The sequence below is a fragment of the Plecotus auritus genome (assembly GCF_963455305.1).
Source record: "Plecotus auritus genome assembly, chromosome: 6".
NCBI classification, from domain to species: Eukaryota; Metazoa; Chordata; class Mammalia; order Chiroptera; family Vespertilionidae; genus Plecotus; species Plecotus auritus.
In genome coordinates, this window is record NC_137773.1 from 101,602,091 (window position 1) to 101,673,411 (window position 71,321).

The 71,321-nt window shown below is 48.5% G+C and overlaps 1 protein-coding gene across 1 annotated transcript; it reads left to right on the plus strand.

The window, feature by feature from the left end:
* Positions 1-3,501: 3,501 nt before the first annotated feature.
* On the plus strand, positions 3,502-40,868 carry SLC25A37 (solute carrier family 25 member 37). Its single transcript, XM_080674350.1, has 4 exons — positions 3,502-3,744; positions 35,705-35,933; positions 38,305-38,361; positions 40,276-40,868. The coding sequence occupies exons 1-4, from the start codon at positions 3,529-3,531 to the stop codon at positions 40,794-40,796; spliced, it is 1,023 nt and encodes a 340-aa protein (XP_080530476.1). The 5' UTR covers positions 3,502-3,528; the 3' UTR covers positions 40,797-40,868.
* Positions 40,869-71,321: the final 30,453 nt, after the last annotated feature.

The window sequence follows — 71,321 nt, forward strand, 5'->3', positions numbered from 1 at the left end:
GGCCAGAGAAGCAGGGCTTGAAGGGCCCAGGACTCCAAGTCAAGTGCTCTTCACCAGACACCCCCCAGGCCCTGCCCCATAGCTTCCTCTTTCTATGTGGAGCTTGGTTCCTGGTAAGCTAGGGCAATATCATGACATCTTCAGAATTTCAACGTTCGGGAACTTTACGTAATACTTTGGTGGAACCAACAAGTCATTCTGAGTCTATGGCCCATCCCACAGGAGAGGATCACTGCTGTGCTCCGGGGTCCCCACACTGCTCCTTCCTTGTTGGCAGTGTGGCCAAAGCACTTGGTCATACTGTTTGGGATGTCACCTATTTCTAAGCAGGCTTTGTCTACTATACACAACATTGTTAGAATGGGCAAGGAGCCGACCCTTTGCCGGGCCTTCAGGGATAACTCCCAGATCCAAACTGGTCTGTTAGAGGGAACCTCTGCCACCTAGGTGAGAAAGGCCACCTACTGAAGCTATGGTGCAGGGATCAGGAGGAGGCTACCATCACTCCTGCCATCCCCCTGCTATACTGCCTTGTAACACCTATGCACCTGGAGACCAGACACTGCAAAGCTATTGCAATAGGGAAGCTATTGCCTACCCCAACTGCTCCTAATCCAAATGTCTATGATCATGCTAGGCAATAGAATATCAAAGCAGCAGGAAGGTGGCCTCTATCTCCCTTCCACCTCCCAGAGCTCTCTAGTTCATCTAATTGGCAGAATATATGTAATTCACTCTAGACTCCTAGCTGCAAAGGAGTCAGAGAATTGTAGTTTCAAATTTTCTAGCAACTGCAGTACAAGGAGGAGTTTAAATGGATGCTGAGTGCCAGACCTCTATAACTACTTTATATGGTGAGATAAAAATACTGCTTTTAATAAATATTTCAAATATTTTTAAATGGTTCTGGGTTAACATTTATTTAATAAAAAAATTAAAAAATCTATATCTCTGAAGATTAATGAGCATGTTCATATATGCTGAGAGTCCTCTTAACCACCCCAAGGATGACTTCTCTCCACCAATATCACCATGGCAAAGTTCAGAAGGTTTCTCATGCATTGGAAGATTATATACCAAAAATAATGATTCACTTTCATTTTTTTTTAAATTAGGAAAATAATACAAGTATTATTTAAGTATGAAAAATGTAATAAATACCTGTAATCCTACATCACTATCACTATAACCACTTCATTCTTTTGATATGCATATTTACATTTTTGTGAATGTAACATTTATAAAATTTTGTTTTATTTTTTTTTCACCTAACATGTATCATCACCATTTCCCATGCTGCATAATGTAACCACAAATTTAATGGGCCCATAATATTTCATTACTACATGTGCCATAATTTACTTAGCCATTCCTCTCTAGTTGAACCTTTAGGTCATTTCCAATTATTTATGGCTACAAATCATGCTTTGAAGAAGAGCTTCATGCATCTTCAGACTTTTGTGCCACATTTCCAGAAGTTGGATAATGGATTAATATGTACTGGTTAAGGGGTACCCATTTGTAAATGAATATCCACAGCTTTTGATCAATGTTTCTTAAAAATCACTTTTGGCAAAAGCAGAGAAATTCTTCTCTCTAAACACTGAACACAGAGCTTGCTTCCATCACATCCTTAGCACTCACTTTGGGAGCCACTATTGGCAGCTACCAAAAATGGGGCAATGGGGGCCCTTGGCCTTGAAGCCTCTACTGACAATGCTCACATCACTGTATCTCAATTCCCCGAGAGCTGCCAGGGTTGCTGTAACTTGAACCTTGGGGCCAGGGTGAGGGCAAAGTGTGGGCACAGCATCTTCAGGGTCTCCTCCCTTTCCTATCTCAGAGCCCAGCTTTCCTGACCAGAAGCTGCCTCTGGATAAGGTGTCTGATGAGGTAGAAGCTGATCAGCTAGAGCCAGATCTTTAGCCCAGAACACATACATTTAGACTTGCAAATGTCATGCTTTCATGGAGACTTCCATAAACAGGCCATTCCTCTACTTTCTGATTCCTTTCCCTTCCCACAGATGGAGCAAGACAGTACTTTTTAGGTTAAAATAAGGAGTGAACTTAAGAACTAGGAAACCAGAGTCGTAGAAGACAGGCAGATCGATGCACGGCTGCAAGATGTTGCTCTCAGGCACTTTGCAGCCCTACCATGGGATCAAGCCTCCAAGGACCTTCTAGGTATATCAACTCCAAGGAAAATGGTCTGGAGGTGCCTGCCCAGAAGGGATCCATCTTGGTTACTACTTATTGTCTTGGTTAGTCCAGGGCAGGGTGGATTTAGCTTCTGTGTGAGAATAAGGGGAGGAATAAATTTAGCTCTATTATGATGTGTTTGCAGGGCGAGAAAAAAATCTATACTAATAAAATGGTAATATGCTAATTAGACTGGGTCGACCAGCCATCTTCTGGTTGACCAGCCATCTTCTGGATGTCCAACTTCCTTCTGGACAAAGCCATGGCGGTGGGGGCCGAGGCAGAGGCAGTTAGGGGCAATAAGGCCAGCAGGGGAGAGTAGTTGGGGTGATCAGGCAGGCAGGCAGAGGCATTTAGGGGCAATCAGGCAGGCAGGCAGAGAGGTTAGGGGTGATCAGGCAGGCAGGCAAAGGGGTTAGGGTCAATCAGGCAGGCAGGCAGGTGAGCAGTTAGGAGCCAGCGGTCCCAGATTGTGAGAGGGATGTCTGATTGCTGGTTTAGGCCTGATTCTATAGGGATCAGGCCAAAACTGGCAGTTGGACATCCCCCAAGGGGTCCCCGATTGGAGAGGGTGCAGGCTGGGCTGAGGGAACCCTCCCATGCACGAATTTCGTGCACTGGGCCTCTAGTTTCGAATAAATGGGTATTCTCCCCTACCAAGCAGCCTATCACAAGGCCTTGAGTTTCAACTCTGTCCCATGTGGTATATGCCCTTGTGTTGCACAAAAGTAGGTGCATCACTGCTATGGCGCAGTGTGTCCTCAGTTCTCCAACTCCACTCCCTTCCCCATCCAGCCACCATAATTGCTCCATAAGTGACATTTGCAGTCACCTCAAGGCCTGAGGAATGCCAAAGCTGTACTGTTTGCAAAACCCTGGGCTCTGGGGGCCAATTTCCCCTGAGCCTCTGTTCCTGCTCCCCCTGCAACCCTATGCATAGCGCCTCTGTGGCCAGGCTGACCCTCTCCAGGGACCGCCCCCACTGTCTGCCCCAAGGGAGGCAGCACCACCCTTGAGGTGGTACAACTTCCAGGGACGCCCCAACATCTCTTCTCGCCCCCCTCCGGTTGCTTGGAAATTTGCACTGGACAGTGACGTCACACAGGGAGGCGGGTCCTCACTGGCCCGCACACCAATGGCGCGGCGGCCTCCAGCCTCTTCTTTTCCAGTGATTGGTGTCTCGGGCCCCTCCGCTCCACCCCAGCCCGCCATGGCGTCAGGCGCCGTAGCACCGGGGAGGTGGTTCCCACTTTAAGAAGTGAAGTTTTTCCCCCCCTCCCCCTCCCTGCCCACCTCCTGCAGCCTCCCGTGGCCGTGGAGCTGGCTGATGGAGCTGCGCTGCGGCGGCATGGGGAGCCAGACTGTGGGGCGCAGGATGGATGGGGACTGCCGAGATGGCGGCGGCGGCAGCAGCAGCAAGGACGCCGGGTCGGAGGACTATGAGAACCTGCCGACCAGCGCCTCCTTATCCACCCACATGACAGCCGGAGCGATGGCTGGGATCATGGAGCACATGGTCATGTACCCGGTAGACTCAGTGAAGGTGAGGCGCGAGGGGACTTTAGGGACTAGCGAGCAGAGGAGAGAGCGCGCGTGCGTGCGGGGTCCCCGAGGGTGGCGATCGGTTCAGCTTTGCACAGTCTCCACGCCTGCCCACGCGATCCGAGGGTGTGAGAGTCCTGGCTCATCGCGGCTCCCGCTGGCGCGCCGGGTGTCCGAGGCGCAGCGAGAGGAGTGCGCCACCCGCGCGAGGTGCCCCGGGCTGCCCACACGTGCGCCGTTTCCGAGGGAGCTGGCCGCCGGGGAGCGCTAACCACGCTCGCGCCTAGAAACGTGTCTCCCGACGGGCCGCGTGCCTTCCCGTCCCGGCGAGCGGACACCCGCCGTCCCTGGCGTGTGGTTTCTGCTCCCCGGGTGTTTTGGGGATCTTGGGAGTGGCAGGGAGAAGTTCTCTTGGGTCTTGGGGGTGCCGGTTCGGCGGTGCCCTGTTGATCCCCTTTCCTTAGTGTTTCTGCTCCTCTTCCCCCTGGAGTTTGGGCAGCGGAGCAGCGGGGAGGCAATGAGACCTGCAGTGACATTTGCCTTCTCTTTTTGTATCAGGGAGGCAGGCAGGTGGGGAGAGAGTGTGCTACGCAGCCCTTAACTGTGGGTTGTGTAATAGGCATCCCAGGTAGTTTTTAATGCGTTTCTGTAAGGAGGCAGCTTTAGCCAGGCAGATATCGTCTGTCTGACCGAGAGCTGCTGTCAGTTTGTTCAGGACACTGCATGCCTAGGGGATAGATTAGCTCAGGGAAGTAATGCTACTACTGACACATTGCATTTGTGCAGGCATAACTCATCCAATTCATACAGCAACCCTGGCGATGAGCAGATGAAGAAACTGAGGCACAGAGGGGTGAACCATTAACTTGCCCACTTTTATCCTCTGAATCCAGCCCCACTGTGCTTTGGAAGATTGGGGGCCTCTCTCGGTGGCAGTTACCTTGAATGGCAGGCCCACAGAGGTTCCCCGCCCCCCCCCCTTCCCTGTAGCTGTATCTTATTGCTGATGCTGGCCCCACGTGAGCCGTGTGAAGGCCAGAATGTCTAACTCAGAGGGTTTCCCTGCCCTGGGCAGCTCTCAGAGCTGGCAGTCAGTGGCTGGAGAGGCACAGGTCCAGTGAGAGATGGCATGGGTATTCATGGTAAGGTGAGAGTCTGTGCCATTGGGTCTGAGCCATCACCCGTTCTGTCCCTTCAGTGTCCCTGCGGGGAATTAGAGGAATGGTCCTTGCCTGCCAAGGTAACGGAGCGGGGTGGGTGGTGGGTCTTATCTCTTAGTTTACAGAGCTCCTCCAGGAAACACCCTGGACAGATACCAGGTGGCATTTGTATAGGAAAGAATCCCTCCCATGTAATAAAATTCCCCATATTTGAAGCTCAAGTGCCTTGGACAGAGTGTAGGGAAAGTTAGGAGCAGGGAGATGTCATCTGAGCAGGCACCAGACCCGCTGGGTCGGGGAGATGAATGTGGCAGCGAGGAGCCATGCCGCTTCGCAGGCCTTGGCCTCTGTGCTCAGAGTTTGGTTCAGAGCATCATTTTAGCTTGCCTTTAGGATTAGTGAAAATCAGTCATGCCTTGTGAGCTTGCTTGGACACTGGAAAGAAGCATTCGTCTCGTGTAGTGTATTAAAATTGTGTGATCTGTGTTTAGTTTCCTCCCTCCTCCTCCTCCTGCCCCTTAGAGGCCGGTGTTTTGTGTAACTTTCTGTGGCGGTTTTCGCCAGTGAACGGGTTACTATAGTATGTGAAGAAGGAGCTGGTTTGGCTGTCACCTTATGGGGCTTGACTGTAAAATGAAGGCCTGGGTCAGCTAATGAGTAAGGTCTTCTGGGTTCTGAGATTCTAACTCTGACCCTGAATAAATGACCCATAGGGGTGCTTCTGTTTCTGAGCACACAGGTTTGGTTTTAAAGCACCTCTCATTTTTTGCTACATTTTTGGAAGGGGTAGCAAGGCTTATTCTTTTCTGAGAAGAGGCACAGAGAGAGTTAAGTGTGTGAGCCCCTTTGCAGGACCCCAGCGAGGCTGCGCAGAGCGCCAAGGTCGACCAAGATCAGCCCTGTTGTCTGTGCCGTCCATGAGTGATCAGGGCCTCTCCACGCTTCAGTCATGGCAAAGCTTCACTTGGAGAGACCTTGACCGTGTTTTTAAATATTTTGGATAATGGAGACTGTGAGTAATTGAGTCAGGAGTCCTGGGTTGGATTTCAAGCCCTGCCCCTAACTTGCTTCATGCCTTAGGCGCTGTTCTGTCTCTTAGTTTTGTCACTCGTAAATAAAATGGGGGCTGTGGACCAGTTCAGTATTTCTCCCCATTTTTAACCTTATCCCCCTCTCTATAAACACAGAACACCCACTGTCCTCGATTTGATGTTACTTGAAATTTCAGATAACTATGTCAACTAAAGCCACATCAACATAAATTGCATCTTGGAAGAAAAATTTTCTTTGTTTATTTCTAAGGCATTTTCTTTGGTTTTTCACTTTGATGATGTGAAGTTAAATGAGTGGTGGGTGGGCTTGCTTTTTTTCCAATGTTTCTATCCTAGATAGTGTGGACTGTAGAGCTCAAGCACACTGCTTGGGTGCAGAAAGCTAGCCTCGCTGATGCTTAAAATTATAATATTCAATACTATTTCTCATCCCACCCCTGTTTTTTTTTAAACTTTGGGCGACGACCCATTAGCAGGATCAACATTTTAAAAATGACAGATGGGTGAGAGTACAGGGTATAAGCGTGCATGGCATGCAGTAAGGAAGTGTTGCTCCATGAAACTGTGTGTGTGTGTGTGTGTGTGTGTGTGTGTGCGCGAGCGCGTGCACCTGAGTGGCTGTGTAAAGTGCTCTTTTGGCTGGGGGTTATGGCCAAAATTGAGAGACCCTGAATCCAATGATCACTAATCCCTTGAGCTCCCGCTGCCATCAGCCTGTGATGACTAAATGGGTGTCGGACGACCTTCGGCAACTTTTCTGCCCCTTCCGTGTCCTCTCCTAGTTTCGGGGCATTGGGATGTGAGCGTTCACCAATCTGCGAAGGGCCAGGCTCCTGGGACTCGCGGCTGCCTGTTTTCTCCTGTCAGCCCTGAGTCCCCACAGTGGCACGAGGGAGAGAGCGTGGCCACTCCACTCCCTAGGGCTTTGGGCTTCTCCAAATGGTTATTAGCAAGTACTTGCTCCTCTCCACCTGGGGTTTGCAGTAGGTTTTCCACGACCCTCTTCCTGGTGCTCCAAAGGGGCAAGTGCCAAAGTGGCAAGTAGCGAGGGCGCCTAGCCCAGCACTTGGGGTGGGATGTGAGAACCCCTGGTCAGGAGTGCTCATGACTGTGGGGAGAATGCCAGGTGGGTGGAGGAGGAAATTCCAACCAGATTAGGCACACCACTTGTAAACCACGCTGCGTCCCGTGGTGGGGAAAGCAGGGGTGAGAGGAAACAGGAAAGATTTGAAGCGAGGGAACTTCCGCTGACCCCTTCACAGCCCTTCTCTTGCTTTGCTTGTCAGGGAACCTCTGCCCTGAACTCTGCTAGTAAGAGCCTTCCTTCCCAGCCAGGGCACAGATGGGTGGGGGACAGTGTTCTTTCCAGGGGCTGTGGGTGCTGAACCATTTGGAAGCCTTGGATTGGCCTGGTGGGGAGGAGAGGGCTGTAGCCGGCCCTGCTCAGCTCTGAGCAGCACTGAGCCAGGCAGGTGCCAGGACGGCCCAGCATCCCTCAGCTTCTGAGTCTGCTCCTCGTGGTCCGAGCAGTGAGGTTGGCTGGTAGGAAGGGTGCTCAGGATGGTGAAGGCAGCTGCCAGAGTCCCCTCCCACCCATTTCATTGCTTTCCAAACAAACAGTGTGGTGGATGCCCTTGAACTTCAAAGGGTGTGAGATCCCAAACTGTTGTAGTTCTTGCAATAAAATTATAGTGATTTTTCTGTCTCTTTTCCCCAGCCTTGTCTTCTTCAGATTCCTCCCCTCCTTTTCTGTCCTTCAGTGGGAGGTGCTTTTCTAAAAGGTGGTTGTAGGAGGGGCATGGAGTCAGAAAAGGAGTGTTCTTGAACTTTTGTCTTAGTCTTTGTGTCATGAACTCGCAGGCTGCAGGCTGGTACCCAATGTGGCACCTAAGCCCTACAGGCCTGCTGCTGAAGTAGTGGAGGTGGGGATCTTACCCGGTCCCAGCGTCAGCACTTGGCCCCACGGGGCCACTTTCCTGCCTGCTGCTGGCTCCCTCTGCCTGGAAATTGGGGAGGGGGAGGCTGGGGCAGAGGGCTTGGAGGGAAGCCCCGAGCATTTCAGTGGTCTCAGGTGATTTCAGCTCATCCATGGGGAGAGGCACTTGGGCTTAAAGGGGGGATTTAAGTGACTGTGACCACGCCGGGGTGTGCACGTGGATGTTGGGGGTTGTCGTGAGGAAGGGAGAGTGGTGCTCTGTGCGTATGCTTCCCATCCCTTTCCTGGTTTCCACTTGGGCACATTTTAGCCACCTGTGGCCCTCTCATTTACTCATTGCTCTTTGGAGCAGAGACCGGTATCAGGGCTTCAGTCCCACTTCCCCTTTAGGACAGGCTTGGGCTCTTGGCCCCCTTCCAACTTTAGGCAGGCTGCCTTTCCCTGACCCACTGGGTGAACAGCCTGGCTTGTGTTGAATGAAGCCTGTGAACGTCTTTTGAACTCTAGCATGTCCTGGGTCTTTTCCTAGTACCCAACCTTTCCCTCTCAGAGAATTTTCTGTGTGTTTGTTCTGCATCTTCCACCAGTTGTCTGGTCCCGTGGGTGCTGACCACAGACATGTTTGCTGGAGCACTCCAGGCGGCTGGGGAACCCTGCTTCTCCCACAGCCTGCCTGCCCGCCCCTCCCCACCTGCACCTTGAATGCTCACAGGGGACATTTTTCATAGGAGGGGTGTGGCTAATCACGTTCTCCTTGTTTAACTGTAATCCTTCCCTCTAGCACCTTCTGAGCTGAGATTTCTCACCCTCAGAGAACTATCTTGGGACCCAGTCTTTGACTTCCTGGTTGGGCAGGACATTGAGCTTTCCTGAGATCTGATTCCCTTACCTGTAAAATGCAGGTACTCATTTTCTTCCTGCTTTCTCTCCCTGGGTCCAAGGCTCCCTTGCTTCCTTCTTCCTTTGTTTTCCACTGTACCTGTGGGAGTTCCTGTGACCAGCTCCCTTACCTCTACGCTGAGTGGTCCTTCCGTCTCCCTGTCCTGATAGAAATCCAAATAAAGGTGGTTTCCATCAACTCAAACCCAGGTACCTTCGGGTCTCGGACGGGGGTGGGGGTAGGGTCACTTCCTTCTCTCCTATGCACCTCTCCTTCCCCTTGGAGGCTCCTGCCATCCACTTTCACCAGCATCAGCCACTCTTCTCTCTCTTGTCATCTACTCCCCTGAGACTCCAGCCGGATTTCTCATGCTGAGTGGCAGGATAATAGAATGATTAGCGCATGGCCCCTTAGTCAGACTGCTTGGACTGGGACCCTGTTCCCACTTAGGTTTCTTCACCTCTCTGTGCCCAGTTTTCCCATCTGTGAAAAGGGGAAAAGATGGTACTGCTGTCCCAGGGTGGCTGTGAGGGTCATGTCCTTACAGCACTTAGAACAGTGCCTGCCGAGTAGTGATTGCTCTCCAGATGTCATCGTCAATTCATCATCTGCATTGTCACCTTTGTCATCATCAATGTGCAGTCACTCTTCCTCATTCTCTGCGGACCTTGGTGTTGGCTCACAGACTGCTTCTCCACAAATCCCGTCCTCGCCCTGAGAACATGTCCTCTTGTTCACCACCTGACTACCATTCAAATCCCTCTGTTCTTGACACCCCTCAGGTTGATGGTCTTTACCTCCTGGGGCCTGGCCCTAATTCAGAACCTTTCGCCTCTGGAATCCTAAATTGGGACATCTCATAGGCTGGCCATAACGCTCTCACGGTCATGCTAGGTCTTCCCCTCTCATCCTGTGCTGTCCTCCTCATCTGGCCTGGACCCTGGCCCATCACTGCTGCCACTGGACCTTCAGTTTTCTTGTCTTTGCTTCTTCTAACACTGGCCTGCCCCGACTGGCCAGTCCTGGACAGACTGGCCGGTTACTGGGCGGTGAGCCCCTCAGGAGAAAGCCATGGCCACAGTGACTCTTCGTGTGCCCATGCCGCTGGGCCCGCAGCCTGTCCTTCCAGGTGTGTGGTCAGGCTGCTTCCGTCCTCCCCGGCAGCTGCTTCAGACCAGGCTCTGCTCGGTAAGCGGCCGCCACCCCTCCACTTTTTCAGCCTCTGCGTGGCATCTTGTTTCCTAGTTCATAGAGGAACCAGGACCTCAATCAAAAGTCACCTTTCTGTCACTGCCTTCCAACTCGCCCTCTGTCCCCTGCTCCCCCTCCGTAAGGTAAAGAGGGTCCTTTCTTCCTCTTGGGTGACTCAGAGGGGCAGGGAAGGGCACTGTGTGGGAACCACCCTCACACCTGGAATTGAATCCTGGCTACACACCTGGGGCACACTGCTTGACCTCTCTAAGCTCAGCTTTCTTGTGTGCAGAGTGGGACATGAACACCAACACCTGCCTTCCAGGGCTGGTGGAAGAGTTACATGCGGCAGCATGCAGAGCTCTCGCTGCAGTGTCTGGAGCCTGCATTCTCGGTGAAGGGCCACAGCGTAGTTATTTTGGTCATCTCTCTCTTGAGTAACCCAGTTCCAGTACCTTCATCTTTCCCCGCAATGGTTCCTTCTTGAAATCATTTATCCAGGTCCAAGCTTGTCCCATGTAAAATTCACAAACCATCTTACCTTAACCCCATGGGCCCCAAATACTACCCTCTTTCTTCCGGGAAACAGACAAACTCTTATTGCTCTTTTTTTTCTTTCTCCTTAAAATAATAGATGTTAAAAAGGATCATTGATACTTGGTCTCTGCTACCTTACTTTGTCACCCCCTCCCAGGTCACTGGCTTTTGTGCCCCCAACTCCACTGAGACCTCAGGAGGCCGCTAGCGATCCCCAGGATTGCTGCAGCCATCTCTCTGTGAGGGGTGCCTCGTGACCCTGGGACCCTGAGCTCTTGGTATCCCCTTTGGGTCTGGCTGTCACCGGTCCCTGTGCCGCCGCTGGTCTTCTGCAGAATGCAGCCCTCCACTCTCTTTTCTTCCCCCACGACACGTCTCAGTTTTCGCCTGGGTCCTGATAACTCGCAGATCTATGTCTGTGGTCCAGTGTCTCCGGGAGCTGGGTATCCAGTTGCCTCTCAGACAAGTCCACTTGGCTGCCTCATGGGCCCCTCGGCCTCGGTGTGTCCAGTGTGGACACCCTGACCTCCTCTCGGCCCAGGCCCGTCTCAGAAACTTGGTGTTCCTCTTCATTTTCTCTCTGCCCCTGCCCCCTTTTCTTCTCCCTACCACAGGCTTTCTAGACCTGGCCATTCCTGCATCCTGTAACACCTCTTCAGTTTGTTGTCACCTCCCTGTCCCCACTGCTATGACCTTGGTTCAGGGGACACTGTGGTCTCCTTTTCATTGACAACTTCCCATTGAGTCCACCTGCCCCTCCCCCACACTTCCCTAGGGTCTGGCCCTGCTTTTATCTTCTCCACAGCATTTATTACCTTCTAAAATATGGTACCATTTACATATATATATATATATATATATATTTTTTTTTAAATATATTTTATTGATTTTTTTACAGAGAGGAAGGGAGAGGGATAGAGAGTTAGAAACATTGATGAGAGAGAAACATCGATCAGCTGCCTCCTGCACACCCCCTACTGGGTATGTGCCCACAACTAAGGTACATGCCCTTGACTGGAATCGAACCTGGGACCCTTGAGTCCGCAGGCCGACGCTCTATCCACTGAGCCAAACCGGTTAGGGCACCATTTACTTATATTTATTATTGATATTGCTTATGTATTTGATTGATGTTTATGTTATTTACATGTTTTATTTTTATCTGTCATATTATTTATATTGTTTATGGTCTGTCTCCCCTCATTCACATGTAAGCTCTCTGTGGGCAGGAATTTTGTGCTCTCTTGTTCTCATTGCCAGAAACAGGAGCGGACACATAGTAAGTTGTGCAGTGAAGTGTTGGTATACTGAGTTACCACAGATCCTCCGTAGCCAGTCCTGCTCACGCCCACCTCACAGCCCTCCAGCTTTCCAGAGGCCTGCAGTTTTCTCTTCTTAAATAGGGTAGAACAGTGATTTTCAACTGGTGTGCGCAGGAATTTTTAAAACATGCACTACCTGACTGTTTAGTCAGGGGCACTGACCTCTTTTCCCTTAGATTGTCAGATTAAAAAAATGACAACAGCCAATACAACAATAGCTGTCAGGTATGAATGAATCAAAAGTATACCTATTTTTTTTTTTGTCAGATTGGCAAAAACTATATTTTTTGATGTGCTGCAGAACTTTAGTAATTAATTTATATGTGCCAGAGATGAGAAAGGTAGAACATTTTTGGGGTAGATTAACAATGCCCATCCTGCCCACTTACTGCATCGAGGGAAAAATGAACAAACCTTTCTTCTGTTTAAAAAGTATAAGGACCAGGCCCATGTGGCTCAGTGGTTGAGCATCGACCTATGAACCAGGAGGTTACAGTTTGATTCCTCATCAGGGCACATGCCCGGGTTGCAGGCTCCATCCCCAGTAGAGGGCGTGCAGGAGGTGGCCCATCACTGATTGTTCCGCATCATTGATGTTTCCATCTCTCTCTCCCTCTCCCTTCCTTGCTGAAGTCAATAAAAATATATGTTGAAATAAAGTATGAGGCTCTGTGTAGGTGCCAGTTCATGGTGTTTATTACTAAACTGGGATCCTGCTCAAGGAAAATCCAGGCCCTTTCTCAGGGTGTAGCAGAGCCTGGGACGGGGGGGCCATGGAGCAACTCCATGTCTGCAGTTCACAGCGGGTGGGGTTCCCCCTAATATTCCCCTAGCTGTCCCTGTTGCCTTCGTAATAAATCCTGAACTACCTCACGTGGCGCTCACAGAGACCCAGACACACCCCTACACACACATACACAGCTTGTCCACCAGAGCGAGACACAGGTATCTGTGGGTGGTGGGTGAATGAGTGAAGATGCTGTTGTTTTCAAGGGATGTGACGAAGAGTGCTGTTAAAAACTGCTATTAAACAGATGCTCCCTTTTATTTTGTTTGTGTTGTTTTTGTTGATTTCATAATGTGTCTTGGCCACGAAAAGACTTTCTCTGCTCTTTCGTTTGTCCTGCAAGTCACAGTTACATCCGAATGTGACTGTGGGTTCACCTGGCCACCCACTTCATTCATCCACACATGCCGGCTCCCCTCCCTGCAGGCTCTGTGCTAGACACCAGGCAACAAAGGTAAGTCCCTGTTCCCAGAGCGTGCTGCTCCCTATAATTAGGTCCTTTAAAGCAGTGGTTCTCAACCTTCCTAATGCCGCGACCCTTTAACACAGTTCCTCATGTTGTGGTGACCCCCAACCATAAAATTATTTTCGTTGCCACTTCATAACTGTAATTTTGCTACTGTTATGAATCGTAATGTAAATATCTGTGTTTTCTGATGGTCTTAGGCGACCCTGCCAGCGGTTCTCAATCTGTGGGTCGCGACCCACAGGTTGAGAACCGCTGCTGTAGAGCCTAAGACCATTGGCAAACACAGATATTTACATTACGATTCATAACAGTAGCAAAATTACAGTTATGAAGTAGCAACGAAAATAATTTTATGCTTGGGGGTCACCACAACATGAGGAACTGTATTAAAGGGTCGCGGCATTAGGAAGGTTGAGAACCACTGCTTTAAAGGGAAGATTGGCCCAACTTGATCTTTACTTTCAAATGGGCACAAGGTCTGGGGTGCCTGGACTCGGGGTGCTCAGGCTGCCTTCTTGAAGGTTTGGAGCCTGTCGGGAGCATCCCTCCGGGCTTCTCTGCCGGCCACTCTGGAGCTGGCTCCTTGCCCTGTAACGAACAGTGGCCCTCAGTTGTACACCCTCCCTGCCCCCACCGTTCCTCACTCCTGAGGTTGTTAGTCATTCTGGAAGCCACAATTGGCTCATAGAAGACAGCTTTGAAAACATTCCCTATCCTACCAGTAATCCCAGACAAGTGGGAAGGGCCGTTGTCTGGTTACTGCAAGGTGTTATGGTCTCACATTCATGCTTTCTCTCCAAAGAGAAAACAGAATATGTTGAAATTGAGAGAAATCCCAGCAGATGTTGCATAATAGGTTTAGGGAACGTCTGGCCATCATGGGTCCAGTTGGGGGCTGTAGCTTCTTGTCACTGAGAGGACTCCTCTGGGGCTGCCAGCCTCTGGATCCATTGGACACATCCAGTGGGTGACTCAGAAGCTGTGGTACCTGGCGGTCTGGCTGGCTAAAGCCCCTGACCTAATCGCTCATTGTAGTCACAGCTTTTGTTCCCTGGCATGGCCGCAAGGCTACATTGGAGATGCTCCTGTGGGCAGGGGCAGGGGAAGGGTATGTGAGTATCGGGCTGGTGCTGGTGTGGAGGCCTGTAGAAAGGGCTCCAAAGTGGGGGGATGGGGGGAAAGCCCATGAATTTAAGTCCAAGTTCCACCATTAACCAGTTTTGAATCCTTGGATGAGGTAGTTCTCTGGGCTGCTGTCTCCTAGAATAACATCATTTGTTTACCTACTTGTTGAGAAGCTCAGGTGGGATCACATATGTGGGTGGCTTTTGTAAACCTTAACATGCCCAGCTAATGACTGATCGTATCAGAGGCATTATGCTATCTATATATATAAAAGCCTAAGCGACCGTTCGACCAGTAGCTATGACACGCACTGACCACCCGGCATTGAAACATGGAACAGCGTGATGAATCTCAGAGGGAAGCGGGGGGGGGGGGGGGGGTGGGCAGGGCGGAAAGAGATTAACCAAAGATCTTATATGCATACTAGAGGCCTGGCGCCCTGCGGGGATCGGGCCGAAACTGGCAGTCCGACATCCCCTGAGGGGTCCCGATTGCAAGAGGGCACAGGCCAGGTGGAGGGACCCCACCAGTGCACAAATCTGTGCATCGGGCCTCTAATCAATTGAGAAAAGGACAGTTCAGGTTAGCAGCCTCAGGTGCTGGGGCCAGACTGCATGGAGTGGCACCTGGTCCAGTTACTGAAACCTCTCTGTGCCTTATTTTTCTCATCTGTGAAATAGGGATAATAATAGTACCCACCTGTTGCTATGGGAATTAATTATGACATGCCTAGGATGTTAAGAATAGTGGCAGATACATGGTAAGCACTCAAATAATATTAGCTTCTATCATTTCTAAAAGTCATATTACTTGAATGCCTGGGTTTGCTTCTATGTTGCTGTTGCAATTGCATATTGCAATATTTTTGTATTGTTTCAACCTATACTGTCATGCGATCCTCTTAGTTCTCCTTTGCAGGTGGGAAAAGGCATGTATTGTGCCTCATTTCATAGATGAGAAAACTGAGCTTCAGCATAATAACATGCGTTGGAATTCAGGCCTCTTTCTGCTATACCAGTGCTGAAGGGGGAGAATCGAGGAAGGGAATTAGGTGGGAGCACGCAAGTGAGGTGCTGGTGTGCCAAGTTAGATATTAATGATGGCAGAGCCCTTGATCTGGGTTCTGAGAGAGAAGATAATGGGGCCTCCAGCTGCATTCTTGAGAGAGAGGATCTGGAGTGGAGGGAGTGCCGGCAGGAAATCAGAGTAGGGCATGGAACTTAGGGCTCTAACATATAGGTAGGAGTTTCTTGGTCAGATACTCCACTATTGAGGGCAAAGGGATGATGACAAACAGTTATTGCCACAGGCTGTTTTTGGCCTTGTCTGACTTCTTTGCTATTGCACCTGCTCAATTTGTCAGGGGTCAAAATTGGACTCAATATAGTGATTTGAGTTTGGACTGGCCTGAGGATTCCTTTCTAGATCACAGCATAAAAATGACCTTTTGGGAAGAGCACTACTAAATCAAGTTCCTGTTAGGGCTGCAATTTTCTCTTCTTAAATAGGGAAGAGTAACAGTGCCTGTCTTGCCCACCTTTCAGGGCCACTTACTGAATCCAGGAAGAAATTGCAACCAGGTTTGCGGTGAACACAGTTTAAAAATTATAAAGCTCCCTGTAGGTGCCAGGTCATGGTATTTATTATCCAAGTGGATCCTGTTAAAGGGGTGAGGTTAGCTCCTTGGAATGGAAAATACAGGCTCCTGTCCCAGGGAGACTGTAGGATTCACTGCAGCTGCGTGGCCTCGGGCGCTTCGCCTCTCTCCTTACACAGCGTCTCCCATCTGTTGGGTAAAGACCAGGGTGGCCGTCTGCTGCTGCCTCTTCAGCTGGGTGAGGAGCAAGAGCCAATTATACTGTGAGCGTGCTCAGAAATGCATTTGAAATTGATCATGTTGGCCCGGCGGTGGGAGGAGCTGCATACAGCCACCGTGATGAAGGCTAGTGAAGGACCATGCTACCCTCACGGAGGACAGCAGTGTGCCCAGGGCAGTTAGGGCCCAGTCATCTCTGTAGGGTTATTATTTCAAATGTGCACTTTTACCTTATAAATGAGTCTGCCCTTTTGAGTGCCAGGCAGATGAGGCTGGGGACATTCCCACCATGGTCCCTCCCGTCTGGTCTCTGTTTTCCTTGTTTGCTCATGATGCTGACACAGTGAAGTAAGACGGGAAGGAGGTAGGACACAGATGCCTTTGTCTTGGGGTCCCCTGGCCCTCCTTTCCTTATGCTGCCCACATGGAGTGTTTTTTTGCTGGCCTCTGGCCTTGGCCCGGGCCTGGCAGCGGGCAAGGAAGGTGCAGGGAGGGTGTGGCAGCCTGCGGGGCCAGCCAGACTCACTGGGGCCGGGCACACACTGGCACTGCCTGTGACTCTCGGTGCTCCCTCCCCTGCAAAAGAGGATGTCTCACGGGTGATCCGGGGCTGGCGTTGGTTGGATTAAAGGAGCTGTGGCTGGCTGATGATCAGATCCAAGAAGTCAGGCTGGAGAGGAGGGGAAGCCTCTGCAGGATGGAAGGTGCCCATGTTTGTGCAAGTGTGTGAGCGGGGAGGGCGGGCCCAGGGTGCGTGCACTGAAGAACCACGACGGTCTTTCCTTAGTCACTGTCTCCACGGCTTGTTTGCTAGATCTTGGCTTGTGTTAGCCTGGTTCACAGACATGTCTCCACTGAGGCCGAGAGGAAAGATATTTGCAAAAATTGCAACCTGAGTGCTGGTCTTCATTGAATAACTCAGTTAATCAGGGAGTGGGGGTTCAGTGGGGCTGTGACCACATGTACTGGACACGAGGGAGCCAGGAGGGCGACGCCTCTGAGGTCTCGCCTGTCCTCAGGGAACTGAACCGCGTAGGAAGAAGTCCAGAAAGTGCCCACTTCACCGTTCAGATCCAGACTGAAGGAGACGTCGATGTTTGTCCAAAGCCATATGACTCTCTCTATTCTCCTGAATGTCACGGCCTGTCCCCAAGGTGCCTGGCTGTCGGTAGGGTAATTGCACTGCCCCTGACAGTCTGATTTTTGGGGTTCTGCCCTGAGCCTCCTGACTGCAGAATCAGCTGAGAAAGATTTTGTGGTTTGGGGTCACCACACCGGGGCCTCCAGGTGGGACCTGCCCTCCTTTTCTGAAATTTCTTCTTCCACCCGTTCTGAAATTTTCATTTCCTGTTTGGCCACCAAACAGCTATCTGGTGGCATCGAGGGAAGCCCACCCCATCCCTGGGTGGGAACTTTCACTGGTAGCTGAAGGCCGGAGGAGGGTGGGAGGAAAGCTGTGATGTCAGAGGCCTTTCTGCTCATAAATCATTCTTAATTAATGGGTGACATCAGTGGCACAGGCCAGCGGGAGCAGCTGCCAGCTAAGTGGCTAAAAAAATTAAATGCAGCCATGTGATCTGTGGGGGTTTAGGTATTGCCTGGTGACCTTTATCAGCCCACATCACAGGTTACAGGTTGAGGAGAGAGACTTGACGGGAAGTGTAGGTGACAGAGCTGGCTCTGGAGCGCATAGCACTGTTCTGGACGCCGGGTTTGTGTGTCATTCCTTGTCACTTTTCAAAGGAATGTGCAGCTGAGCGTTTTCCCCGCCCTCTCTTTCCTTTTCCCCTCTCTCTCTGGTGAAAAGAGCTTCGGCTCCCTGGGCTTGTCCATCAGTCTCTGCTGATTCTGGTCAAGGGCTTGAAACTGGGCCCTAAGATTTTTCTCCCGGTGTCTGTGTCCGTCCAGGGTTTGGACAGATGCTCCTGGATCTTGCAGCTTCTGGAAGCTGAGTCCTGTTTCTCCAAACAGCCAGCCTGGTGACCTGGGCGAGAGCCCGTGACCCCAAAGCCAGCGCTCCGTTTCTGTGCCGGTGGATTCCCTTGGCACAGGCGGTCTTTGTTACTAAGTCTGTTTGCTGGGTATTTCCAGGAGGACATGTGTGGGCCTTTTTCAGTGACATTAGACAATGCTGAGCTGTTACCCAGACAAAACAGAGTACAAACAAAGATTTGATCGGGTTTAAGTTCCGCCACAGAAAATGCCCTGCAGGGGGGAGGGGCTGTCAGTGAAAGGGTGGGACGAGAGAGCTCTCTTGTAGTGTAATTGGGTTTGAATTTTTTACCCCCCGGCTGTTTTGGCATGTCAATCACTGAATTAATGTACATTATTTATTACACAGGCCAGGAAGGGTGACGCGTGAAATGAACTTACTTTGAAAATGACTGAAGATTTCTAGTTAGCCTTTAGAGCTTCCAGAATATCAGCTTCAGAAATGACTTTTTATTGTAAAAACAATATAATAACAACTGGGAATATATTGACAAGTTGAAATGACTCCTAGCTCCTTCTTTGCTTCCAAAAAAAATAAAATAAACAAACAAACACCAAAAAACGTTCAAGTTTTGAAAGAAGGCAGAGAAGAAACTGCAGTTTGTCATGATGGGGTACCAGTTGGTTCAGTTTTCAGTGCCGGGGCCCATTTATCCTTGGAATTAGTGTCCTTCCTGCCACACGCTTCTGAGAGCGGGCTGGCCAGAGGCTTTCCCTGAGCCTGGGAAAGAGTTGTTTTAACCAACTTCCCTAGCGTCTCTTCCGAGGGCCTTTTGCATTTTCTGGTCATCCAGTTGTAAGAAAGCTTCTGAAATCCCTCTTCAGATCCCACAACTTCAAAGTTGCCACAGACCTGGGCCTTTATTACCAGATCTGTGCTCTCCGAGAGCCGGAGCTTAAGGACAGGGAGGGAGAAGCTTTGTCAGCCCTAAATGGCCACGCCGGTGTTCCCAGGTGAGGAGGGCAGGGAGCGAAACTGGCAGAAGCAAGGTCAGAGCGGGTTCTGTCCGTGTGTACCCATACATAACATTTGTATTGGCATTTAAGGGCAAATTATGATTAGGTTAAGGCATCCAGAGGCCTGCCAGCTGAGTGCCCTGGGAGACGCGTCGTTTGGCCGAGTCTCAGTTTCTTCACCTGTAGAATGGCAAGAGTGAATGGTCTCCGAGGAAGTTCCCAGTTCCACAGTTTCCACTCCTTATTTTCCCACGGGGCAGTGTAACTGGTTCAGGAGACATAATGGAGCCCTTCCAGGCATAATTACTACGACTTTGAATGTATAGTATAGACTTACAAGCACTTTTTTTTGAGGAGGAGGAGGAAGAAGCTAGGAAGATCCCTAGAATTCTACCCAGGGCTGAGGAGCAGGGAGAGGACCCAGCTGCCGATATACCACCTGGGGACCCTACACCCTAAGTGCCTGCCTAGAAGTTACAGTGTGTTTAGTTTTTTGAAACCTCCAACTACAACACCTAAGGACTGCACACCATTCATTCAGGCAATTCCAGAAATGCTGACTGGCCACAGCCCCACCCTGGGATTGAGGGGAGCCGTGGAGCAGATGCTTCTGGAAGGCCGTTTATAGCTCCCTGACTCTTCCTGACGGGACCTTTTATAAGTTCACTACCAGGAAGCTGAGTCATCGAGCGGGTCGGCGCATGGCTGAGGTCACAGTGTTGCCAGCAGCACAGATGAGGTTAGCCCACAGGCCAGGGCATTTTGGGGTAGTGTTGGTGGGAGTGGAGGGGGGAGGAAAGGCTTGCAGCAGCCTCTTCCCCATGGTGACAGGAATGCTACTGCTCCCCACGGTTTAGATTTCGCAGTGAGAACCCTCCTGTTTCATCCACCTCATTTCTTCTCCCCTTCCTTCTCCTCCATTCGTGAATCCACGGCAGGCGGGCGGGACCAGGCAGATGGCACACAGCTCGAAGGACCAGAATGACCCTACTGTGCCGTGGTGTCCAGGGCTCAGCGTGGGCGCTCATCTCCTGGTACTCAGCAGGCTGCCAGTGACGCCAGCCTTCTCGGGGCCTCTGTCCGTCCCACCTGCCACTACCTGTGCCCTAGGGAGCCCCTTTCTTCCTGTGCTTCACCTGCCTGGCTTCCCCAGCCCACAGGTCTCCATTCCAGAGTCACCTCCTGGACCCCTCCCCAAATCTAACCTGTCTGGGTTCCCTGCCTTTGCTCTCATAGCACCTTCACCTTCCACTTCGCTTCAGGACGCAAGTGTTTATTTGTTTGTATGATTTTTGGCATACTCTTCCCGCCCCTACTGGTCTAGACACTCCTTGAAGGCAAGGACCCCATGCCTGCTCTGCTCATCTGACATTTATGGAGCAGGGGGAATGTTCTGGTAGCACGACCCTGTTGTACCAACTCGAGGCTGCTGCAGCCCGGCCAGTCACGCGCATCCCTGGCACTAGTCTCCTCTTCCTTCTGGAAACCCTTCCTCAGACGGCTGCGCATTAAACCGCACATCCGAGCTCTTGTTTCCAGGGCGAGGGTTTGAGTCAGCACGAAATCTCACCCAGGATTGAGGGTTCCTGCCGTTCCCTTTGGCATCCAGTAAAACTTAAAAATGACTCCCCACAAAGCTCATGAGATAATTTGTACCTGCAAATATTTGTGCGGGCAAGTGGATTCCAGAGGCTGAAAGGTAAGTCTCCAAGATGCTTCCTTTTGAGTCTTTCCCCCCACCCAGACCCTGAGAACATCAGGCCTGGTGTTTCTGGTATTTTATCATCTTTCCTGTTGTTGTCTGGTATGAAAGGTGTGTGAGGAAGCGGGAGAATGCCCCCTCCAGCTGTGACCTGGCCCCGCCTACATGTAAATTCTCCAGCGTTATGGAGCGAGTGAGTAGTGGTGTTTGTGGGAAGTCTGGCTTTGGTAATGTCTGGGAAATTTACCCTGGACACCTACTTAGACCTCCAGTGTTCCCTGAACTCTGGAGCTGGCTCTGAGGGGGCTTATGCCCTTGGCTGTACCCTGAACATGGGCAGGTGCATCAAACTTTGGAACACGGATCTGCATCAGGTTGGTAGCTGTTTGGAGAAGGGACTTGAAGTGCCTGCTTTGTGTATGCCTGTGGGTGAAATTCAGTGCATGTCTGAGTCCTTGACAATTGGAGGGGTGCCTGTTTCAGTCAAAGCACAGTGCTGGGGGCTCTGAGACCCACATGGAGGCGGCTGTCCTTCCTTTGTGTCTCTGACTTTAATGGGAGACAGGCCTGCAGAAGCGTCACCTGACATAATTATAAGGAGAGGAATGAGCAATAGAAGGCTGGCGACAGGGCTGCTTTGAAGTCTTTCTTCCCTGTGGCTAATAGGCTAATAGGGGGCATGCTTTAGAAGGAGCGGCTTCGGTGAAGGGCGTGGAAGCCGGTCTTGCAGAAGCTGCAGGACCACACTTGACCTGAGAACCAGCGGCGCATAGGGCTTCTGAGGTGCCCAGCTCCCCGGGCCTGTCCAGGGCAGATTCCAGGGGCGCTGTTGTCCCTAGCACCCAACCCAGCTCCTTGGCTCGGGCAGTAAAGTGGTACCTTGGAGCCACCACATCAGCCCCAAGTCTCTCCCATTTGGCTGGTTTTTGGCAGCTATCTCCACGCCTGAGCAACTGGAATACTGATTCTGGGAAAATGCCTTTTGGGGTGGTACAAGCCAGTGTGTATCATTGGGGCCAGGGGTCAGTGTGGGGGAAAGGGCAAGGATTCAAAGTGCCTCTTAAGCGTTTCTGCTTTCCGTTAAAGCTTTGCCTTCCGACCAAGAGCCCCTGGACTGACCTTCCAGGTGCTTCCTTCCGAGGAAGGCTCTGGAGCCAGGAATACTGCTGTGTCTGGGGATCACACTGCACATTTGGGGCCCCTGGCTGCCTTCACCAAAACAAAAGCTGAGGAGATAAAGGAAACCTGAGGGAGTTATTTGATTGTGGCAGGATTTCAGACTATGAAATGCATGTGGAATAAGCTGTTGATTAGATTTAGGATTAAAAAATTATGAAATACACTGAACATAAAATTTACTGTCTTAACCTTTTCTAAGCATACAGATCAGTAGTGTTAAGTACATTTATGTTGTCGTGCAACCGATCTCCAGAACTTACTTTATCTTCTCAAACTGAAACTCTGTTCCCATTAAACAATAATTCCCTATTGCCTCCGGCCCCCAGTCCCTGGCAACCATCATTCTAACTTTCTATGAATTTGACTGTTTTATGTACCCTGTGTAAGTGGAATCATACAATTCTTGGCTTTTGGGATAACGTCTGCCTTATTGCATAATGTTCTCAAGGCTTATCCGTGTTGTAGCATGTGTCAGAATTTCCCTCCTTTTTGAGGCTGAATAATGGTCCATTCTACATATATACCACATTTAATCCACTCACCATGGATGAATACTTGGGTTGCTTTCACCTTTTGACTTTTGTGAATAATACTGGTATGATCATGGGTGTACAAGTATCTCTTGGAGTCCCTACTTTCAATTCCTTTGGCTATATACCTAGCAGTGGGATTGCTGGGTCGTATGGTAATACTGTATTTAATTGTTTTAGGAAACTCCATACTGTTTTCCATAGCGTTGCACCATTGTACATTTCCACCATACAGGGTTCCAATTTCTGCTGGAATATTTTTTTTATACAGGTGTTTTAAAATTGATGTGTAGTCATGTAGGCCTACCTCCCCCCCCCCCCCCCCAATAAAACACACCCACAAACTGTTTTTCAAAGGATTCTTTTCCGGTTTCATAGATTGAGAATGCTAGAGGTCAAAAAGGACCTTCTTTGAGACAGTCTGTTAACTCCATTTATTTATTCAACAAATATTTACCATTGTCGGAGTTGGGTAAACAAAACAGAAGAAGCCCCCTGCCCACTTGGGTTTACCTGCTGGTGGGAATTGTGTTGATGCCCAGCCAGGTGACAGGCTTGCTCCAGGTTCCATAAGGATTTGGAGGCAGAGCTGACGGGAGTTTGGGTCTTCTGACCCTTAGAACAGGGCTCTCCGTCTGTCATGCTCACATACGTGTAGGTGCATGTTTGGGGGGATCGTCCTGTTGGGAAAGGGATTCACACTTGGTGGGAACATCTGTGTTTTGCAGTGCCCCAGGGACCTGCCGGGGTGACTGGGGCGAGGGGAGGGAGCAGAATCCACAGAGGGCTCCCCGTGCCTGGCCCTGGAGCTCAGCTTGGCCCCATCTGGCTGTTTTCTGTAGTTTAGAGGCCAGTGAGTCCTTGAACAGCGGGGAGGGCCTTCTACACGGCGGTGACCTCGTGGGAATGGGTGCCAGTCAGCAGTGTCAAGGAACCTTGGTATTTAAGGTCCCAGCCGCAGCCTCAGACTTAACACCAGTTCAAGGTCCTCAGAGCTGCCCTTGGCACTGAGCAGTCAGACCAGGCGAGCCAGCTTCTGTAGCCCTGTCATCTTGGACGCTTTGTGCCTGGGTAAACTTGACACTGGTGATTCCCCTACCTCTCTAGCTCTAGGTTACCTTGTTACATAACCAGGATTAGTATAAGCACCGGGTCCTTTCATATGGAAATGGTGAGGGAAGAAAGGTGCCCCTGGGAGTGGGGGAGGAGGAGTGAGTCCTTTCGCAAGTCCCTTCTCTTTTCTGGGCCTCGGTTTCTCTTCTGTCAAAAGGGGAAGCTAACGAAGGGGCTGCGCAGGCAGTCCCGATAGTGACTTGGGTCATCAGTCTGTGTGCAATGATTGCTGGTGGGTTTGCTCCCAACCAGGGCCGATCCTCAGGGAAGGAGAGTTTTATGAAGAAATTAGAGTAAATGTGACATCGTCCTAGGAATTCACTGTTTATTAAAAAAAAAAAAAAAAAAAAAAAAAAAGAGGAAAAAAAAGCTTAAAGAAAAGCAACAGCAGCTGTATGCCAGCCCTCAGGCAAAGGGCCTTTCATTCATTATTGCCTTTAATCCTCACTGAGGCTTGAGGAGATAGGCGCAGTTATGAATTAACAGAGAAGGAAACAGGCCCAGAGAGATTGAATAACCTGGTAAGGTGACAGGTAGGAGGAGGAAGCAGCAGAGCTGGGATGAAGCTGAAGGTGGGGCCCCAGGGCCGGTTCTCTGTCACTGTGAAGACTGGAGGCCTCCTGGCCTCTGAGGCCCAGCCTCGTTCTGGTCAGAGGGAATGGGGGTTCGGTCTCATTCCTGTCCCTTCCTTGTGAGGTTGTAGGAACTGCGGCCCTAAGGTCCCAAAAAGCAGCGCCCTGTGGCTGTAGCTTCCTTTTGGAACCCTGGGGTCTGTTGTATGGGTTGTGGCCTGTCCTCTTCTGTATTCTAGTGATTCAGATCAAACCTGTCAGGAGATCCTTTGTGTTGAATGGCCATGTATCAGCAGGCAGGGGAAAGCACCCAGACTTTCTAGGCCAGTGGTCGGCAAACTGCGGCTCGCGAGCCACATGCGGCTCTTTGGCCCCTTGAGTGTGGCTCTTCCACAAAATACCACGGCCTGGGCGAGTCTATTTTGAAGAAGTGGCGTTAGAAGAAGTTTAAGTTTAAAAAATTTGGCTCTCATAAGAAATTTCAATCGTTGTACTGTTGACATTTGGCTCTGTTGACTAATGAGTTTGCTGTCCACTGTTCTAGGCAATATCAAGCTAGTGTTCATGGTGGATCTGAAGATTTCAAAGCCATTTGAATTACATAGGTGGTGGTTTAGGGGACATACTCAGTCCTTCTAGAAAGAATCACAATGATGACGAGCATGTATTGAGCACCTACTATACTGTACTAGGTGATTGATGTGCTTAAGTTTTCTCATTCATCCATCGCAGTTGGCTTGTGAGAGAGGAGTTTTTACAGGTGAGGGAGCGAAAGTTCAGAGTTCAGTTACTTCCCCAAGTGCATCCAGTTAAAAAATATAATAGGATTTTTATTGTGAGGCGGTTGAGGACAGGGGCCATGTTTGTGTCCTCAGGTCCTAAACCGGCCTCTGGCATGGACTAGAAACTCGATATGTAATTGCTGAGTGAATGGATGAACTGCAAAGCCCAGGGACTGTGTCAACATTGGGTGGATGGGTGGTTGAATGCGGTTTCTTAGAGATTCCGTGATTGGGATTTTCAGCAAAATATGGTTGATGGTCAGATGGGCCGGGTCTGGGAGATGGCGTGCTCTAGGATCCTGGCTCTTTGACCAGCTCTGGGAGCTTGGACAAGTTACATAAAGGTTTCCTCACTAGCAGAGCAAAGTTGGGGTGAAGAGGCTAGGAGGGTGGCAGAACTCTGAAATCAAACCAAAGCCCATAGAGAGCCCTGCCATGCAAGACAGATGGTGGCAGAGCTGCTGGGCTGAAGTAGGGAGCAGGGACCGGAGCTGCTGTGTAGAGTCTTGGAATATTCCTGGATTCTGTTTTGCATGCGGTAGGTCTCCTGGTGCTCGGGGCTGCATATGCTTCTAGTGCACTTCTGGGTGGCTTCTTGTGTTAAAAGTTTGTTTTTCTCTGTGGCGTTATGATGCTTTAGCGAGTTTACCTATATACCAGGAAAATAAACTGTTTTTGAGAATGAGTTGTTTCTCCAGTTCTGCCTCTGACATCTTGTGCTTACTTGTAGGTGAGGTGTTCATGAGCCAATGATATGGACTAGGTAGCCGAGTCAGGGGAGGCCCTGGGGAGGCCAGGTGACTAGCAGTGAGTTAAAGCAGCCTGGCTGTTGAAATACTCCGTCTTGGCCTTTGAATACCGATGGAGGGCCAGGCTTTCATTGATAGGCAAAAGGTTTCAGTCTGGGTGGGCCAATGGTTCAAGCACCTTTGAAGGAGAGAGAATGGGTTTGTGTTGAACCAGCCAGTTCCATTTAGGACCAAGGGCCAGGCCCACGACCAGGATTGGGAAACAGGGAAGCTGAGCGTCCTCCATGGACTGTGCTTGTTGCTGCCTGTGAGTACATCTGCTTGCAGGGTGGACGTAGACCCCATCAGGAGCTGCATACGCTGCACCAGTGAGGATGGGTGACTGACACAGTCAGGCCTACTCCCTCTTCTACCAGCGGGTGGGGTATACATGCCTTGGCGTCTTAGAGTAAGTTGGAGTTCACCTGTGAGCCCTTCCAGTCCACCCTGTGGTGAGAGGTTGTTGCCTTGTGGTTAAGGGCATGGCCCTGGAGCCAGCCGCCTGGCTTCCAGTTCTGTCTGCATCTGTGACCTGGGGGGCAAGTCTCTCAGTGCCTCTGAGCTTCAGTTTCCTAGTTTGTAAATGGGGATAGTTAGCTGCTAACACGACTGTTTTAATTATAACTGTTTTGTGAATAGAGGCATTGGGGCTCCGAGAAGCAAATTGGTTTGCCTAGGACCACACCGTTTTGAGTTGCCAGATGTGGGGCTAGAACCTGGGACCCCAGCCCCTGCTCATCTTGCTAGAGCCAGGCAAGGTGGGTAAGGAGTGCCAGCCGCTGGTTCCGGCTTCCCCTCCAGCCCAGTCCTTCGCGTGTCCTCTGGGCTCCCAGTGAGGTCACCAATCCCACCCATGAAACACGAGCCCGTTGCCTGGGATCTTGGGCATTTGCCCACCTGTAGGGCAGAAATAATTTAATCTTTTGGGCGGGCCTCAAACTGAGTGTGTCCTGGGTACATTGGGCCTGAGCCAGGCACAGATTCTTTTATCCCTCCCTCCTCCTGCTGTAGAATTTTCTAGAGAAGCGGAGGAGGAACCAGGTTTGGCTCCTAGGATAAAGGAATGTGGAAATGGTTTGACCATAGGCAGGGTGGTGAGCTGCTGGTGTCCCTGGTGGGGATGCACCCTGCAGTGGCCTGTGCCGTTACCGTGGCTGGGCAGACAGCCATGGCTGTGAAGAGAGTGGGCAGTCTGGAAGGAGACCCGTGGGGAGGGCTTCTGCTGCAGAGGCAGCGCCCCCCTCCCAGGTGCAGGGAGCCCTTTGGTCTTGCTTCCTGTGCAGCTCTCCATGGCTCCCGGTGTCCTTTTCAATACGTAACCATGGAAAACACTTGACTATAAAGTAAATTCCAAATGCCCTAGCAAGTTTATGCAGGGCCTCCCATAGTCCAGCCACAACCTGCCTTTCTCCGAGCAAATATGTATCGATCATGTAATGCTCAGCCACCCTCCTGCGTCTGGGGCTCCCTGTCCATCCGTACCTCACCTCTGATCCCGTGCACATCCCTCCCTCAGCCCTTTCCCATTTCCCAGGCTCCCCAGCACCTTCACATCCCCCCTCAGCCAGAGTTGTTCTCTTCCTCTCCCTGCTCTCTTGGCCTTTTCTGGGCTCTGCAGTAACACGTGCACATAGTCTAAACATCCAATAGTATTTGTTGACAGCTCCGTTCCACATCTGTTGATGAGTCTTCCCTCAGTCTAGTGCAGCTCAAATGGCCCCTCTGCAGCCCGCCTCCCGGGCTGGCTGGGATGGGGTCTGACTCCTCCCACTGTGGCCTGCTCCCAGGAGGAGTGGTGTTTGGTGCTGGGCTGGGCTTCTTCCCTGGGGGATTTTAAGGAACTTGGTTTTGGTTGTCTTGATGGAATTTGTGTTTTTTTGTTTTTTAAAAAAATATATTTTATTGATTTTTTACAGAAAGGAAGGGAGAGGGCTAGAGAGTTAGAAACATCGATCAGCTGCCTCCTGCACACCCCCTACTGGGGATGTGCCCGCAACCAAGGTACATGCCCTTGACCGGAATCGAACCTGGGACCCTTCAGTCCTCAGGCTGACGCTCCACTGAGCCAAACCGGTTAGGGTGAATTTGTGTTTTTTTACCAAATTTGTGATGAAGGCTCTTCACTTTGTCATTTTGTCCCTAGAGGCAGCACTGCCCCTGATGCCTGCCCCTAATGAGCCCTGACGGTTTCAGGATTGTGTGTGGAGAGTGTTCATGACAGGTGTGACCCCTTGCAGTCCAGGCCCGCACCTTAGGGGTGGCAGGTGGCAGAACGTTGTTGGAGTGGCTGGTCTGCTCAGAGGGCGAATGTGACTTCTGACGTTGGGCCCCGTGGGACACAAGTGAAAAGGCTGCCACAGCCTTGATGGTTTGCTCTCATGTGCTGTGCCACTTTCTCCCACCGTCCCGACATCAGTGTGACGTGGAAACTAGGGGTGTCTGGAATTCCTAGAGGAGACAGGGAAATTGGTGCTGATATGATTTAGCTGCCACATGTCATCTTTTCTCTATTCTGGTCTCCTGCCCAATTTTCTCAGGAGCTGGCCTGTTGCTTGATCTAAAATCATGGTTCTCGACAGGGGCTTTCGGAAGGACTAGGCCTAGAACTCCTGTGCACACCTGCCACCTGCTTCTGAAATGTGATCACTCCCCACCACCCCCTTTTATTGGGGGGTGGGGGGAGAGGGCAAGGACTGCTTTCGACGAGTCATTTTTTCTCTCGCTGATTCCTGAACTTCAAGAGGATCGAGTTTTCCTTTTGATTAAAGGAAAGAGAGAGACAAAGCATGTTTTCTTTGTGCACATTTTTGCCGGTTTGGGAGATGTAAAGAGATGTGATTGGAAATTTGAACTGGTGAATAGACTTTGATGAGCCTCAGTGCGCTGTGAGGGCCTGGCTCCCTCAGACGGTTCCTGCATGGCTCTGTTGCTGGAGCATGTGTGTGGGGGAGGGGGGCGGGGGATGATGCTGATGGTGCGCTGATGCCTCGTTTTGGATGACTTCTGCATATGTTTCCAAAGAGCTGGGCATGAAATCTCGCTGGCAGATTTGAGCTCGGAGTGCTGAAAGTTTTACTGGGCCTGGTTCTCCCTGGTGTGGTTTGTGTGCCTCCAAGGATTCTGGAACGTGAGACAAGGCTTTCCAAACCCTCAGTGAGGCCTGTGGCTTTATTCTGGAAGGCGGTCCTCTTCCACAAATCACTGTGCCCCAAATGCCTCTTCCTCCCAGCTTAGCTGTGATCCATGGGTGGAATCTCAGCTAGCGAGGCCTGCGTGGGAATGGGCTCTCAGGCCCAACACTTTCTGTCCTTGGTGGTTGTGGGTGGGAGCTGGGGTGTCATCCGTAGACCACAGAGCAGCGAGCACACCGTGCCGTGGTGAATGGGCCATGGGATAGCTGCCAGCCGCGGAGTTATGGGTGAGGCCTGCGACTGTGGGAAGGAGGCTGGGGTTGGGCCTGCTTGTTGGCTTAGACCAGTGGTCGGCAAACTGCGGCTCGCGAGCCACATGCGGCTCTTTGGCCCCTTGAGTTTTTAGCAAAGGCCAGCTTAGGAATACCCTAATTAAGTTAATAATAATGTACCTGCCTATATAGTTTAAGTTTAAAAAGTTTGGCTCTCAAAAGAAATTTCAATCGTTGTACTGTTGATATTTGGCTCTGTTGACTAATGAGTTTGCCGACCACTGGCTTAGACATTTTACTATGGTTCAACTTAGAGATAGTGCTCCTTGGTGACAGCTGGCAGATGGGATAGACTTCAACTTAGCAATTGGATTTCTCATTCCGAAGCAGACACTGGGTGGCAGATGCTAACATTAGTTGGCGTTTCTCTAGCACTTTCTAGCTACCTGAACCTGCATTCCTGTCTCTGGGAGAAAGTCTGGAACAGAAATTCATGGCTGGCCTCTGGAGTGCAGCCCTGGTCCCTGGGTGGGAGCTGTGCCCCTCGCTGAGCTGTGATGTTTGTTTACTCGCTTGCACCAGGAACCGGGAGCCCCCACCCCTGCCCGTCTCCCCATTTCACCTCCCATTTCACCTCCCCAGAGTAGGATCTCAGCAGGTGCTTTGGGATGGACCTGCGGGCAGGTACTGAATTATCTTCTCCTGGCCCTTTAAGGGCCTCATGTACTTCCGGCATGGGAAATGTCTTATATTATTACTTCTTTTTTATTTTGAGAGGTAGAGGAAGGAGGGGTGGAAATCCCCAGCTGTGTCCAGGCGAGGAGTGGACAGTGGCCGGGTAAGGCTGCAGGTGCTGGGGCGGGCGGGGCTGTTCTTGGCCGGGATGCTCAGGGAGGTGAGGTCTCCTTGCCAGGGTGCTTCCTTCACTTTTGTTTGCTGGTCCTGGCCCAGATCCCAGATGATTCCAGATCCGTGCCTCTTTGTCCTCCCAGATCCGTGCCTCTTTGTCCGTACGGTCTTGGGCAGGGGCTTTCCCGCTCGGGTCCCAGTGTCCCATCTGAAAAGGCAGGTGCTGAGCTAGATGTGCTCTGTGCCCAGGGCCCTCGCAGCTCCCGTCATCTGATCCTTCCAGCTCACCTGGGACAGCAGCGTATTTTCCACTCTCCTTGTTCCCCCACTCGTGCTCCCCCCCGCTCGCCCTGCCCTCCGTCAGTGAGACGACGGGCCAGCAAGGCAGGCTGGTCCTGTTTTGTCTTCTTGGGGGAGTTATTGAGCAAGCAGCCTGACCACCCCTCACTCCATTCTGGCCAGGTCAGTGCAGGTACAGAGTTTGTATCATTGACGTGGCACCTCCTATAGCATCGCCAGAGGGGCTTGCTCAGGTCACACAGTGAGTGGCAGAACCAGGCCAGAGTCCCGGGTTTCCTGGTTTCCGGGCCAAGGCACTTTTCTCCACCTGCCCCTTTTCGGGCAGACAGCAGGTATGCAGTGTGTGGAGTAGCATGACAACACGCAGCAGAGGGCTCCTCCTGCTAAGTCCACTACCCTTCTCGGGCCCTGTCCCCCGGGCTGCCCCGCTGCCCACGCTGCAGGGGCTGCCGGGGTCCTCTGACACCTGCAGCTGGTCGTGCACTTCCTGCTTCCAGGGCCCGTTGGCTACAGCCGTGTGTTGTCAAGTGCGCTCTGCAGGGCAGAACTGGTTATTCAAGGAGCCAGGGCTTCCATCGCCAAAGACAGACGTTTAAGGAGTGCCTTGTGAACCAAGTTCAACAGGCGGCTTTCCTGAAGGACTTCAGGCCTCTAATACACCGATGCGCATCCTGAGTTTTTAAGAAGGGAGAATTAAAATGCAAAGTGGGAGTTTCTTCTGAGGAAATGGAGAGCCATGTAGCAAGGCCTTGAGCAGGAACTGAAACCCAAGACCGGAAAGGCAGATTGTGAAATTCTCTGTCTCCCTTGTTTTTGGTTTGTCATTGTGTTGTTTTTTAAGCTCTGCCCTCCCTCCATGCATCCTACCTCATTCATTTTATTTTTCCTTTTTCTCACCTTCTCCCTGACTTTTTAAAAAATTGTGGTAAAATGCACATAATAGCACAGGGACCATCTTAACCATTTTAAAGTGTGCATGCAGTTCAGTGGCCCTAAATACATTCACATGGTTGTGCTACCATCACCACGATCCATCTGTAGAACTCTACAAGTTGCAAAACCAAAACTGTTTCCTTTAAATTTTAAAAAAAGTTTATTGATTGATTTTTAGAGAGAGAGAGCAAGAAGCATCGCTTTGTTGTTTCACTTACTTATACATTTATTGGTTGATTCTTGTATGTGCCCTGATCAGGGATCAAACTCACAACCTTGGTGTATTGGGATGATGCTCTAAACAACTGAGACACCACACCAGGCAGCTGTGTCCCCTTTAAACACTAACTGCCCTCACCTCCTCCCCTTCGCCCCTGGTAACCACCATTCTACTCTTTGTCCAGATGAATTTGACTATAGGTACCTCATAAGTGGAATCATACAGCATTTGCGTTTTGTTACTGGCTTATTTTACTTAGCATCATGTCCTCCAAGCTCACCCATTTTGTAGCAGGTGTCAGACTGGCCTTCCTTTTCTAGGCTGAGTAATAGTCAGTGGTATGGATGGGCCACATGTTGCTTCTTCATTCATCCGTCCATTGATGAGCATTTGGGTTGTCTCTAGCCACCGTGACTTTTTCTTCGTCTCTGGTCCACAGGTGTGTTTTTTACTGGCCTCTGGTCTCAGTTGTGTGTTTTACTGGCCAAGTCATTGAACGGGAAAAAGAGAGACTAAACGGATGACTTCCTTTCTGGCTCCGGCCTCTTCTGCCTCACTTCTTCCCTGGCCACCCCCAGCTTCTCTCAGCCTCTCTGCTGAAAGGTACCATGACTGTCATGGTGCAGCCTGGTCTCTCTGAGTTCCTTTTGGGCACCTTGAACAGTGTGTGTCACTCTCCCCTTATCACACACTTTCCTTGTTTCCCCATTGACTTTTCCTCTCTGTATCCTGGTGCCCAACCCAAGTGGGTGCTCCCTGCCGGCAGGTTGAAGAAATAAAGGTGCTGTAGGACTGAAGAGGCTCTGCCCCCAGACCTGGCCACCATGGCAGTGATGGGACCAGAGGGGCCTTGCCTGGGTCTCTCTCTGTTCTAGGCATGTGTCATTAAATGTGGCCTGCCCTTGAGTGGACCACCCCCTGAGGATGGAGAAGTCCACGGAGTGTGCAAAGATGCCGTTTTTCGCCTCTTTCCCATGGGAGGATGGTGCGTTTTGGCTCAGTAATATTTACTCCTCCCACTGCCTCGCCCCTAATTTTAAAAAGGGGAGGTGAGAAATGAGTCAGAAATTCACTCTCCCTGATGTGAGCAGCTTTGTAAGGGAGAGTGCTTCACATCCCTGAAGGGGGGCAGGAGAGGTTTGGGCATTGTTGACTGCCCGTCCACAGCAGGTGTTTCCCATGCTATTGCAATCTGCCAGTGGCTCTCTGGGGTCGTGGTCGGCAAACTGCGGCTCGCGAGCCACATGCGGCTCTTTGGCCCCTTGAGTGTGGCTCTTCCACAAAATACCACGGCCTGGGTGAGTCTATTTTGAAGAAGTGGCGTTAGAAGAAGTTTAAGTTTAAGAAATTTGGCTCTCAAAAGAAATTTCAGTCGTTGTTCTTTTGATATTTGGCTCTGTTGACTAATGAGTTTGCCGACCACTGCTCTGGGGGATTACTTTGTGCCCCCAAGTTAAGGAACCAGCTCAGACTCCCAGAGCTAGAATTCAGATAGATGGCATTGGCTTGGCTGGCTCTGGAGCCGTGGCACCATGTGCCCACTGCTTTCTGCCTCCTCCCCCTCCACACACACTGCCCTCCCCATGCACCCCTCGCCACCTCCTCCTCACTTAACCAGAGGTGACTCTCTTATTGCACAGGCCAGATGGAGGTCATTACTAGAAAGTGCTAGGGCTGGGAGCGGTCTTTATTTAGTGGTTCTCCGCACCGAGTGATGATGGAGACTGGCAAGTCCAAAATCTGCAGGGCAGGTTGGCCGGAGACCCAGGGAAGAGTTGATGTTGCAGCTCAAGTCCAAGAGCTGTCTGACGGCAGAATTCTTTCTTCCTTGGGGGACACCAGTATTTTTCTCTTCAGGCCTTTGAGGGATTAAATGAGGCCCACCCATGCTACGGAGTTTTTCTCAAAGTCTACTGATTTACATGTTAAGCTCATCTAAAAAGTACCTTCCTGGCAACACCTAGCCTAGTGTTTGACCATATCTGGTGCCAGTGCGATAACATGGCCTCACCGGGTTGATGGATAAGATTAACCATCGCATCCACTCGGGTGCCTGGGAAGCATGACGGCACTAACAGAGGTGGGAGAGCCCGGTCTCTGCCTCAAGGAGTCCAGACTACATATTAAAAATTTAGGAACAACATCATTTATATTTAGGTGCTATCTTATAAGGATGAAATGTAAAAGGATGAAATGTGAGAGGAAATGAGGGGGGTTTCTAGGTATTTTCACCATAAGCATTTTCGCCGTAAGGCAATTTCACTGTAAAAGATAAAAATGACTAGTTGATAGTTTGGCTTACAATTTGGCAGACATCCTGTGTTTAACCTAGATGGGAGTTTGATTTCATTTCTCCACTGACCAAGTTCTCACAGTTACTCCCCTTTGTGTATTACATAATCTCAGCCCTCGTAATGGTCTGTACAGTGACGAGTAGTCGTGGTGGCCTTAAAATAGTGGATGATAGCAAGTATGTAGAAAGCAGATTACAAAACTACCTGGGAAGCCAGATTTCATCCTATTATAGAAAATGATCGCGCATCAGTTTACAAATCCTTTGTGGACCACCGTCAGCCCTCACACCCATCAACACCAAAAGTTTATCAAGCTCTGCAAATACCAGAGAGGTGGCTGCTGATTCACAACAGTCTTCGAGAGCGTTACCGGTTCTTTAGCTGGAAACAGACCTCTCTTAACGAAGGAAGAAATTGTTGTGGAAAAAGAAAAAGTGTGATGCCATACGAGGAGACGAATCAACAAGCAAATAAACTTGGAAGACGATGTATTTTCATTTTGTTCAATAAAGTCCTTTTAATTTTTCATGTTTCATTGTGTTCCTTTTTATGCCCCTCTTTAACTTTTTATTGTTTTTTACAGCAAAATTGCCTTGTGGCCAATTAGTTGTGCTGCAAAAATGATTGTGGCAAAGATGTTTACAGCAAAATGCTTATGGCAAAAATGCCAGGTGGGCTCTAGAATCCGGGGAGATTTCATGGTAGGAATTGAACAGGAACTTTCAGAACATGGAGGTCTCAGATAAGTGAGGACACAGAAGACTAGAACCAGAGGGGGAACAACAGGGTGATAATCATAATGGTACTTAGTTTCTTTAAAAACATGTTTTTATTGATTTTAGATAGAGGGGAAGAGAGAGAAGAAAAACATCAATTGGCTGCCTCCTATATGCCCCTACTGGGGATCAAGCCCACAACCCAGGCATGTGCTCTGACCAGAAATCGAACCAGTGATCTTTTGGTGCCTGGGAGAATGCCCAACTGAGCCACGCCTGCCGGGGCAATACCCAGTTCTCATGTGCCACGAGGTCTCTGAGTTTATGGAGGATTTTCACATGCATTGTTTCACTTGATGGTCTTGAAAACCTTGTTTTGTTTTTAATTTATCATTGCAGTTGACATTCAATATGATATTAGTTTCAGGTATACAGGGTAGTGATTAGACATTTATATAATTTATGAATTGATCCCCCTGATAATTCTAGTACCCACCTGGCACCTTACATAGTTATTACAATATTATTATTATTATTTAAAGCATATATTTTTTTGATTTCAGAAAGAGGAGAGGAAAGGAAGAGAGGGATAGAAACATCAATGTTGAGAGAGAAACATTATTGATCAGTTGCTTCCTGCACAACCCCTACTGGGGATCAAGCCCACGACCGGGCATGTGCCTGACCAGGAATTGAGCTCCTGGTTCATAGGTCGACACTCAACCACTGAGCCACTCCGGCTGGGCTGTTATTACAATATTATTGACTCTATTCCCTATGCTGTACTTTATATTTCCATGACTATTTTAAAAATAATATTTTTAAATTTATTTTAGAGAGAGAGAAAGGGACAAGCAGAGAGAGAAACATTGATGAGAGAGAAACATCAATTGGCTCCCTATTGGGGACTGAGCTGGGAGTAACCCTGGCATGTGCCCTGACAGGGAATTGACCCAGCGACCTCTCGGTGCATGGGATGACGCTCAACCACCTGAGCCACACCGGCCGGGGCTTTTTTTTTTTTTTTAAATAAAGGATTCCCAAGGCCCAGAGAGGTTAAGGGACGCATCAGAGGTCACACAGCTTGCCAGTGGCAGGGCACATCTTCCTACTCTAAGTCCTGTCTCTCGTCCTTACCCCCTTGGCTGGGTATAATGAAATCCATGTAAATGTGTATATGTCTGGGAGGGAGGGGAGGTAAGCAGTGAGCAATCCAGGAAGGAGAGAACCCGTGTTTTCTTCACCAAGAAATTCTGTGGAACAATGAAAATGGACTGTTTTCTCTCACTCTCTCTGGGTCCCTCTTTACCGCCCTCATTAACGCCCCTCTTTTCTTGTTTTGTTGCCCTCCCCCAGACACGAATGCAGAGTTTGAATCCAGATCCCAAAGCCCAGTACACAAGCATCTACGGAGCCCTCAAGAAAATCATACGGACTGAAGGCTTCTGGAGGCCCTTGCGAGGGCTCAACGTGATGGTCATGGGCGCAGGGCCGGCCCATGCCATGTATTTTGCCTGCTATGAGAAAATGAAAAGGACTTTAAATGCCGTTTTCCACCACCACGGAAACAGCCACATAGCCAATGGTATTTGAAAGCGTTTGTCTGCAGTTAGAAAGTTCTGTCCTCAACAGACCCTTCCCCAGGGTTCTTCTCCCTGTGACCCAGCAGCCTGATGCCTCGTCTCCGCCACGCTTGCTTATGAATAAAGAACTCTAGTGCCGCGTGTGTGTGTGCGCGCACACCCCCAAACACACGCACACGCACACACATGCTTTTTTTTCCGTTCCCCTTCTTCGCTTTCTGAAGGCTGGGGAGATTGGTGACAGAGGTGTTTCCGTTTTCATTGTTGTGTGGGTTTTTCACGTTTTTGTTTTGTGTTTTTTTTTTGTACACATTCAAAAGCCATTAATGATCAGATCTAGGAAAAACACCCTGAATAGACACAAAACTTTCAAATGCTGGATTCCAAAAAAAAAGTTGTCTGGACAGCTTCTTTGAGACTATTTAAAAACTGGTTCAACAGGTCTCTACAACGTCAAGATGTAACTAAGCTTTAAAAGGTCAAGAAGTTTTATGGCTGACAAAGGATTTGCTCCAGCGCAGATGGCCTTTCCCACCTTAAGCTTCTGGGGGTTTGGGAATTTCACCCCATTCTCTTCTGTTTGTTTGAGTTGCATCTCTCTGCGATCAAGGGCTGGAATAGTTCTCTTTTGTTGTTTGGGAGTTGGGTGGGGGTTCGAGTTTGAAGGGCAGCTCTGACCTAGACATGCCTTCCTGGGCCCACTGGGTGGTTGTTTTGCTTGTCCTGTGGGGTTTGGCTTTTTTGGTTTCTGTGTGGGTATGGAACGGGGCTGTGGATGGCAGTGTACGGTGCTCTCATTTTAACAAAATTAATTGTTCAACAATGGAGAGGCAGATGTGACCAGTGACAACTTCTTTTCCCTTCTCTTTTCTGTGCAGAACCCAAGAGTGTCCAGCCAACCTTGGTAGTAATAACTCTGTCTGGCTGGTGTGCAGACATTTGTTTTGCTTTTTAAAAATTGGGCATGAATTGCGTTTATTGAGATGGTCACTAAGAGCCTCCTCTGAGGCCATCCCTGAGTCCGAGGCTCTCCTTTTGCGGAAACTGCCTTATGTAATTAATGGTTTAGCTCCTTGGTCACTGGACCCCTTGACTGCAGTTTGATGGTGCCCAGTTGATGCCAAGTTATGCCAAATGGTGCCCAGTTTATGCCAGGATCTGCCCAGCTGTGCCTGCTTCACTGTGGTGTGTGCTCTGGTTGACTGCATTTTGACCTTTCTGGGGAGAGTCATCAGTGTGTGTGGAGGGATGGGGGGTGGATATATATTTCTGAAGGCTTATCCTGGGGTCCCTCATTCCTTTCACCTTCCAGCAGTCATCTTAATTACCGGGCACGTGACCCACAGAGGGAAGAAACCCAAATCCAAAAGCAAAATCCCGGGCCTGAACCAGGATTTTGAAACACCTGGTTTTTGAAGCCAGATGATTGGCCCTCTCCGAGACAAGTCATGTCTTTGCAAATTAACCCTGAACATCTACCAGGTGCAGGTCTTCTTGACCTCCTCTTCCCATGCCCTCTTGCCTTAGGGAAAAACACTTAAAAAACATTTTAATAATGTACTAATGTCTTTAACCTGAAGTCAAAACTTCTAGGTAAGGGTAATGCCTTATGCAGTGGTCGGCAAACTCATTAGTCAACAGAGCAGCAAACCGCGGCTTGCGAGCCACATATGGTCTAGGTCTTACTAAGGCATTTTCTTAAAGATTTCTTTCCTGGTGTTTTCTCCCTCTCAGCCTTGTGCATGGTGTCGTTCCCTCTGATTGCCCCAGCATAAGTGCAGAGTGAATTCATGGGGTAGACCAGTGGTCGGCAAACTGCGGCTCACAAGCCGCGGTTTGCCACTTTGTTGACTAATGAGTTTGCCGACCACTGGGATAGGGGCTTAATCACAAGGCACAACAACAGCCTGTAATTATTGGAATCGAGAGTCTAGGTCAGTGGTCGGCAAACTCATTAGTCAACAGAGCAGCAAACTGTGGCTCGCGGGCCGCAGTTTGCCGACCACTGGGGTAGACCCAGGCGAGGGACAAGCTAGCATTGAAACCTAGACCGTGGGAAAAGCCACGAGGTGTGTTTTCTGGGTACCATCCAGCGTTAGCAGGTCTAACCTTTGCCCAGGATTGACTGCCAGAGAGAAAATGAGGTTTCCCCAAGATGAAAACGTGGGTACCTGTGCCTCTTACCTTCCCCATTGTTCTCTAGTATTTCCATGATAACTTTAGGGTTTTAAGAGTCGGCGCGCACCTGGGCGGAGTTGGCAGTGAATTTTGCTGCTTAGAAAGCTGTGCCAGGGTTCCGTCTGATTGTAGGTTCCAGGAACTTTCTCAGAGCGCCTGGTCCCAGAGGGTAATTTTCTGGAGTTTGTTTTGCAGGGATAGCTGGGAGTATGGCCACCCTGCTCCACGATGCAGTAATGAACCCGGCAGAAGGTAATGTTTCCTGGTCCCAGGGAGTGGCAGTGGGATGTCAGAGGGGCAGGAAAAACAACGGTGGCGGGGGTGGGGGACAGAAGGTCGGGCAAGAGGACTCCTGGTTCCCAGGCAGGATAAGCAACAGACATTTTTTTTTTTTTTTTTTTACCACATTTTATTAAAGGCCTCAAGAAGGGGCACTAGTATTTGAGCTTCTGATGTTCCTGTTCTCTTAAGCAGGGCTACTCGGGGGTGTGATCTGGGGACTAGTAGCTATCAGCATCTTCTGGGAGCATATTAGAAATGCACATTTTTAGATCCCACCCGGATCTACTCAGAACCTGGGGGTAGGGGCAGGGAATTTGTTTTCACAAGCCCTCCTGGTGAGTCTTTTGCACTAGTCTGAAATCTTTGTACACACACACCTCTGGCCCTTGTCAACCTTTCTCAGCCTTAGACACATTTGGGGGGGACACACCTTCATGGAGGCTTATGTTCAATTTGCTTTTTTTTTTTTAATGTATATATTTTTTAATTGATTTCAGAGAGGAAGGAAGAGGAAGAGAGAGAAACATCAATGATGAGAAGGAATCATTGATTGGCTGCCTCCTGCACGCCCCCTACTGGGGACTGAGTCCACAACCCGGGCATGTGCCCTTGACGGAAATCGAACCCAGGACCCTTGAGGCCACGGGCCGATGCTACACTGAGCCAAACCAGCTAGGGCTCAATTTGCTTTTTTTTTTTTTTTTTTTAAAGGAAATTGAAATCATCATGGAACATTTCAAACATGAGTAGAGATGAGAATATTCTGAATCCCCATGTATGCATTACTCTAGCACATAAATGAACATCTGGCCGTTTTGCTTTAGCTATCTCCTCTCACGTTACCTTTTGAATTTTGGGAGCAGTGAAGAACAGCTCTCAGCTGTGCAGACTCGAGTCAGCTTTTCCTGTGTCCCAGTGGCTCTAGCCGACTGGTCTGAGTAGCGAGGAGCTTTGGGACCTGGTGCTGGGCCTGCTTTCCGCTGGGTTAGGCTCCGTGGGAGGAGGGGCTCCCTCCACCTTTCTCCCCATAAAATGACTCCTTTCCAGAAGGGAGACTCAGAGGCAAAAATGTCAACATTTTAAATCTTGTCTTACAAGTTTGTTTTTTAAGGTTAAAATTTCTTATTTGTAATCAGCTGCCTCCCAGGCCCTAGCAGACAGGGGACTTGTTCTGTCCTTCAGGGACGTGACGGGTCCGACTGGGAGGTGAGTTTCTCTGTGTGTGAGTTTAAGGCGATTCATAACTGGTCAGTGACCAGTTAGCGCATGCCAACCAGGCGAGAATTGTGTTTGCTTCTCAAAGGAGCAGAAATCCAGTGTCAACCCCCACCTCTTCTCCTTGACATCATGTTGATTGACGGACTTGATTCCTTTAACAACAAAGAAAAGCACACTGTGGTTCATTTGGGCAATGGGTAGGGATGACGACAACTCCAGCGAGGGACCACAGTGGACCCTCATTTGCCTCGTGGCTTTTGACCCACAGTTACTTTTGTATAAACAAAGCAGGGGTCTTCACTGGAGGTTGTCAGTGAAGTGGGCTGGCATAATTCCAGAGTCTTCCCAGAGCACTGTGACACAGAAGCTAATGACACTGTCAGACAGACCAGGAAAGGAAAGACGGGACACGTGTCCAGGAGGGGAAGACAGGAGGGCCCGGGGCAGGATTCAGATTTGGGGTGGGAGCGCGGCCCGCCCGGAGCTGGCCCTGTGTGGTCTCCGGCTGGGGCTGTGTGTGCGTGCTCTGACCTGTTGCCAGCGTGTCTAAACTTGCTTGTTTTTCTTTATGGCTTGGCTTCCCATTGCACTCTGACCCGGGGTGGGGCCAAACCAACCCACTGCCCCCTGCCTGCCCGTCCGCCATGCCCTGTGGCCCACCTACAGTTGTGAAACAGCGCATGCAGATGTACAACTCGCCACACCGGTCGGCCCTCGGCTGCATCCGGACGGTTTGGAGGACTGAGGGCCTGCGGGCCTTCTACCGGAGCTATACCACGCAGCTGACCATGAACATTCCCTTCCAGTCCATCCACTTCATCACCTACGAGTTCCTGCAGGAGCAGGTCAACCCCCACCGGGGCTACAACCCACAGTCCCACATCCTCTCAGGCGGGCTAGCCGGGGCCCTGGCCGCGGCCGCCACCACCCCCCTGGACGTCTGTAAGACCCTTCTCAACACTCAGGAGAACATGGCCCTCAACCTGGCCAACATCAGCGGCCGGCTCACGGGCATGGCCAACGCCTTCCGGACGGTGTACCGGCTCAATGGCCTGCCGGGCTACTTCAAAGGCATGCAGGCCCGCATCGTCTACCAGATGCCCTCCACTGCCATCTCCTGGTCGGTCTACGAGTTTTTCAAGTACTTCCTCACCAAGCACAAGCTGGAGAATCGAACTCCATACTAAAGGAACGGGCTGTGGGCAGTGACTCCAGAATCTTGTATTTTTAAAAGGTTTTCCCTGCCTGCTTCCCTTCCCGCGCCCTCACAGCGGGATTATTTTTGCAGGGTGTTCTCAGGGGGCGCCTTCCGTTCCCTGACGCCTTGGAGAGAGGAGAGGATGGGACAGCTGCCTACCAGAGGCCGTCCGCAGGGACATCCGAGGTGGTAGTAGCGGGGGGGGGGGGGGGGGGGGGGGGGAAAGACTTTGGAAGGAGAGCAAGAAATGGCTTACTATTTCCGCCCCTAAGAGGAATGTAGCTTTCCTGCTTCACTGTGGCAGGCCCCGCCCGCCCCTAGAATCATAGGTCACGCAGTGGGGAAGAAAGTGTGCATGACTGAAAACCATGAAAGCTAAAAGAGCACATTATGTATATAAAAGTTCTAGTACACAGTATAAAATGGATGGTTAATGTTTATTCTTTATTTTTCTACGTAGAGGTTTTTGGATTTGTGTGTGTGCCTGTGTGTGTATGGATAAGTGTGACAGCTAGGAATACAAAGCTGATTTTAAAAAACAGAGGGCTGAATTCTTCCATTGGGTTAGGTCAGTGATCGGCAAACCACGGCTCGCGAGCCACATGCGGCTCTTTGGCCCCTTGAGTGTGGCTCTTCCACAAAATACCACGTGCGGGCGCGCACGTACCGTGCGATTGAAACTTCGTGGCCCATGTGCAGAAGTCGGTTTTCGGCTCTCAAAAGAAATTTCAATCGTTGTACTGTTGATATTTGGCTCTGTTGACTAATGAGTTTGCCGACCACTGTGTTAGGTAAAAAGGCACCAAAGTAATAAATTGCTAAATGCGGCCTGAAGTTGTGTTGAGCCCCCAAATGGGAGTTTCACTTGAATGTAAAATAATAAATATGTTTATATTTTTGAATTTCTCTTTTTATGGGGATTGGGGGAAAGGTACATTGAAAAAAAACAAAACAATATGTATCTTCCAGCTACTTTTTTTTTTTCTCTTTCATTCATTCAGTTACCTTCATGTGCCGGTAGCCTTTGTCTTTCCTTAAAATTCCAGGACCAGAGGGCTGGCCCTGGGACATTCTCTTTTGCTGTGGGCACACACACGTGCCGGGTCACCCGGAAGGACAGTGGCCCCAGCAGAATTAGAACGACTAGGCTTACGCCTGCGAGACCATCTCCTTCCCGGGGACAGAACGTGCGCCTCCCTGGGCCAGCACTTGGAAGCCCGTGAAATGCCAGCGTCTGGCTGCTAGCTGGGATTAGTCCTACCATTTCCTAGGACTTCTTTCCACATCCACCTTTTAACCCAGGCGCCTCTGGTGTTCTTGTTTGTGTGTGCTTTGACTAAATCTCCTGTTTCCCTCTGCAGTTTTAGGGATTTGAAAACACATAGCAAGTATATGGTATTTACCTCTCACCGTAGTGACAGGCGGCAGGCCCTCCGCTGAAGCAAGGCCCAGATCCTCATACACAAGTCAGCATGCCTCTGGAGCATCCTTCAGCCTCACTCCATAGGTCAGGGTACTCAAACTTTTTAAACAGGGGGCCAGTTCACTGTCCCTCAGACCGTTGGAGGGCCGGACTATAGTTTTTAAAAAAAACTATGAACAAATTCCTATGCGCACTGCGGGGCCCGGGATGAGTCGGCTGCTAAGCAAGACAGACAGCGGCACCCAGCGGGCTGGATAAATGTCCTCAGCGGGCCGCATGTGGCCCGCGGGCCATAGTTTGAGGACCCCTGCTAGGTCCTCATCAGTGGAGAACATGGGGCCTAACAACCTGGTTCTCCGCGACGGTGAGTCTGAGCCAGATTATCAGGGAGAGAGGGCGGGCCTGTTCCTCTGGCCACGGCTTTCCATTGGCTGCCAGACTTTCAAGGGATGACCTAATGGCCTCCTTTCAGAGCCCGGCTTTTTTAAAGGGAGCAGAGCACAAGTGTGCTTCATTCCTGCAGGCCTGGTCCAGCCTTCGCCCTTGGCCCTTGGCCTCAGGCAGTCAGTGCTGAGCCGCTCACTGAGGCTCAGACCCGGCTCCTATAACTTCCTGGGAAGAAGCCAGGTGGCACTGGGACAGTTTTCATCTTGGGAGGCTGCTTGTGCTGGGAGTCTCAGATGAGGAACAGGAGAGGGCACGGGCCGCTCCACGTGTGCCTGTGAGCTGGGCCATCTGGGGTGGGGGTCAGCTGCTGGCCTGTCACAGCTCAGGGTTAACCCCCCGGGGACACCACTTGCAGCCAGCATCTGCCCCGCTGGGGTGCAAAAGCTCATGGAGACCATGTTGCTGTGGCAAGTGTTTACAACTCTCTAAATATGTCCCGTGTTTGTGTTGAATTCTGTGAATGGAAAAAACAGATCGAATTCTAAAATAATTATCCAACCACCCCTTTGTCCACTTACACTCGCCACATTGTTGCACCACGTTTCTTACTTCTTACAGGCTTTGGTTTTTGCTGTTATTCAGAGAAGAAACTGTTGACTTCTCTGGGAAAACCCCTTAGGGTGGGCGAGGCAAGAAGCAGAAGGAGGGAGTGGAGTTCAGAGCTCTGGGCTCAGGTGGGAGGTCTGAGCCCCACTGTGTAGGGGATCGCATAGAAGTGGGGGTGAAGTCACCCGTCCTGCCTTCCCCAGCGGGTCTCCCTGGGGCTGCATGAGCACTAAACAAATGCAAGTGATCGCTTATTTTGTGGGAATTAATTTCCCCCGCTCGTCCTGAGCTCCAAAGTTTGTGCTTTTGCCCTGTGCTGACTGCGGTCCGCTTATTGGTCGTGACTTTGTGGTTGTGAAGTACTGACTAGGAAAGTGTCCTCCCGCCCCAGTGACGGCCACTCGGCATAAATGGCGTGCACTAGGTTGGTAGCGTCTTTGGAGTGACATCTACAGGCAGCCAATGCCTCTTGAGTACAATGCACAGCTCTGAGCGAGTGTGCGCATGTGTGTGTCAGACCGTGATCGGAGATTCACCCACTTGTTCATCAGTTTTATTTTTGAGTAAAACATTGATTTTTTTTTCCCAAATGGGATAACAATCCAGTCCATGACTATATTTTTAAAATTTTGGATTAAATCTAGCTCTTTACTGGCCCACATCCTTTTGTATGGATTCTCTTTCTTTTTCCTTATTATTTTTTTAATGCTGATGTCTTATTCTCAGCCCTGTGCCCTGAAGGCTGCATCTCCAGTAACTTTATTTAAGGACGATTGTGCCTGTTAAAGGTGAAGGTACTGCTGCTTCCTACCGGCTAGACACACAGTGAATGTTATAAGGGTGTTGTTTCTTAACCGCCTGTGGCAAATACCGTAGTTTCTGCCTCAATTGTTACCCACTGTTTGAAGGGGAGAAATGTGTGTTCATGTGTGTGGGGGTGGGATTCTGATGTGCTGCTACAGTTGTAACGCTGGAGCTAGAGACAAATAAAGCCTTGGTCTTTGAAGTGTTGTGGGCTCGGTGTGGGAATCCCGGAGTGTGAGGAAAGCAGGTGGAGAGCAGAAACGAATCTGTGGGGTGTGCCCATGCCAGTCTCGCGCACGAAGGACCAGGGTCTATGGTGCTGATGGAAAGGTTCCTTTCCACCCTTTTATCTAGATGGAAGCAGAGTGCCCTGGTGGCCAGCCAGAGGTCACCCTGGAGGGAGGGCGGCAGCTCTTCTCCTAGTGTGGGAGCATGAGTGTGACAGGCCCTGGTGCACACAATGCTCATGCCTGTTCCTCTCACATGCACACTGATGACCCCTCTGTGGAGGGTCCGAGTCCCTCTGTGTGGAAGGCACAGGGGTGGCCGGATCACACACACTTCCTAAAGGTCACCGCGTACACCAGAGAACCGACCCTTTTCTGGGGAGAGAGTAGGGTTGGGGCTGGGGGTGTTTCAGACCCCTCGGGGAAGCCAGGACAGCTCTCAATTCTTCACGTGGTTCTGGAGGCCAGAGCACCTACTTCACTGAGGGCCTCAGCACCCATGGCAAGGTGCCAGGAGGTGGGAAGGGGGCCAGTCGGAGGGTGAGGAAGGCTGGAGCCACACTTCCCGCTTGGCAATTACCGAAGACCAACCTTGTGCTTCTCAAAGCTGACTTGGGGCTTGCAGTTGCTTCCACATGGGGGGTGGGGGCAGGTGTGGGAGGGCCCGCCTGCTCCCAGCGAATGTGTATGCATTCAGCAGATGGTCCCCTGCCTGCCCCACGAAGTCAGTCTGCCAACAAACCTGGTGCCTCCCGTGAGCCGAGCGCGATGCCGGCGTTGTGGGGAAAGAGGCAAGTGTAAGGTGGGGTTCTCACCCTTCCAGGCCTGCGGCCGGACACAAGGCTATCCGGGAAGACCAGACTTCCTTGAGGCAATCAAATCTCGCCCACCAGGATGTAGCGGAGGCTGCCATGGAAGTGCCAGCTGAAAGTTAGTGTTGACGAGGTGTTTCCTCACCAAGAGGAAAAAGCAAGGGTTGCAACCCAGTGCATGCAGACCTGGCAAGCCACGGGCACATCCTGGTTTACGTGCCACGATGGAGGGGTGTTTAGCCACGGGAAAAGGAAGTTAAGGGAAGGGAAGTTAGAACCAGAGAGCTCCACGTGGGCATAGAGCTCCTGGAGAGTTCTCGAGGTTGTTACAGGACTTATATAAGCCCCAGCCCTTCCCGTCCTCCGGACTGATTGTGTTTTCTTAAGTTCCAGTTAGTCTTTATCAGAAGTAGAACAGTAACATGATCCCATTGCCACGCTTGCCCATCCGTTCGTGGCTCTGTCCCCACCAGTGGCAGGCTGGAGCCGCGCCTACACAGCCCCTGGAGCGGCCGGTCTGCATCCCTTCCCAGCGTCGCATTCAGTAACGTGCTGCTGGCTGGAAACCAGCAAACGTGGGCATCTATACCCAGAAATAGACAAGTGCTAGCATCAGGGCTCTTTCAAAGCCCAGTGTTGTAATAGAGAGAGACGGCCACTGGGAGGCAGTAGAGCTGGGCTAGTACTGCGCCCAGGGAAATGAAGACTTGTCTCCGTGATGGTGACAAGCTGTAGATAAGAGCTTGGCTGCCGTCACAAGGAGTTTGACCTTGAATAGGCAACGGGGAGTCACTGAGGGTCTTCCTGCAGAGGACATCATGACTGGCGCTCAGCTTCAGGAAGAGTCATCTGGCAGAAGCAGACAGGGCGGAGTGGAGAAGGGATGCAGAGGAGGCCAGGTGTTTGGTGTCACAGCGGGATTGTCCAGAAGAAGGATGACTAAGGGAAAGGCAAGGGACACTGGAACAGAATAAGTGCAACCGATGAGTGCAGAGGTGGAATCAGCATGGATCGGCGGGGGCCTGAGGGTAGGGCGGGATGACAGCAGGCTGTCTGGGAGGCGTGGCAGGTGGTGCCTTGTCTGCAGACCCCTGGCCTCCCCATAGTCCTCATTCTCCCTGGGCAGGTGCAGCCCGGGAGCTCCCTCTCTTGCTTTCTTTCTTGGCTTCCATTTCTCTGTCCTTCAGGCCGCCCGTGGGGACTCCCTTTGGCTCCCCCCACCAGCTGCACTTCCTTCCTGGTCACTGCAGGGTGGCTGCTCGGGAAGGTCCCGCCCTTGCTGTCATCCCCACCTCTTGGTGCTGATCTGTCCTCGCAGCTTCAGCTGGAAAGATGATTCCTAGATGTGGATGTAGTACCACATCTTCTCTCCTGGGCTCCCGATCTAAATGTCCATGCGCCTGCTGGAGATCACCCAGATCTCCACTCCTGTCCCGCCGCCCCCCACACACCCCCAACCCCGGACTCCTGCCCGTAAGCTTCCAGGGGATTACCATGTTGCTCACTGGCTCAAAAGCTTTAAGGGCTCCTCATTGTCCATCGAATTTAGGAATAGGCTCCCCTACCTATGCCAGTGCCAGTTTAGCTCCACAAGTAAAGGAATAAAAGAGCAACAGTATGAGACAGCATCATGGATGCATAAGACCCTTATATGCTGCCTATAAGAGACTCACTTCAGAAGTAAGGACATACACAGACGGAAAGTGAAGGAAGGAAAAGATCTTATGCAAATGCAAAGGAAAAGAAGGCTGGTGCAGTTATACTCATATCAGAAAAAAACAGACTTTAAAACAAACTGTGATAAAAGATAAAGAAAGGCAGTACATAATGGTAAAGGTTTTAATCAAGCAAGATGGTGTAATGTTTATAAATACATATGCACCTAACATAGGAACACCAAAATACAGGAAGCAAATATTAACGAATCTGAAGGGAGAAATTGACAGCGATACAATGGTGCTGGAACAATTGGACATCCACATGCCAAATAATCTAGACACTAAACTTCTCCCCTTCACCAAAATAAAGTCTAAATGGATCACAGCCTAAATGTAAAATGCAAAACTATAAAACTAGAAGATAACACTGCATGAAATCTAGATGGCCAACTTTGGTTTTGGTGATGAATGACTTTTTAGATACAACATCAAAGGCATGATCTATGGAAGAAATAATTGATAAGCTGGACTTCATTAAAACAAATAATTTCTGCTCTACAAAGGACACTGTCATGAGAAGGAAAAGATAAGCCACAGACTGGACTTATCTTATATATATATATATATTTTTTTTTTCAAAAAGCCCTATCAGATACAGGACTATTATTCAAAATATACAAAGAACCATTAAAATTCAACAAGAAGAAAATAATCTGATTTTAAGATAGGCCGAAGGCCTTAACAGATGCCTCTCTAAGAAGATACACATATGGCAGATAAGCCCATGAAGAGATGCTCCACATCATATGTCACCAGGATAACACAAATTAAAAAAATGAGATATCACTCCACACTTACTAGAATGGCCCAAACCCAGAACATTAACACCACAAGCGCTGGCGAGGACGTGGAGCGGCAGGAGCTCGCTCTCATTGCCGGTGGAATAAAAATGGTGCAGCTGCTCTGGAAGACAATTTGACGGTTTCGTACAAACACCAACATGTTCTTATCATATGATCCAGTGACCACATGCCTTTCAACCCAGAGGAGTTGAAAACTATGTTTATAGAAGCTTTACTCATAGTTGCCAAAATTGGAAGCAACCAAGATGTCCTTCATAGACAAGTGGGTACATAAACTGTGGGACATCCAGACAGTAGAATATACACTGAGTGGCCAGATTATTATGATCTCTGAATGCATAATAATCTGGCCACTCAGTGTGTGTGTGTGTGTGTGTGTGTGTGTGTGTGTGTGTGTGTGTGTATAGAGTGGCCAGATTATTATGACCACCCCATCAATACTTCATTGGGCCACCTTTTGCCTTCAATACTGCGACGATTCTTCTTGGCATTGACTCCACGAGATGTTGAAATGTGATGCAAGGAATCTGACACCATGCCTGATGAATAATAGCACTCTCCAGTTCTGTGAGATTTGATGGGTTGTGGAACCAGCTGCCTGATGGCTCTTTTAACTTCGTCCCACAAATGCTCAATTGGATGGAGATCTGGTGATTGTGGGGGCCACCTAAGCAAGGTAAAGTCTCCCTCATGTTCTTGAAACCACTCCTGCACAATATGAGCACCGTGGCATGGCGCATTGTCTTGTTGGAAGAAGCCATCTCCATTGGGATACACCATCAACATGATAGAATGAACTTGATCAGCAACGATACTTAGGTATGTTGTGCTATTCAGACGTTGTTCCACACGAATTAAAGGGCCCAAATCATGCCAGGAAAACATGCCCCAAACCATAACACTGCCCCCACCAGCTTGAAGGGTTGTACTCATGCATGTGGGGTGCATGCTTTCATGCTGTTTCTGCGAAATTCTCACTCTGCCATCTGCATGATGCAACTGGAAACATGATTCATCGGACCACATGACTTTTTTCCAATGCTCGACTGTCCAATCCTTGTGTTCCTGTTCGAAGTGGAGACGTTTTATCTTGGTAACTACAGACAGCAAAGGTGTTCGAACAGGCCTTCGGCTTCCATATCCCATCCAGGGGTCCTCAAACTTTTTAAACAGGGGGCCAGTTCACTGTCCCTCAGACCGTTGGAGGGCCGGACTATAGTTTAGAAAAAAAACTATGAACAAACTGCTATGCGTACTGCGGGCCCGGGACGAGTCGGCTGCTAAGCAGGACAGGCAGAGGCACCCTGTGGGCCGGACAAATGTCCTCGGCGGGCCGCATGTGGCCCTCGGGCCGTAGTTTGAGGACCCCTGTCCCATACAATGCAGTGTACAGCTAATTTGCCTACAAACATCAGGTGGTCATAATAATTAGAGGCCCGGAGCATGAATTCGTGCATGGGTGGGTCCCGCCAGCGTGGCCAGGGGGAGGGGACATGGGCGGTAGGCCAGCCTGCCTGCTGGTCGAACTCCTGGTCGAGGGGACAATTTGCATATTAGCCTTTTATTATATAGGATATACACTGAGTGGCCAGATTATTATGCGTTCAGAGATCATAATAATCTGGCCACTCAGTGTATTTCAGCACTAAGAGGAAATGAGCTAGCAAGCCATGAAAAGACAGAGGAACTTTAAATGCATATTACTACGCGAAAGAAGCCAATCTAATAGGTTCCACACTGTATGATTCCAACTATGTGGCATTCCGGAAAAGTCAGAACTATGGAGAGAGCAAATTGAACCATGGTTGCCAGGAGTTAGAGGGAGGGATGAATAGATATAGACACACAGGTGCAATAGATACAATCAGGGAAAGGGAGCACGGAGGGTTTGGGGGCCAATGAAACTGCCCTGCATGATACTAGGATGCTGGACACAGGTCACTTTATGTAATACATAATAAAATGTATTACACAAAGAGTGAACCCTGATGTAAACTATGGACGCTAAGTGATAACGATGTGTTACTGTAGGTTCATCAGTTATAACAAGTACCACTCTGGTGGGGGATGTTGATAATGGGGGAGCCTATGCTTGGGGTGGGGAGACTCTCTGTATTTTCCTCGCAATGTTACTGTGAACCAAAAACTGTTCTAAAAAATAAGACATATATATATAGCTTAGGCATATAGACTCTCCTATTAAAAGTGCCACAGAAAAACCACACATGTTCACCGTGACAGTAAGGGCCTTGCTGCCATCACACCTCCCAGCTGCAGGCACTCAGTCTGACTGGTTTTCTTTCAGGCACTGTGCTGGGCCTGAGTTCAACCCAGGTCAACAGGTCTCATTCCGAATTTAGGCAGAGAGATGTAGCAACTACAAACCTATTAAAAGTGTGTGAAATCCACTCATATCCATCATTTTCCTCTACCAACCTCCTGGAGTTTTATATTTTACTAGAGGCCCTGTGCACAAATTTGTGCATAGGTGGGGTCCCTCGCCTGGCCAGGGATCAGGGCCCCATCGGGGGGAGGGACTGCAGGAGGTTGGCTGGCCAGCCCTGATCAGGGCCGATGGGGGCTGGCCAGCCAGGGGAAGGGACCAGAGAAGGTTAGCCGGCCATGGGAGGTTGGCTGTGGGGTCGCACTGACCACCAGGGGGCAGCTCCTGTGTTGAGCATCTGCCCCCTGGTGGTCAGTGCGTGTCATAGCGACTGGTTGACCTGTCATAATGGTTGCTTAGGCTTTTATATACAGTAAGTCCTTGGGTTACATCGGAGATCTGTTCCTATGGCGTGAAGTAATTAATGCGATTTTCGCCGTAAGTCTGAATCCACCTACATAAGCACCTATGTCACTCACAGGGAGCACATACACAGCAGTAATAAAGTGAAACAGTAAAAAAAAATTAAAAGAAAGATAACAATTCCTGACCTTCACTTGTGGTAAATAAATAATAAAAAACATAAAGCACATATGTACATACATCGAAATGACGGAACTTTTTTTTTTTTTTAATAAATAAATGGGGATGGTGACGTAACCACGAAATGACATACAGTGAGCCTGACGTAACCTGAGGACTGCCTGTATAGATTTGTAGAGTAGTTTAGGAAGTAAGGAGTGAAGCACAATGGGTGATTCTTTGTGGCGGGCAGGCTGAAAGGCTGTGAAGATTCTCTTCCTAACCTCATGTACAAAGCATGTAAGCTCCCTTAGTGACTGACTTAGAGACTGGATAGGAGTTATCCTGGGTGTTCCAGCTGGAGGGACTAGCACAGGCCCTCTGGCCCAACCCTTTCGTTTTACAGATAAGTGTTGGAAGCCGCCCATTGTCCTCACTAGCAGAGAGGTGTGGACAAGGAACCCGAAAGGCTGGTCAACCTTGAAGCTCTGAAAGGTCAGAGCCAACCATTCACTGTTTAGTTGAGACAATGGTAGCTGAAGCAACTTCCACCTTCCAGTTTTATGTAAGTTCTTGCTGATTGGCTATTACTGGAATTGCCTGCCTAAAGGCTATGGGTGTATCCCATAGTCTTAATAAAAGGGATAGCAAGGCCAGAGCAGGGTGGAGTTCTTCCCCTTGAGTTGGGCTCCTGCCTGGCCCCCAATATTTCCAAATTAATATTTTCTAGTCTCTTTCATTTGTGTGCGGCCTACTCCAGAGCCCGAGCCCTGAACCTGAACCCTGAACCACGCAGGACGTGGGTGGGGGGGACACTCGCAACTGGCAGCCCAACGTAGGGCACTCACAGATGAGGAGACCAGAGAGATGAAAAGATATGCCCAAGATCATTCAGGATCACCCAACCAGCTCATGGCCTGCAGGGCTAATGCTCCAGCCTTGGGCATGCTGACTTATCCACTGTGTGCTCAGTGGGTAAAATGGACCAGAAAAAAACTACTATTAAACCAACTACAAAAAGCTGATCATTGTGTTGGTATTCACAGAAGGTATGCTTTGCAAACCTGGCTTTCAGAAACTTGCTGATCTTAAAAGAGTTGTTATAGAGGCCAAGGTGAAAATTCAAGATAGCATTAATAAACAGATTGTTATTTATCTAAGTCAATGTCAAAATAATCTCTTCGACATAGAAAGTTGGATCAGACCAATCATGACAGTAAGAACACTTACAAATGAATCCGTGCTTTTGGTCACCTTACACCGGGACACCACGAGCCTTACAACCTCGTGTTCCATTTTGTGTGAAGGAAGTTTTTCTTCCACGATGAATAATAGGCCCAGGATTTGGTCCAGTCTTTCCATTCAAAACATTATTTTTTTTAACTGTTTTAATTGATTTCAGAGAGAGGGAGGGAGGGGGAGAGAGAGATAGGAACATCAATGATGAGAGAGAATCATAGATCAGCTGCCTCCTGCACACCCCCCACTGGTGATAGAGCCCACAACCTGGACATGTGACCTGACTGGGAATTGAATCATGACCTCCTGGTTCATAGGAGGACGCTCAACCACTGAGCCACGCCGGCCAGGCTGCTCCTCCCAGTAGCATTGCCTACTCAGTACCATTAAAGGGACCCCCTTAATGTGTAATTTTTCCAGGTTTTACTCATATCATGAGCTTGAGGGGACACCTGAGAGGGAGTCATACAGGACAATTGTCCCTCAGACCCTGTACCCTGCCTAAAGATTGTGAACTGACCACAGAGCTTCATTATTATGCTCACAAACTAAACTATGGATAAGATGACTAGATGTGCTAGAGAATAAGAAAGAACTGCAGGAAGCTGCCAGCCTTTGGGTCTTAAGCTACCAGGCTGCTGCTGGTGCTTTCAGTCTTGGGCCCCAGGCTGTTGAAATTTGGACCTTGCCCAAGTCCTCGGGGATTTCTGTTATCAAGGACTTTCATTATAGCAAATGCTCACCACAAAGCTGTGCCCATTAAAACCTTGAGAAGCCTAGTGCTTCATGAACATTTTCACATTATTTTATTTCACATTTTACACAGATGCAATCAGGAAGAGGGAGAGGATTCGCTGCAATGTTGACTCACCTGGTTGCATTGAGCTGAAAGCATGAATCTTGGGATGTATATTTGTCACCTGTCAACCCAAATAGATAATATCTGCAGTAAGGCATGATTATGTTTATATTGACCTTTTCTGTTGAATAAGTCTTAGTCTGAGGGAAATTCTGAACTTTCGAGTATTCTCAAAATTAATAATTATTACTTTTATAAAATGTAAATAGCTTTAAAACATTGTAAAATAGAAATGTTTAATTGATAGACTATCACAAAATATAAATATTACAAGTATAAAATATTTTAAAATTACTTCATATAGCCAGCTTTTATCATTCGCTTGTCTCTGAAAATTTTTTGCTTATGAAAAGAAATTGTGTTTCACTTAATATCCTTGAAAATATCTGTGATGCCATCTTCACCTTCAGAGATCAAAATGTTTCTGAGAGTGCCATGGCTGGTGTGGCTCAGTAGTGAGAGCATCGGCCCATGACTGAAGGGTCATGGGTTCAATCCCCGGTCCAGGGTATGTGCCTGAGTTGCTGGTTCAATCCCCGGCCCTGGTCAGGAAGCAACCAAGCGATGTGTCTCTCATATCAGTATTTCTCTCTCTCTCTCCTTCTCCCTCTCTCCCTTCTATCCACTCTAAAAATCAATGGAAAAAATATCCTCGGGTGATTATTAACAAAAAAGTTATTTTTTTCCTGAGAGTTTTTCAGAGGTTAATAATCAGCACTGGATTTAGGGTGAGGTGATAGCCAATCCTATGGATTAGAGAAGGCAGGCTTTAGGAGGCTTGTGTCATGTGTGTGAATCAAGGATTATGTCTGTAAAGACATCATAGGTTAGAGAAAAGAAGTGTTTTTGAGGGTAAATGTGGAAATACACTGTGCCCACTGGGATGGAGCATGGTTTTTGTGGAATGTAATTCTGTGATTCCCAGAGCAATAAATTCTTTTGCCTAGCTAAATTCCTGCATTTCTACTTCTGGCCACAAGGTGGCATCTGATTTTCATTAATACACAAGTCACGCACCTCATCTCTCACCCTTCAAACTGAAAACCCACGTCTGCCTCAGCTTCTGGACCCTTATTGTACCAGATTGTTCTTCTCAAATGGAAACGTTTCCAGAATAACGTGCATTAACTTGTGTTTGTCTAAGAGCCTTAAACTAAACCTCTTGTGCCTGTCAGTCATCAAGTTGCACGTGGTCGTGCACTTTTAATGTCTAAGTTGATCATTTTGTTGAATATCCTTCATAGTTTTGGAACTTTCCTCACGTATTTTTTTGTCTTACAGCTAAGAGTGGAGGCATACACTATTTTGACATAAGCTTTTTATATGCCACATGTTATTTTGCTTGTGAGTGGGCGGGTGCAAAGAGTCTCACTCAAAGATTTAGCTTTCGAGCTGCGTCTGGCCAAGGTATGTGGGTGAAATAAACGAAATACTCACATGGCAAACTGTCTACATTCCATACCATTATTACCAGGAAGACCCTAGTTCTCTGAGGGAGGGGATCAACTCTGATAGGTTCACCATTGTGCCCCCTGCACCATGCACAGTGCTGGCCGGCACTAGCAAACACTGAGGACCTGAACTGCTTATGGAATGCCTGCGGGAAGGGGCCTGCGAAGGGTTTCATAGGAGAGTGGAGTGAAGCTGACCCTAAACGATGGTGCGCATTCGATGGAGAAAGTCAAATTGGGAGTGTGTTGCAACGTGGGGGGACAGCACTCAGAGGATGCGGGGAGCAGTGTGAGCAGGCCAGGGCGGCTGAGAGGGAGAGCAGCAGGTCAGTGCTGGTATAGCCAGGTCTCTGCCATGCCAGGCCCTGAGTGCCGAGCCCAGGAGCCTGTGCTTTCTCCAGGGAGATGAGAATCACCTTGGTGAACTGTAACAATGCAACGTGCAAGGCGCTGCAGTCAGTGGGGGACCGCAGAAAAGACACATGGTGTCTGTGTAAGTAGCAATACAGGACAATATGGGAACGTGCCCTTAGGAGGTGTAAAACCTAAGCTGGACTTTAGAGAAGGGAGTGATCTGTCTGTCTGCGCACACCAGGCCTTGCCGCAGGTGAGGCAGCAGCCATAGCCAGGCCTGCTGTAATCATGGCTCGTGTCTGAATATCTTTTTCCTGTTTACCAAGCATCTTTTCAAACACCAGCATGTTTATGCTCAGGGTGGCCCTGCGATGCCAGCAGTTACTATCTCTGCTTTCTAGACTGGGGAGTGGAGGCTCAGAGAGGTGAACCCTCTGTTCTGGCCCTGCTTGTTGAAGGACCTAATGGACAAAAGTAAGATTTCCCCACTCATACTTCTGTCCATTATTGCAGCCCAGAGATGTGACAGGCACAGCTGCTGCCTCAGCGAGCAAAGGGAGACAGTTGTTTTTCGTGGGTTATTTCCTCATCTGATGTGTTTGCCATGTAAATGGGCTGAGGGTTTTAACGTCGGGGGAAGGGATTGATAAAATGCCATCAAGTTAAAACAACACAGAGCAGAGGATCTTAAGGTTTTAGGCAAAATCATGCTAAACTATAATGAAAACCATTTGCACTGTTTTTTTTTTTTCTTCTTTTGTGACCTTTGCCCTGAAGGAGCTTAGAGTCTATTTGCACAGAGAAAGCACACAGGCGCTGTGATCACAGCCTGGGCCTTGCGATTCGTGTGCGTTTCATCAAAGCAACAGCCCTTGCTTCGTCGGGGTTTTCTCTGAAGCTGAAGGAGGTCACTGGGCTGTGCCAGGTGCGACCTGAAAGTAAAGCCTCCCCCGCCCCCCTGGGCAACCCTAACCCATGGGGCAGGACTGCGTGGCCAGATGCCCAGCCTCCTGTTCAGGTAGGGCACTGCCCAGGAGTGTTCCTGGTGGGTTTGAAGCCCACCCCCTGTCTCTTGCCCAGGGGAGGAGGTGACACTGAGGGGTGATGCTGGAGAAGGACCTCCATGTGGGAGGTTCCTGACCCTTTGGAGAGGCTTATCCTCCGATGGCCCCACCCTGGCCTCGTAGGGTCAGCTCCAGAGTGTGTTCTGCCTGCGGAGGGGCAGCCCGCAGTTCTGAGGCCTAATGGATGTGGGTAAATTGAACATTTTTGATTTGATGCGGGAGGAGGGCGTAGGGACTCGGACCTGTACAGTCGTTCAGCAGTTCTGCTTCTGGGGCTGGTGCATTTGTGGAGTCCTCGAGGCTGAGCCGCTGGGCCTGCCAGATGGGGCAGGTCTGGGCTAGTTATCATCAGTCCGCTGACCTGCGGCTCCTCCTGCAGGCAGGTCAGGCAGCGCAGCGAGAGCTCCGGGGAGAAGGAGGGAGTGACTAAGCCCGGTGCTGTGGCTCTTCCTTATTGGTGACACTCTTGGGCTTGTCAGCAATAAGGCAGTTAACCATTTCAATCTGACTTATACTTGGCTTTGAACATTTAGCAGTATTCATAGATCCCTTCCAGTCGAAGTGAGAACTCCAGAGTAAAGGTGTATTTGGGCAATGTGAGAGGACATTCATATTGCAATCTACACTGAGTGGCCAGATTATTATGATCTCTGAATGCATAATAATCTGGCCACTCAGTGTATATCCTATATAATAAAAAGCTAATATGCAAATTGTCCCCTCGACCAGGAGTTCAACCAGCAGGCAGGCTGGCCAACTGCCCATGTCCCCTCCCCCTGGCCAGGCTGGCCAGACCCCACCCATGCACGAATTCATGCACTGGGCCCCCCTCTATTTTATATTTATATATATATATATATATATATATACACACACACACACACACATACATACTGGGTGGCCAGATTACTATGCGTTCAGAGATCATAATAATCTGGCCACTCAGTGTATTTCTCCTTATTTACGAAATGCACACTTTTCCAAGACTATCCCCCTTGTGTTGAGTTATGGCACTGTCCTCTTCTGTGCTGGCCGCTGGGTGGAGCTGGGAGTGAGAGCAGAGGCAGCTGAGCCCAGAAAGAAGAGGACATTCCCTGCCAGGAGCCCGGAGCTCCCAGAAGTGGTTTTGCTATCCAGCACCTAAGTTCCAGTCATGCCTCCTGGAATCCCTGCAGCACAGCCCAGGTGATTGCAGGAACCAGGAGAGTGACTCCTGCACTGCTCCCCAGACAAAACCCACCGTGTACAGTGAGGAGTTAGTAGCTGGAGAAACTGGCAAATGCGTGTGTGTGTGTGTGTGTGTGTGTGTGTGTGTGTGTGATGAGACGGGAGTATTAGCGCCTTTACAAAAGGAGACTTCAGTTTGTGGAAGGGGCTTGCTTTATAGGGAACTCCCCTAGCCATTTATTATGCTCCGTGACTGATAACAATGAGATTTGCACCCCTTGTGTTTTCAGGAAGCTACTGAGCAAAGGAGGAACCTTGCTAGGAGGGGCAAAAGCAGAGCTGTCTAACTTTTTTGAAAGACTACTGACCCTGAAACATTGCTCAGGAAAGTGAGGCCTGAGGAAAGGTGACCAGGATGTGCAAATGGGCGGGCAGAGCACCTGAGCTAACTGTGCAGCCAGAACAAGGTACATAGCGTTTACCTGGTTTGTTGAACAGGTGTCATCTCTGACATACATCACTGAGCACGAGGCTGAGACAAAGGCAACTTCCTCCTTCTCCTGGTGCTGCTGTTTGCCTTGACATCGGGGAGTTCTGGGGCTGGTAGGGTGAGAGGAGGCGTGTGGCCACGGGCTCAACAGCGCTTGGGCCCCAGTGACCTTTAGCTGCCTGCACAGCCGAACCAAGGGCATGTCCTTGTGTACTCGGTTGTCCCAGCCCCACCTCCCCGTGTCCTCTTCTCTCCAAATCAGAGAACTTTCTCCATTGGCAGGTTCTGAGCACTCAAACTGCCCAGGAATCTCTGACTGTCTTCCAGTCATGGCACTGGGAAAGACTGGGAGAATAACTTACCCTACCTACTCTTGGTCAGAGCTGTCAAACAAACAAAAAACCAAAAAAGAATATCCTGAAAAATCATCAGAGTTGCATATTTACTTTACCTTAGACAGATGAAATTCAAAACTCCAGGTTACATGGACAATAGCAAGTGTCAGCTGCACTAACCAAGTTTACTTTGCAAAAGAACTAACAGTACGATTCTTTTTAAAAGCAAGCTCCCTTGGTGAATTTTTAAATATTTAAATTTAAGAGAGTCCAACTTGAATTCAGCTTTTAGAAATATGTACAGAGAGAGGGGGGAGAAAAATGGCGGCGGAATAGACAGACGTGTTCCGAGCCTTGTCCCGGAGCAGATAGAAATATGTACAGAGACTTAGGGGAGGGACATGTTAAATTGAGAAAATGAACAGATGGCTAAATTTTAAAAAATCTTATTTATAAGTTTACATAGAGAATAATGAGCTTTTTTGGTGTTTAGTTCTGAGTTTGGAGAAATGCTTCATCATGTAATCACCTCCATGAATATACATCCCTCCCCCAAATTTCCTTGTGTTGCCTCTTTGTAGTCAACTTTTCTTTCCACCCTTAATCCTTGACAAATTGTTCTCTATCTCTATAGTTTGCCCTTTTCAGAATGTCATATAAATTGTAGATGATTGTCTTTCGTATGGATGCACCACAGTTTGTTTATCCATTCATCAATTGAAGGGCATTTAGGTTGCTTCTACCTTTTGATGATTATGAATAAAGCTTCTCTAAACATCTGCATACAAGTTTTGTGTAAACTTAAGTTTTCATTTATCTAGGGATATATGTTTAGAAATGGGATTGCTGGGTTATATGGTAAGTATATGTTTAACTTTGTAAGAACCTGCCAAATAGTTTTCTAAAATGCCTATATCATTTTGCATTCCCACCAGCAATGTATGATAATTCCAGTTGCACTAAACAATATAAAATACTTTCTGTTTTCAGTGATCAGACATATTTTAAAGAACTTGAGACAAGAAAAATTATCTATTATTTTAATCCAGATTTTTTATTTTCTATTACTCATCACCTTTCTTTATTCTGAAGTCCTTTGCTCTCATTTCCCTTCAGCTTAAAGAACTTCCTTTAGTATTTTCTTTAGAACAGAAAAATTATTAGTGTTTCTTAATCTGAAAATGTCTCTATTTTGCCTTGACTATATTCAAAGGATATAAAGCTTGGGGTGAAAATTCTCTTTCAGCATCTTAGAGGTTCTGTACATTGTCTCCTAGCCTCCATGGTTCCTGATGAGAAGTCTGCTGTCAGTTGACTAGTGTCTCATATATGTCATGTATCATTTTTCTCTAGATGTTTTCAAGATTTTTGTCATTTTGATTATGATTTGTTGAGTTTTTCTTGCTTGGGGCTCACCAATATTTTTGAATTTGTAAATCTATGTCTTTCACAAAATTTGGAAGTGTTTCACCTTTATTTCTTCAAATATTGTTTCTGTACCAATCTCCTCTCAGTCAGGGACTTCAATGACATGAATGTTAAAACTTTTGATATCATCCCAGAAGTCCCTAAAACTTTATTTATTTGTTCTAAATTTTTACTCTCTATTTTTCAGATTGGAAAATTACTATTGATCTACCTTCAGGTTTGCTCACTTTTTTTTCTTTTTGTCATTGTCATTCTTCTTTTGAACACATCTAGTGAATTCTTTATTTCAGATATTATATTTTTTTAGTTCTATATTTTCAGCTTTTATAAAATCGTTTTTCTCTTATGAAAACGTCTATCTTTACATTCTTGTAAAAAATGTATACCTATATCACATGGAGCTTGGTTATAATACTGTTTTAAAGTCTTTGTCTAATCATTTCAACATCTAGGTTATCACAGGGTTGGCATCTTTTTTTAAAATATTTTTATTGATTTTAGAGAGAAAAGGAGAGGGAGAGAGAGAGATAGAAACATCAATGATGAGAGAGAATCATTGATTGGCTGCCTCCTACATGCCCCATACTGAGGATCGAGCCTGCAACCCAGGCATATGCCCTTGACTGGAATCGAACCCAGGACCCTTCAGTCTGCAGGCCGACGCTCTATCCACTGAGCCAAACCAGCTAGGGCAGGGTTGGCATCTTTTAAATATCTATTTTTAAAGATTTGGCTACATTTGCCAGGCTGGTGTGGCTCAGTGGTTGAGCATCAACCCATGAACCAGGAGGTCACAGTTCCATTCCTCATCAGGGCATATACCAGGGTTGTGGAATTGATCCCCAGTAGGGGGCATGCAGGAGACAGTTGATTGATGGGTCTCTCTCCTCATTGATGTTTCTATCTCTCCCTCCGTTCCAATCTCTGAAATCAATAAAAACATTAAAAAAAATTGGTCACATTGTCCTAGTTGTTGGAATTTGAGTAATTTTAGTTTGTATCCTGAACACTTTGAATATTTTGTTGTGAGAATCTGAGTCCTATTAAAATCCACTGGACAAGTGTGTTTATTTATTTTTTTATTTTAGCAGGCAAGCAACCTGATTATGTTCAGATTGCAAGTTCTATTTCACCTACTGTGGGTGGGCTGGATCAATGGCAGTTTGGTGTCCAAAGTCTGCGATGCTTTGTAAATTGGCCCCACACATGGTGTAGTCTGGGACTTGGTCAGTAGTTTATATCACAGTTCTGTTCTCACAGACTTTACTGGACTTCTTTGGGTGTGTTCCACACTCTTGGGGTTTATTGGTGACTGTGGGATTTGTGTTGGTTCATACACAAAATTATTGTGGCCACTTCTCCCGGTCTCTGCTCTTCAGAATTACCCACCCCTCACTCTCTGATTCCATGGGCTTCTGTTCTTCGTCCTCTGCCCAGAAATACAGGTTTCTCAGAGAGTTTTAGTACCTACCCCCTTCTGTGCTGTCAAGTGATTGGACCACCCTAGGGGCAAAACGACAAGAGAAAAAGACAGAAAAAATACTTGGGTTTATTCTCACTTTCTTTTTGTTCTGATCTTAGGCTCACAGCAGCTTCTTTCTTCAGTTTTCTGTGTCAGTACCTCTGCTGTCACTGCAGTGGTGGGAAAAAGAGAACACCATGAGGGTTTCTTCCACAATTTCCGGCTCACAGAACATGGCCTTTTACCTGGTCTTGTGGCCAGAAAAAGGGGTTTTCTCTCAGTTTGCTAATGGGACCTGCTGTGCAGTTTGGCCACTCAGGCCACCTTCAGGCCAAAGCCAGGAGTTAAAGGAGGAAAACAAAAACTAAGAAACGCATTGTAATACTAGTCATCTGGGTCTGGACTTCCCTCCCCATCTACCTGCTACCCTTTACTTCTCAGAGCCCTTGGGCATTTGATTTTCCTATTTTGTCTAGAACTTGTGCTGTGATAAGCAGCAGAGACAGGCTGTAGTGAGCATACCCACTGGCCAGCACTGGACGCCCTGGCACGGCTGAGCTTGAACATGTGCCGAGGGGTCCATTTGTCTACTCTCCTGGATTAGGACCCTCTTAGAAGGACCATCAATTTTCATGGTGGCAACTTCTCAGCTCCATACTTGCCTGTGTTACAGGACGCTGACACCCCTCCTTTCAGGAGCTTTGCACCAACAAAGTCATCCTCACAGCTCCGTCATCCTCGGCCAGGCCCCAGGTGGACGCTTCCCTGACCACCTATCCCCTCCAATGTTCTCCTGCCCACAATGCTCGGAGCCTTCTCTCCATGACCCAAACTTCTGCAGCTCCCTTTGCTCCTAAACACCCCCACAGTGCCCTTTTAGAGCACACTCCCTACTCCCCAGCCTCTCTCACAATGTTCCTTTTACCTTCTCATCTTAGCTGAAACGTGGATCTTATCCTGAGGACACAGTCCCATGCAGTCCTCCCCAGAGGAAGCTGCTCATTCATTGCCTCCTCCTCCACCTCAACACCCACATCCCTAAGAGGACAACCTTGCCTCCCACTCCACAGAGACATGAGCCATCCAATGGGAAGGCCTTCAGTTTTCCACCTTCCCACTTCCCACTTTTTGGAACCGTTTGTCTTTCCCTCTTGCACCTGTGGGAAGAGGCATTCCTCTCTAGGCCCCTTTGTTTGTGCACTTGGTACCATCCTTTGCCATCGCTTCAGTTCTGGCCAATGGAATAAAACAGGAGTGAGAGCAAGTGCAATAAGTATTCTTTTAAAAGGGGACAAAATCACTGCTATTACCAAGTATAATGCTTTACCTATCAAGCCAAGAAAAATCGCTAAAAAAGAAAACAAGAGAAAAAGTAATGAGTTACTGAAAATATGAAGTTATCCCAAAACATCAATTTTTAAAAATATATACATTTTATTGATTTTTTACAGAGAGGAAGGGAGAGGGATAGAGAGTTAGAAACATCGATGAGAGAGAACATCGATAAGCTGCCTCCTGCACACCCTCTACTGGGGATGTGCCCGCAACCAAGGTACATGCCCTTGACTGGAATCGAACCTGGGACCCTTCAGTCTGCAGGCCAACGCTCTATCCACTGAGCCAAACCGTTAGGGCAAAACATCAATTCTTAAAAGCCAGATTAAAGTAATAGGTCCTTTGCCCATTTTTTGATTGGATTGTTATAGAGAGCCCACAAGTAAAACCAGGTACGAATAAAAGTTTTGTATGTAATAAAGGAAGAATTACATACCAGGAGATAGAAGAAAAATCAGCCGGTGAAAGATGCTAGGATACTTGGAAATTTCCTTTAAAAAAAGGAAAAATTTATATTGCTACCTAAGCTTCGTATCATATACCAAAATAAATTCAGATGAGTTTGAGAATTCAATGTAAAAGATGAAACAAAAAAATAACTAAACAAAATCATGGATTATTTTTCTGCCAAAGTTAAAACTACAAAGCAAAAGATAGAGTTGACTATATAAAAATGTTCTTGTATGCATATAAAAAACAAACAGTATTGCTAGGGGTATATGGGAACTTGGTGTTATCTTGACAACTTTTCTGTAAATCTAAAATGATTCCAAAATAAGTCATATGCACACACACACACACACGTAGACAAGATTTTCAGAATTATGAATCTGTATGCCCTCTCCTACTTCTGAGAATTTATTTTCTGGATAGACTTGCACACGTGCAAAATGACCATTGCACCAAGCTTCTCCTCGCTCTGTTCTTGCCAAGTTATTTGCAAGAGCAAAATATTGTATCCCACCTAAATTATCATTATAGGGACAAGTTTAAAAATTACGGTCGTTCATGTGATGGAGTACCATCCAACTGTTCAAACAATAAGAAAACTTCTGACCTGGAAGGTGTCAAAGACGCCCATTTTTAAAGTAAAAAAAAAATTAAGATAAAAAAATACAAACACACAAGTCCCCAAATAAAACAAAACACAGCTTTCTATGTTATTTTGGGGTCAGAGGGAGGTGAGAATATCTATATCTACACTAATACAAGAGAAACATGCAAATTAACCATACCTTCACTATGCCCACCAGCCAATAAGGAGCGAGTATGCAAATTTACCTGACAAAGATGGAGACGCCCCCCCCCCCCCCCCCAGCCGCTCTAGGCCTCTCTGGGCAGCATGAATGCAGGCACGCAATGGCCGGGCAGGGCGGGACACTTGCTATGAGGGGGAGGGCAGAGGTGGAGGGAGCTATAGGAGTGGTGCTCCTGCTGGGAGTGAAGACTGAAGGCAGCAGCCAGAGCGAAGGCCTGGGTCCTGGGTGCTGGAGGAAAACCGGTGCTGGCAGCCAGGGGAAGGAAGGCTTATTGCACGAATCTCTTCATGCAACGGGCCTCTAGTATTTATATATTTATTTCTGTGCAAATGAAGCTCTAGAAGCTTCAACACTAATGACAACAGTGGTGTGAGGACATGACAGCAACTGGGTGGTGAAGGATAGGAGTGGGCTGCATGTAATTGAACTAAAAAGTTATGTCCACCATGTCTGACCATGGGGGTGCAATATGTATTTTAATAATTACATTAAAAGCAAGCTCGAATATTTCTAGCAACACCCCCCCCTCTCCAGAAAAGTACTCCAGAATGCACAAACAGTGTTCAAGACCAACGAAGTGTGGCTGGGACAGCAGGGTTTCAGACATCTGTCAGGGGCGTGCACCAAGAAATCTGTTTAAGTCCCAGGACTTGCACTGGGCAATCAGAACTTCTGATCACATCAATACCCATTTCCTCCGCCTTCCTGGAGGCTGTTTTCACCTCTGGAGCAGGCTCGTTGTTCCAGATGCCATCAGGACCGGAAACCCCAGGATGGGAAATCAATGAAATTCCTCTCCAAGTGCTGCTGATGAGTGCTCCCAGGGTGAGCCAACTGTCTGCTTCCCTCTCTACTCAGATGCAGGCAGTCGGGAGTGGGGTTTCCAGCTGCCCAGATGTGCACGTGTCCTCCTTGTGAGCTCAGTAAACCCAGTCATACACACATACCTGAGTTTCCCAGGAACGACCATCTGGTGTTGGGAACAGGCAGCAGAGTCATCGTATTTGCAACAAAGCAATATTTCTTTTTTTATTGACTTTATTAGGGTGACATTGGTTAACAAAACCATACAGGTTTTAAGGGTAGAGCTCAGTAAAACATCATGTGCAAACTGCATCATGCGCCCATCGCCCAAGCAAAGTCTCTTTCTGTCCTCACATATCCCCCCTTTGCCCTCTTCTGTCCCCCCTCCTTTCCCTCTGGCTGTCACCATCCTGTTGTCCAAAGCAGTGTTTCTTTGACTTAATCTCCTCCTCTAAACTTTAGGTATTCCAACCCCTCATGCCTTCCTTTGGTCCTTTGGAGTTCCTCCAGTCTCATACAGGCACAAGAATGGCTGTCTGGCTCTGCAGGTGTGGCTCAGTGGTTGAGCATCAACTATGAATCAGGAGATCACGGTTCGATTCTCCGTCTGGGCGCTGCCCAAGTTGCAGGCTCGATCCCCAGTAGAGGGTGTGCAGGAGGCAGCTGATCAATGATTCTCTCTCACCACTGATATTTCTATCTCTCTCTCCCTCTCCTTCTTCTCTGAAATCAATAAAAAATATATTTTTAAAAAAAGAATGGATGTCTGGATTTGACCATTTTGTTCTCCTCCTCAGTGACCCTGACTTCATCAAGCAGCTTTTATTGACTTAGTGATAATACCTTCCCAGAGTCCTATGATGACACTGGGTTCCCAGATCATGAGGAGCTACCTATGGTCTCTGCATGCTGGTGGCCTTGTCATGCCTTCCTTCTGTGCTCTAACCGGTGAGTGCAAGTGTAGAAAGTGTCTTCTCCTTTACAACCTTGAGCTGTGATGACTGCAAAGCTCTGTGCTCAGTGTGAGCTCTAAGACTCAGCAATCCTAGGTCTCCAGTGTCAACCATGAGATACTGGTCGAGAGAACATTCCCAACGCGTGCCCTGCTGTATTTAAAATGAAAATTACCCCTCCCCCAGTACCAGCCATTTCCCCCAGACAGTGCTGTGATCCTTACCTCATGATGCCCCTGACCTGATGGTTTCCATTTTTTCCCATTTGCTTTCCAGGTGGGTGAAGGAGAAGCTCTTGTTATAGAAAGTTTAAGAGTCTTGGTCCTGAGGGTCAGGAGTCAGACTCAGGAGTCATTGATCAGCTTCCCACAGGTGTTTGGACATCACTGGGTTTACAGTGAGAACATGATGTAGGCCTTTCCTATGTATCTCCAGTAAACACACACACACACACACACACACACACACACACACACTGCAACAGCTGTACACTTACGGAGCTTGCAAATATGCAAATAGCTTCAAATAGCATTTAGATACAATAATGGGTCACACCACTAACATCTAGAACATCTTTCTTTTTCCCTCCTAACTGCTTATCTCTGCATTTAGGGCTGAACTGAGACATATGGGAACCCAGGCAGGTCAATAAACTGATAGTCCTTTAAACCATTTTTCTTTAAATGTTTACCATTTATTTAGGGAAGTGGCTGATGGCTCCATGGGATAAGATCAGAGAAGAGGAATGGTGGTAGCCCCCAACCTCTTTAACATCTTTGACAAGTCAGCTCTCACCCCAAACCCTAGACCCCCAGTCCTGCCTCCTCAGAGGGAAGTTAAGTGGCTATGTGTTATCATTTGAGCATGTACCTTTTGGGTTTTCTCCTCACAGTTCATCAGAATTTTACTTCCATTCATGTCTCATACTATCCTGGAGAGAAGTATGGACACACACAATCAGACAATTATCCACTTGGGTATATTTCTGGTGATATTTTGGTGCCTCTTAAAATTGGCACTTTAGATAGCTGCTCCGATTTCCTTTTTCTTAATCTGGTCTCTATTTGTTGTGTTCTCTCTCTTATATATTAGATTTTGTCTCCCTGCTTTATGTCAATACCTTAATTACATGGCACTTTCTTAGCAAAGCCTTTCCTAGGAACCCAAGCCCACAGCATCCTGTGCTCCTCTGCATGCACACCCCTTCTCAGGTGTGATAATTATGACATTCATTTGCCATCCAGGCATTTGTGTGTCCATTCAACAAACAGCTAATTGGACCACGATTGCTGGTGGGTATTGAAGACACTCAAATGAATGAGACATTGGGTCTACCTTCAAGAGTCTTATAAATTACTAGAGGCCCAGAGCATGAAATTCGTGCATGGGTAGGATCCCTAGGCCTGGCCGGCAATCAGGACCGATCTGTGGGGCAACCAGCGGGGCTATTGGGGGGCCCCCACTGGCACCCGCTTTGGCTGGCCTGGCGCCTCTTGCTTGCTGGCCCTGCCCGCTGCCACTGCCGCTGGTCGCTTCCCTCTGCAGGGCCCCCGCTGGCACCCACCTTGGCTGGCCTGAAACCTGCAGGTTGGGGGCAGCTCCTGCACTGAGCATCTGCCCCCTAGTGGTCAGTGCACATCATAGCAACTGGTTGTTCTGCAGTTTGGTCAATTTGCATATTAGACTTTTATTATATAGGATAATCTGTCTTATACTGTTATTATTTACTAGAGGCCCAGTGCATGAAATTCATGCACGGAGGGGGGTTCCTTAGCCCAGCCTGGACCCTCTCCAATCTGGGACCCCTCAGGGGATGTCCAACTGCCGATCCCTAGTGAGAGGTGTACAGGAGGCAGCAGATAAACCTGCAGTTGGATATCCCTCTTGCAATCCAGGACGACTGGCTCTTAACCACTCACCTGCCTGCCTGCCTGATTGCCCCTAACTGCCTCTGCCTGCTGGCCTGATCACCCCTACCTTGCCCCCCTGCTGGCCTGATAGCCCCTACCTTGCCCCCCTACCTGCCTGATTGCCCCTAACTGCCCTCCCCTGCTGGCCTGATCTCGCCCCTAACTGCTGTTCCCTGCTGGCCTGATTGCCCCTAACTGCCTCTGCCTGCCTGATCACTCCTAACTTCCCTTCTTGCCGACTTGATCTCGCCCTCAACTGCCCTCCCCTGCCGGCCTGATTGCCCCTAACTGCCTCTGCCTTGGCCCCCACCACCATGGCTTTGTCCAGAAGGAAGTTGGATGTCTGGAAGATGGCCAGTTGACCCGGTCTAATTAGCATATTGCCCTTTTATTAGTATAGATTTATGTGAATATACTTGATTGTTTTAGTTAAATTGTGTCTTGAAATTATGAATCTTGACCAGTGTTGTAAGTTGGGTTCGCTGGAAGCAGATGCTGAAGTTAGTGTGTAGGAGATTTACTAGGTGGTATTTTGGGGAGAAGGAAGCACACCTGGGCTAATATACATATTTTTTGCAATGGAATCTCTTAGTATTATCCCTAATATCATTGTAATAATCTTTAAAATGTCTCTACTCTTGCCCTCGTTGGTTTGGTTCAATGGATAGAGTGTCAACCTATGAACTGAAGGGTCCTGGGTTCCATTCTTGTCAAGGCACATGCCTGGGTGTGGGCTCGATCCCTAGTGAGAGGTGTACAGGAGGCAGCAGATCAATGATTCTCTCTCATCATTGATGCTTCTATCTCTCTCTCCCTCTCCCTTCATCTCTGAAATCAATAAAAATATATTTAAAAAAATAAAATGTCTCTACTCTCTGCCTTTAAAATCATACTTACCCTTTGAGGCACAAGCAAAGTTCACTTTAAACAAATATTACTGAGTATTTACTATGTATTAAGTACTGGCTGGGCCCTGGGGAAAGGTAATTTTGAGAGAGGTGCCATTCCCGGCCTCAAACCTCAGGACAGGGAGGGAGGGACATAAATAGGTATAGAAATAGTAGAAAGAAAGAAGAATTATATACATGGAATGCCCATATAATTTATTGTCCTAATTTGGAATTTTTTGAGGAAAAAGGAGAGAATCATTAAAAATAAGCAGGAATATCCAGCATAAACTGGGACTGTCCCAAGCAAACTGGAATGTGGGGGTCATTATATTAATTATTAAAGTGCCACATGAACTTGAAAAACAGCATGAATTCAGTTTGAGAAGATGGAGAAAAGGCTAACTAGACAATGTTGCTTTTGAGTTGGAATTTAAATAAATAGGCTTATGGTAGCAAGATTGGGCCTTCCCAGGAGAGGGCACACTGCAGGGCACACGTGGAAAACATGAATGTTCTACGTATGAATGTTCCACTGAGACCTAAATGCAAGGTATAAGGTAGCATACAGTGACAGGTGAGTTGGGGAAATTGGGTTGGGTCCTGATGGTGTAGTTTCTTAAATGTCTTACTAAAGTTTGGATTTAAAACTGCCAATAACAGGGAGAATGAGTAAACAAGGTTGGGTAAAAAATAAATTTGAGACGTTAAAGGCTGGAGTTAGAGAAGCCAGTTAGAATGTAGTTCAATAGTCTAATTAGGGTACGGCCAGCGAGAATGGAAGGAGCATAGATTCTGACCCAGACTAGGAGTCTTGGCTCAGTCACATCATGTGAGGGACTGATGGAGACGTCTCTGGCCTGGCCGAAAAGCTTAGCGCTGCCATGAGTTGAAGCAGTGAGCTTTGGAGGAGCAGGTTGTTGAGGCTGGTGGAGAGTGAGCTAGTGAATTGTGTTAGGTGCTGGTGGGACAGAAGGTGACAAACAGCCCAGCTGTCACCGTGCAGTTTGCCTGGAGGCCCTGCTGGGAGCTACCCTCTGGTGGCATGAAAAGAGAGAGCAATGCAGCCCAGTCCCAGGGCCTGCACATGGTTCCAACGAGCAGAGGCACGAGGATGAGGAGCACAGGACCGTCAGGAGAAAGGCCTCGTTGCTGGGAGTTGCTGCCAGCCCTTGGGCACTGCAGCTGAGGACAGCTACACAGGAGGATGGAAGAACCACGGTGACGGGGCCACAGCTGACAGGGCTCCAGGGGGAGCAGCCGCAGGGACTGCTGATGAAGCTCACTCTTGATCCACCCATCCTGGGCTCCCTCTGTCACCACGGCAGAGCCACCAAGGACATCTCATCAAAGGCAGAAGTGGATGGATTTCCCTCATGGTACACGCTGAGGAGCAAGAAGTCTGGTAGATTGGAGGCCTAGGCGCTGTGGAGTCTGAGCCAGGCCTAATGGCTTAGGGCTGCCCTTCCTTCTCCTCAACTAGTCTCTAAAGTGATCAAAAGTAAGACCATGGCTGTTATATCTGGGTTCGCAAGGACAGAGCAAAGGCCTGCCACTGAGTTAGCCTGAGAGTTATTGGGCTGGCCAAGCTAACATAACCAGTATCTCTAGAGCAAGGGCTTAGCCCAGTGGTGACGTAATGGATGCTCTGTCCTCTGAGATGCAGAGGCGCCAGTCCCTGTCCTTCTGAGTAAGGCAGGACATCTCCAGTCTGTTTGCCCCCATTCTGATGTCTTCTTCATGTCTGCGTAAGAAGAAATCGTGGCCTACTGGAAAACCTTCAGTTAAGCGCCAAAACCTGCTTTGAAGACCTGTGTCTTAGGCAGCTCAGGCTGCCACAGCAAATACCACAGGCTGGGTGGCTTAAATGGTAAACATTGATTTCTCACAGTTCTGGAGGCCAGCAAGTCTAAGATCAAGGAGCTTGGCAGATTGGGTTCCTGGTGATGGCCATCATCTCTCTGTGTCCTCACATGATAGGGAAGGGGAAAGGGGGGAAGAGAGGGAGAGAGAAGTCATCTCTCTCCTTCTAAGGGACTGATCCCTTCATGACCTCATCTAACCCTAATCACTTCCCAAAGACACCACCTCCAAATACCATCACACTGGAGGTTAGGGCTCCAACATATGAATTTGGGGTGGGGGGTGAACACAAACATTCAGTTCACAGCACCTTGGAACCCCTTTTTGCCTTATTTTGTCACTTGCTGGAAGCAGCGAGGCAGCAGGGGTGACAGTGCCGGGGAGTACAGTTTCCACTGTGTACTCTCTCTTTAAAAAAGAACCCTAAACAGAATAATCAAGATTAATCCCCATCTTAAGTGTGTCTCTTAATTGCATCAGAACACACTTTAAAATGGGCACGTCTTATCCCTGGAATGTACGTTTAGGATTACAATCAATTTTAGACATGTCATTTCTTTAGCTAAAGTGAAGGGAAAACAAATTTTATTTGATCTTCCATAAGATCTTTCCTGAGTGTCTTTTGCTTCTTCTCCTGCCATCAAATTCTTACCTTGACTGAAAAGCCATGTTGAGTGTAAGGCAAATTCCTTCCCTCTTTGCATAGAGATTAGCAATTCTGGTGATGGGAGAATGTGGCAGTTCAGTTCTGCCAGGACAAGGTGTGTGACCTTAGAAAATTGCTGCACTTTCTCGGCCTCAATCCTTCATCCCTGCAATTACAGGTCATCTTCATTATTGAAAATCATGGTTACAAAACCTGCTTGAGCCCAGCTGGTGTGGCTCAGTGGTTGAACATCAACCTATGAACCAGGAGGTCAAAGTTCAATTCCTGGTCAGGGCACATGCCCAGGTTGTGGGCTCGATCCCCAGTGTAGGAAGTGCAGTAGACAACCAATCAATGATTCTCCTTCATCGTTGATGTTTTTATCTCTCCCTCTCTGAAGTCAATAAAAAATAATAACAAACAAACAAACAAACAAAACAAAACAAAACAAAACAAAACAAAAAACCCTGTTTGAAAATGGGAACAAAGGCCCAAATTAAAAAGTGATAGGGGCTATAACTTGAAGAATCAAACTGAATCTCTTAAAAATAAGTTCATCTTATTTTGTGTATGGAATATATATTTAAAATAAAACTGTGTTTGTTTCTTAAAAGGAACAGAGAATGACACAAATATTTCTTCTCTTTAAGAGTGTGTGATTTTTTTTTTTTTCTGGCATAATACAGTAGCCGCCACTTTTTGTTTGAATTTCATTCTACAATTACAAAACAGATCCATTTTGGACAAATATTCAAGCACTTCATTGATTTGTTTTCAAGGTCTTCTCTCAATTTAAAGAAACTCAGACCATTCTTTTTGGAAAGAACTTTTATGCCACTATCCTTGCAATTTTCTTCCACTAGCCTTTTTATTTCCTGCAGCTTTTCATTTATGAACAGTTTAAATGTGATTGAGTAGTTCTTCAACATCAATTTGACTGACTTTATCAATTCTTTCAGTAAGATGTTCAATTTGATTTGCAACCATTTCGAATTGTGCTAATGTTTAAAATGAAATGGGAACTGAAATAAAAAATAATATACAGAGATCCAACAGCAGACTAGAGGATCGCAAGAATCAAGTCAAAGATCTGAAATACAAAGAAGCAAAAAACACCCGACCGGGAAAGCAAAAAGAAAAAAAGAATACAAAAATATGAACATAGTATAAGGAGCCTCTGGGACAACTTCAAGTGTACCAACATCTGAATTATGGGGGTTCCAGGAGAAGAGAGAGAGCAAGATACTGAAAACCTATTTGAAGAAATAATGACCGAAAACTTCCCTCACCTGGTGAAAGAAATAGACTTACAAGTCCAGAAAG

Excerpts from the sequence above, each read along its gene's own strand:
- SLC25A37 (XM_080674350.1), top strand. The coding sequence starts at position 3,529 with ATGGAGCTGCGCTGCGGCGGCATGGGGAGCCAGACTGTGGGGCGCAGG. Across the intron at positions 35,934-38,304 it reads AAACAGCCACATAGCCAATG|GGATAGCTGGGAGTATGGCC; the intron begins GTATTTGAAAGC and ends TTTGTTTTGCAG. Across the intron at positions 38,362-40,275 it reads AGTAATGAACCCGGCAGAAG|TTGTGAAACAGCGCATGCAG; the intron begins GTAATGTTTCCT and ends GCCCACCTACAG.